The 72,089-nt window shown below is 38.3% G+C and overlaps 1 protein-coding gene and 2 long non-coding RNA genes across 3 annotated transcripts; 2 read left to right on the top strand and 1 right to left on the bottom strand.

Annotated features, from left to right (window-relative positions):
• Positions 1-49,901: 49,901 nt before the first annotated feature.
• Positions 49,902-58,153, top strand: LOC130460959 (uncharacterized). Its single transcript, XR_008921203.1, has 4 exons — positions 49,902-50,118; positions 52,709-52,790; positions 57,298-57,737; positions 57,913-58,153. It is a non-coding gene; the product is annotated as an uncharacterized lncRNA (long non-coding RNA).
• A 4,596-nt stretch (positions 58,154-62,749) lies between these two features.
• On the bottom strand, positions 62,750-63,628 carry LOC110800028 (uncharacterized). The gene has a single exon (XM_022005317.2). It carries the CDS (start codon positions 63,626-63,628, stop codon positions 62,750-62,752), a length of 879 nt encoding a protein of 292 aa, XP_021861009.2.
• A 2,845-nt stretch (positions 63,629-66,473) lies between these two features.
• LOC130460719 (uncharacterized) lies at positions 66,474-70,002 on the top strand. Its single transcript, XR_008920797.1, has 3 exons — positions 66,474-66,636; positions 66,740-66,925; positions 69,870-70,002. It is a non-coding gene; the product is annotated as an uncharacterized lncRNA (long non-coding RNA).
• The last annotated feature ends 2,087 nt before the right edge of the window (positions 70,003-72,089 follow it).

Raw genomic sequence — 72,089 nt, 5'->3', positions numbered from 1 at the left:
CGAATTTGGGGCTGTATTTATAGAAAAGAGTTTGTGGAAAGATAGAATTGCAGAGCTCTAATCCACAAAAAATTAGGAAAAAACACGTCCCAGGTAATTTCGGCGCCCAGCTCTGGGCGTCAAAGATTTCGGGGCCCAGGCTGGGCATTGAAAATAGAGATCCATGCAATTTCAGCGCCCAGGACTGGGCGTCAAATATTTCGGCGCCCAGCTCTGGGCGTTGAAAGTGATGTCTGGGCCGAATTCTTTGTCAGATTTGGACTCTTAGAATCCGGAGTGTTTGAGACTTGATCGAGTCTTTTAGTGCGTATTAATTTTATGACGGGATGCGTCTGGGCCCGTTACGAACTCTAGGCTCGTTAGGATTTTAATTGCGAATCATGAAGGAAATAATGCCCTTGGTCCAAGTATGCATTCTATGTTAAGTCTAATAAATGCGGTTCAGTATTAATTAACAAGTTAATAATTCAGTGAGATCAAGTGAGCTGAATGCCTAGCTAGAGGCCGCTTCAGTTCAAGTGGAATTAATGATATTAATCCACAGCTTACTCTTGACTGAACCCGTAGGGTCACACAAATAGTACGTAAACGGATCAAGTATTTAATGGCATTAAATACTCCATCTATGAATATTCGGAACCGACGGATCTTGGTTTCAGTGGGAGCTAAGATCGTCACAGGCAAGAAATGAATACTCCGGAAACGATGATATTGCCGGAAACGGAAATATGGATCGTATCGGAAATATGAATATTATCCAAGTCGTAGATGTTGCCGGAAACGGAAACATGGTACGTATCGGAAAATATTATTGGAAATGGAAATATTACCAGAATCGGAAATATTGCCGGAAACGGAAATATTGTCAGAATCGGAAATATTACCGGAATCGGAAAATAATTCCGGAAATGGAAATATTAAATATTTGTTCGAAACGGAAATTAATTCCGGAATCGGAAATATTAAATATTGTTCGTATCGGAAATAAATTCCGGAACTGGAAATTTAATCGGAAGCGTATCGTACGAATTAGCATCGGACGAGGCCTGCCGGACGAAGGCCCAGCACGAAGCCGGGCCATCGCCCAGCAAGCACGCGCGCCACAAGCCCAGCCAAGGCAGCGCCCAGGCCTACCGCAAGGCAGGCCCAGCGCGCGCCAAGGCCACGGATGCGTGGGCCGCGCTGCGTGGGCTGCTGCTCGCACGCGCATGGGCAGCCCTTGTGGCTGCCGTGTGTGTGTGAGTTTGTGCTCATGCGTGATTCCTAAATCTACAAGAGTTAGTGATTAAATTCCTATTCCTAAATTGGATAAATTAATTAAATAGAATTCATGTAGGATTCTAATTTCAATTAATTCGTATCCTACTAGGATTACGATTCCTTTTCCATAACTCTATAAATAAAGGCCTAGGGGTCATTATTTATACACAAGTTTTAAGTATTCAAAACTAAGATTTTTAAGCAGAAAAATCAGCCAATATTCTTGCCTACCTAACCGAAAATATTAGAACCTTAAGGGCGATTCTAGTTGGTCAATCTTAAGGCGGATCCGGACGTGCTGTGGACTATCTACGGAGGGACGACACTTGGAGTCCTAAAGACTTGTTCTTGTTCGGTTCGGGCGCAGCTAGGGAAGGCACGCAACAAAGAGTATGCATCTAAACTATGCTAAATGATTATGTGTAAATAATATGTTTCCTGGCTTTATGGTTTTTCCGCATGATTTATGAACTGTCATATGAATCATAACCTAACAGTGGTATCACGAGCCCCTTATTATTTTCATAATCTAAATTGCATGAACATGGTTAAATATTACAAATTTGCAAGAATTAAAAGGGGTGATTAATTTTCGTAATTGTTAATTAATTGCAAATTGCGTTTATTTAATTATACGTACGCAGTTTTTCGGCAGTTTCTTCGTTACTCATCCAAATCGAGTGATTTTTGTGTCAATTCCGCATGTAAAAGGCATTCTAAAATTTTGACAAAAATAGTTTTTTTCTGCCGAACCCAGAATTCTCAAATTCGAAGCCTAACTATGACTTTTCGAAGGTTTTAGTTTTTCGAATGCAAAATTTCGTAAATTTAAGATGTTAAATTAAATATTTGCGATTCTTGTTGATAAATCTTGAATTTTTGATTGACCTACTGCATATGTTTAACAAGTTTGAATGCCTAGTCTTGTTAATTATGCAATCTAATTTGTAATTATGATTAATTTGTTGAAAATTAGAATAATTTAGAATTAATTTGATTTTCATAATTAATTTTAATTTAATTAGAAACCTATGATTAAAAACCACCATAAAAATTGTAAATTTACGATAAATTTTAAATTTTTATGACCTAGACTTGAATCCATAACAATCGGAAATCAATTGGATAATAAATTTTCGATTTTTCGCCCTAAAATTATGAAATTAATATTATTTATTAATTTGTCATTAATTTTAAATATAAATTTTAAATTTTTATGCGATTCGTTCATAAAACTTGCACGCACGAAGCAATGGACGCTTCGTGTTACCCTTAAGGGGTGTTGTATAATGCGGGCATGCGACGACGAGCAAGGGAGCTCGTCGCCCGTGCGGCACGAATGCAATGAGCAAGGGCGTAGTGCACGAGCACAAGGCAGCAGCCCTGCCTTGTGTCGTGTGCCACGAGCAATGAACGAATGGGCATGGGCGAAGGGCGAGCCAAGGCAGTCGCGTGTGGGCAGCAAGCGAGCTGCGCCACAACGCGCGCTGCCTCGCACAAGAGCGCGCAGCCTCGCGCGCAGCGAGCGCAAGCTCGCGTGCCACGAGCGCTGCGCCCAGCATTACTCGCGCGCACAACGCGCGATGTTGCCCGTCCAGCGAGCGATGTCGCGCCCCAGCGAGCGATGGCTCGCGCGCACAGCGCGCGATGTCGCCCGCCCAGCGAGCGATGTCGCGCCCCAGCGAGCGATGGCTCGCGCGCACAGCGAGCGATGTCGCGCGCCCAGCGAGCGATGTCGCGCGCCCAGCGAGCGATGGCTCGCGCGCCCAGCGAGCGATGTCGCGCGCCCAGCGAGCGATGTCGCGCGCGCGCACTGCGAGCGATAGCTCGCGTGCGATGAGCGCTGGCGCGCGCAGCGAGCACCAATGCGTGCGGAGGCTTGCGATAGGGAAGCAGCAGCTATGCGACGAGCGCATGGGCTGCGCGCACATGGCCAGCAATGGCTGTGTGCGTACGGTCCATGGGCGTGCAACGCGTAGGGTGTTTGCGTTACGATTAGATCGTTTTGAATGTTTAATTTGAAAATTTCAGTTCACGTAATTTTAATTAATTTTAAAATTAATAATTTGAATTATTTTCTTGGATTTTAATTTTGAATATTATAATTATAATAAATGTTATTTATTCTAATTATTTTACTAAAATTAAAATCATGAATTAATTTAAATACGACTGAAATTAAATTAAATTTTTGGATTCAATTATAAATTGATATGAGCTTTAAATTTTAATTAAATTTGTATGTTTCCGGTTAGACTAGAAATACATTTTTATGTTTAAAATTGGTAAAGCATATGAATTTATTGGTTTAAGTGGGAGCGCTTTTTAGTCATAAACTCTTGATTAGGTCTACAAATCCTTAAGGTTAAAACAACTTGATTAGAATTAATAAGGACTGAATAATTGGTAGATTATTGGTGCCCTTGATTAATTGCTGCAAATGTTTACGTGATGCATAATGTGTTTTACTAACCAGCTATGTGGGCCATTCATGATAATGAATGGGTGAATGGTATATATTGTATATGTACTGTTTTGCAGGTTATGAAGTGACTAGTATGGCCCAAATAGGATAGAAAATATGGTCTGCGTACCATTAATTTGAATGTAATTGGTCTAAAGTACCAAAGTTATTTTTCAATTCAAATATGGTCTGCGAACCATCAAATAGTTGTAATTAGTTATAGCTTATCCTATTTGAAGAAAATGGTGCCTCCCACGGAGATTTTCAAGACGGACTTTGAAGTCAAAGCTTCAAGATGAAGTCGGGCCATACTAGATCACAAATATCTTATGCATGTTTTAAGTTATTTATTGCTTTAAATATGTCTTAAAATGCATGAGATCAAAAGCTTGATTATGTTGCATGATTAAGGATTTTAGTTCACTTAAAATCTAACCAACATAGTAAGAGCCTTAAGTTCCAAACTTAAAAATTGAGTTAAAAGGTGCCATGCCAAAATATACACTTGCTTGGATATCCTTTACATCAATCTAGTAATAGTTTTCGCTCAGCGAGGTGTTACTTATTGGTCCTAAAGGGGCAAGGTACACAAATAATTGTGAGTACATGTTAGTTTTGGTGAAACTCAACGATATAAGTAAGGAGTCCTTTTATGTCGTGGCAAATTCGATAGGTTTACCTAATAAGTTCTTAGACGTACCTATCAACCAAGAATAGTTTCTAGACTATTAGCAAAAGGCTTTTGCTTACCTAAGATGTTCTAGGATTAAGTCGACAAACTGTGCTTAGTTCTTCAATGATTTTAGGATCTTGGAATCATTTTATTCACACCTGCCGGAACACATAATATGAATAAAATGATTAATAAACACTTAATTATGCATGTATGCTAGAATTTAAGTTTATTAAGAGAAACTGTGAATGGTTATTTATTTGTTTATTCTTTTCAATTGTAGTTTTTTAATATGGCAAACAACAATCAAAACATCATCATGGGTTCTGAGCTTATGGTCAAGCTGAACCTGACAAATTTTCTTGAATGGGAAGCTAAGCTAGTTGAAATAGTCAAACTCAATGGACTTGAGTATGTACTGTCACATCCCATGCCAAGCTACTATGCCAGAGACATGACCCCTGAGAGATTTTACGCCTGGGATGCGGATCTCAAAAAGGTTATGAGTCTCGTGCTGAACAATATCCCTGATGATTGGGCTAGAAGGTTTGTAGCCTATGAACCTTTTACGCTCATCAAGAATCTGAGGGATATCTGTCGTGGAAGTACGGAGGACAGGGACCTGAACGTCCATGAGTTGATTGAATCAATGTCTGGTCTAAAGGTTAGTTCTCCCAACAGGTGTTATAGGATGGAGGTCCAAGAAACACATGTTCAGCTCCTTCGCACTAAACAGAGGGTAGGCGTCCCACTGAGGTTCCATGTGGATCTTATGTGTTCATATTTTGATCGCCTAAGTCTACTAGGAACACCAATAAGCGAAAGGATGGCAGTCTCTGTCTTGCTCAATTCACTACACAGTGGGTTTGGTCGCTTCAAGCAACTATACCTAAGTGAACCAAGAGAAGAAACAGTTGCAGAATTTATTCACCTTGTCAGAAAGGCTGAAATAGTACTGGACTGTGAAGCCAAAGATTTACTCAAGGCTAGAAAGAGACCATTCAAGAAAGGTGGAAAGTCCAAGGGCAATGCTAAATCAAAGCAGGACAAGTCCACATCAAGCTGTCTTTATTGTGATGGAATAGGCCATTACAAAAGAGAATGTCCAAAGCTAAAGGAAGATCAGAAGAACGGAACAGTCGTTCCATCTTCAGGTATTTTCGTTATAGACTGTATACTTGCTAATTCAACTTCTTGGGTATTAGATACAGGTTGTGGCTCACACTTATGTTCCAATCCACAGGGACTAAGAAGAAGTAGAAAGTTAAGCAAGGGTGAAGTCGACCTACGAGTGGGAAATGGAGCACGGATTGCTGCATTAGCTGTAGGAACTTACTATTTGTCGTTGCCCTCCGGGCTAGTTTTGGAACTGGAAGAATGTTTCCATGTTCCAAGTCTTACTAAAAACATCATTTCAGTTTCTTGCTTAGATGCTAAGGGATTTTCCTTTATAATAAAAGACAATAGTTGTTCGTTTTAGTTTAAAGAGATGTTTTATGGATCTGCTAGATTAGTCAATGGACTTTATTTATTAGATCACGACAAACAAGTATATAACATAAATACCAAAAAGGCCAAAAAGGATGATTCAGATCTCACCTATCTGTGGCATTGTCGATTAGGCCATATAAACTTGAAACGCTTAGAAAGACTTCAAAAGGAAGGAATTCTAGAACCATTTAACTTAGAGGATTATGGTAAATGCGAATCATGTTTACTTGGCAAAATGACAAAGCAACCTTTCTCTAAAGTTGGAGAAAGAGCAAATGAACTATTGGGTTTAATCCATACAGATGTATGTGGACCAATGAGTACAAATGCTAGAGGTGGTTTCAGCTACTTTATCACTTTCACTGATGACTTCAGTAGGTATGGTTATGTCTACCTAATGAAGCATAAGTCTGAATCCTTTGACAAATTCAAGGAATTTCAGAGTGAAGTAGAGAATCAATTAGGCAAGAAGATCAAGGCACTGCGGTCTGATAGAGGCGGTGAATATCTGAGCTATGAATTTGATGACCATCTGAAAGAATGTGGAATTCTATCAGAATTGACTCCTCCTAGAACACCACAATGGAACGGTGTGTCAGAACGGAGGAACAGAACCTTGCTAGACATGGTCAGGTCAATGATGGGTCAGGCCGAACTTCCATTAGAATTTTGGGGACATGCACTAAATACAGCTGCACTCACTATAAATAGAGCTCCGTCTAAAGCTGTCGAAAAGACTCCATACGAATTATGGTTTGGAAAGCCTCCAAATGTGTCTTTTCTTAAGATTTGGGGATGTGAAGTATACGTCAAACGATTAATTTCAGACAAACTTCATCCAAAATCTGACAAATGTATCCTTGTGGGCTATCCAAAGGAAACAAAGGGGTATTACTTCTACAATACATCTGAGAACAAAGTGTTTGTTGCTCGAGATGGTGTCTTTTTGGAGAAGGATCACATTTCCAAAATGACAAGTGGGAGAAAAGTAGACCTCGAAGAAATTCGAGTCGAACAACAAACTCTAGAGAATGCTCAAGATGACATTCAAGATGAAACTCAGAGATCTTTAGAAGAATCTGGTGAGAATCATGGTCAATCTAGAAATGTTACCCCGCGTAGATCGCAAAGATATAGATCTCAACCGGAAAGGTACTTGGGTATTTTGACGAACAAGAGCTATGACGTTCTATTACTTGAAAGTGATGAACCTGCGACTTACAAGCAAGCTATGACGAGCCCTAGCTCCAAGCAATGGCAAGAAGCCATGCAATCTGAATTAGACTCCATGTCTGAAAACCAAGTATGGGATTTGGTCGATTTGCCAGATGGCTACCAAGCCATTGGAAGCAAATGGGTTTTCAAACTGAAAAAGGACAAGGATGGGAAACTTGAAGTTTTCAAAGCTAGATTGGTTGCAAAAGGTTACAGGCAAGTCCACGATGTGGATTACGATGAAACCTTTTCACCAGTTGCAATGCTAAAGTCTATTCGAATAATGTTAGCAATCGCTGCATATTACGATTACGAAATATGGCAGATGGATGTCAAAACTGCTTTCTTAAACGGCGTTTTAACAGAAACTGTGTTTATGACACAGCCTGAAGGTTTTGAGGATCCAAAGAATGCTAAAAAGGTATGCAAGCTAAAGAAGTCAATCTACGGATTGAAGCAGGCATCCAGGAGCTGGAATATACGTTTTGATGAAGCAGTCAGTGACTTTGGTTTCATCAAGAACGCGGACGAATCTTGTGTATACAAGAAGGTCAGTGGGAGCAAAATTGCTTTCCTAGTATTATATGTCGACGACATATTGCTTATCGGAAATGACATTCCTATGTTGAACTCTGTCAAGATTTGGCTTGGGAAATGTTTTTCGATGAAGGATCTAGGAGAAGCACAGTACATATTGGGCATCAAGATTTACAGAGATAGATCTAAAAAGATGATTGGACTTAGTCAAAGCACTTATATCAATAAGGTGCTTGATAGGTTCAAGATGGCGGACTCCAAGCGAGGCTACCTACCCATGTCTCATGGAATGACTCTAAGCAAGACTCAGTGCCCAAAAACACTTGATGAGCGTAGACGAATGAATGGGATTCCATATGCATCATTGATTGGTTCAATAATGTATGCTATGATATGTACACGCCCGGATGTTGCGTACGCACTCAGTGCTACGAGCAGATACCAGTCAGACCCAGGAGAGGCGCATTGGACTGCTGCCAAGAACATTCTGAAGTACCTGAAAAGGCACAAAGATGACTTCCTGGTCTATGGTGGAGATGATGAATTAATTGTTAAAGGCTATACGGACGCAAGTTTCCAAACCGACAAAGATGATTTCAGATCACAGTCTGGGTTTGTCTTCTGCCTCAACGGAGGAGCAGTAAGCTGGAAAAGTGCTAAGCAAAGCACCATTGCGGATTCTACAACTGAAGCGGAGTACATTGCTGCACATGAAGCAGCAAAGGAAGCTATATGGCTAAGGAAGTTCATAGGTGAACTTGGTGTAGTCCCCTCCATCAAAGGACCAATAGCCCTGTATTGTGATAATAACGGAGCTATTGCACAGGCAAAAGAGCCTAGACACCACCAGAGAGTCAAGCATGTACTTCGTAGATTTCACCTTCTACGAGAGTTCGTTGAAAGAAAAGAAGTCGAGATAAGCAAAATTGGAACTGATGACAACATATCAGATCCATTAACTAAACCTCTGCCGCAAGCGAAGCACAACTCGCACACTGCAGCTATGGGAATCAAGCATATTGGAGAATGGCTTTGATGTCTCTGTTTAATGTTTTAAAGTTTTAGAGTTTAAATCTTTGTAAAACATTATTGGTTAATCATTCACAATAAATGAAAGGAATTCATTTTTCCATTTAATTTGTGGTTTATTAAATGATGAGTCCCTTCAACTTGACGATATATTCAAGATAGACTGTCAGGACCAGTCCTGTGACTAAGAAATGTCTATCAAGTGAACTTGAATGTCAAAGGTTGAAAATGGTCCCTAATCGGAGTTTTCTATAAAATTGGACGCATAGAAAACGTTAGACGATTAGAATGCAAGATGACTAGTAGTTCTGTTTCTTGAACTATGTGGACATGGCAATGTCATAATCATTTGCATAGATACTTACTTTGGGAAGACTAGTATCGGACAAGACCTATGAAACTTTACTGTAAGAGATGAAAGTCTGTCATAAGTAAATTTCATTAAATTATTAGACACTAAATCCTCAATACCTGAGTGATTTGAGATTACTTGTTTGAGAACTGGTTGCTTTGACGTTGACCAACCGTCGCACCGTAAAAGGAGGCTATAAAGGAAACGCTCAGGTAATCACCTATCAAACGAAGTCTAATCTCAAGATCGCAAGATTGGGATTGTCCTCCCATAAATCGGGATGAGATGCTTAAAAGTTGTACAAGGCCACTCGGAGAGCTAGAAACTGTGAAATGCATGGCCGTGCTCGGATGAATCATAGGCTATGATTATCTGTTTATTTGATCAGTTGAACTCTGAAACCGAGGAACGCCTCTGGACATAATAAGGATGACAACTCTTACCTTATGTTCAAGAGCAAGCATCGAGCGACAAAGGAATTAGGAAATGCACACTTGTCCCTAAGGACAAGTGGGAGACTGAAGGAAATAATGCCCTTGGTCCAAGTATGCATTCTATGTTAAGTCTAATAAATGCGGTTCAGTATTAATTAACAAGTTAATAATTCAGTGAGATCAAGTGAGCTGAATGCCTAGCTAGAGGCCGCTTCAGTTCAAGTGGAATTAATGATATTAATCCACAGCTTACTCTTGACTGAACCCGTAGGGTCACACAAATAGTACGTAAACGGATCAAGTATTTAATGGCATTAAATACTCCATCTATGAATATTCGGAACCGACGGATCTTGGTTTCAGTGGGAGCTAAGATCGTCACAGGCAAGAAATGAATACTCCGGAAACGATGATATTGCCGGAAACGGAAATATGGATCGTATCGGAAATATGAATATTATCCAAGTCGTAGATGTTGCCGGAAACGGAAACATGGTACGTATCGGAAAATATTATTGGAAATGGAAATATTACCAGAATCGGAAATATTGCCGGAAACGGAAATATTGTCAGAATCGGAAATATTACCGGAATCGGAAAATAATTCCGGAAACGGAAATATTAAATATTTGTTCGAAACGGAAATTAATTCCGGAATCGGAAATATTAAATATTGTTCGTATCGGAAATAAATTCCGGAACTGGAAATTTAATCGGAAGCGTATCGTACGAATTAGCATCGGACGAGGCCTGCCGGACGAAGGCCCAGCACGAAGCCGGGCCATCGCCCAGCAAGCACGCGCGCCACAAGCCCAGCCAAGGCAGCGCCCAGGCCTACCGCAAGGCAGGCCCAGCGCGCGCCAAGGCCACGGATGCGTGGGCCGCGCTGCGTGGGCTGCTGCTCGCACGCGCATGGGCAGCCCTTGTGGCTGCCGTGTGTGTGTGAGTTTGTGCTCATGCGTGATTCCTAAATCTACAAGAGTTAGTGATTAAATTCCTATTCCTAAATTGGATAAATTAATTAAATAGAATTCATGTAGGATTCTAATTTCAATTAATTCGTATCCTACTAGGATTACGATTCCTTTTCCATAACTCTATAAATAAAGGCCTAGGGGTCATTATTTATACACAAGTTTTAAGTATTCAAAACTAAGATTTTTAAGCAGAAAAATCAGCCAATATTCTTGCCTACCTAACCGAAAATATTAGAACCTTAAGGGCGATTCTAGTTGGTCAATCTTAAGGCGGATCCGGACGTGCTGTGGACTATCTACGGAGGGACGACACTTGGAGTCCTAAAGACTTGTTCTTGTTCGGTTCGGGCGCAGCTAGGGAAGGCACGCAACAAAGAGTATGCATCTAAACTATGCTAAATGATTATGTGTAAATAATATGTTTCCTGGCTTTATGGTTTTTCCGCATGATTTATGAACTGTCATATGAATCATAACCTAACAAATCATACTAGGAACAGGATTCTTATTGCAAATTCTATCTCTTTTAGGATTTATGTTGGAGTGCAACACCTAATTCTGACAGGTTTCTATCTTTTATGACTTGCCACTTTTAGAAACTACCCTTTACGGCAGTTACTATTTTTAGCAGGTTTCCATAAATAACAGGTTTCTATAAATAGCAGGTTTCGGGTGAAACGAGAAGGGTGATTGAGATTCGTTATTTTATAAGAGATGCGTTGTCAAGTGGAGATTTATGTTTTCATCATCGAACCTTCCCTTTCGGGAATGGGGACAAATGTAGGTGTGTACAGTTAGCCCCCACTTTTACTGAGTCTTGGAGTAAGACGATGGTCAAAGTATTAGACGGAGTGCGTCGCACAAGCCATAGTGACCTGTTTTGGCGAGGGTCTCACGAGCCCCCGGGTGATAACATTTGACTTAAGGGTCATCACTTTGAAGTGTCGACATATCCCTCACGTGTCATTGGGATTTGTCAACTGATAGTATAGAAACTTCCTCACTTTGTCATTGGAAGGATCTAAAGGTGCGTAGAAACTCCCTCACTTTGTCATTGGGAGCAGCTACAGATTCTCATTGGGCCTGGCCAAGCCCAATCACGAGGTAAAAATGTTTTTAAAGATTCTCATTTTCAGGGCTAGGTAAACGAGAAAACCCCCTTGTTTTTATGGGACGTAAAACGAAGGAAAATCCAGCACATCGTTCTTTTTTGGAAAAACAGAAAACCAATCCTTTTAATTTTTGGAAAAAGGGAAAACCGAAAAAAGTTATCGCTGCAGCGACTAAGGACCTGCGTGGTTAGTGACGCAGACCCCGCCGGCTAAAGATGGCGAGCCTGTCCGCTAAGGGTGGACACCCCGTCCGAAAGAAGTGGACGAATATATTTTGAAATTTGTTTGTGCTTTTTGAAAATAAGGACCTACGCGGTTTATGACGTAGACCCCGCCCGCTAAAGATTGCGAGCCTGTCCGCTAAGGGTGGACAACCCGTCCGATAGAAGTGGACGAGTCTGTTTTGAAGTGCGTTTGTTTTTTTTTTTGAAAATAAGGACCTACGCGGTTTGTGACGTAGACCCCGCCGGCTGAAGATGGCGAGCCTATTTTGAATTTGAAGACTTTATTTTTCGAAAACTGAGGACCTGCGCGGCTACTGACGCAGACCCCGCCCGCTGAAGGTGGGCGAGCCCTGTCCGCTAAGGGTGGACGCCCCGCTCGCTGCAGGTGAGCGAACCTGAAATCGTCTTTTCGATTTGGGATTTGCGTGTCGCGATCTTGCCCGATTGAGGTGGGCAAGTCCCTATTTCATTTTTTTCTTGTGGTTTCTTTTGAGAATTTCTTTTTATTCATTCTTATAGGAGCGAATTCTTCCGAGGGATGCTCGGATTTAGTTGCAACCTGAATGTGGGTTGACAATGTGTTTAGATGGACCATAGTCTCGTGGTCATCACCTTTTCATGGTTTTGAGCTAGTCTTTTCGGCTCAATTTTTCCACTACCTGGGTCCTTGATTAGGGGGCTATGTATAAGTATCAACGGCGACCTTTGTCTTGAGGTCGTAATCCGGTTTTATCTTTCGAGGTTATCCAAACACGGGACTTCGTACAGTGTAGTCTGGGAATACCGTTTTAACTTTGCACACTTTCTTTTGAAATATATGTTTTCTTTCGAGCCCCCAAGCACTCGTGCTTGACGGTCATTTTTTGTCAAAGAGGTTCCTACGCATTTTGTAATGTCTTTGATCGTGTTTGGGATCGTGCTCGTAAGTGCTAGCGATCTTTGTAGTGGTGTGCTACTTTGACAAAGTCGTGAGGTGCGACTTTCGGCAATTTTCAAGTCGAATGAGTATGGCAGGGCCCACTAGAAGTTAGGGCCTTTTTGAGCCTGGGTACATTTTCGGCGCCCAGGCCTGGGCGTTGAAATAATTCGCGCCCAGGTGGGGCGTTGAAAGTGTTGTTTGGGCTGGTCTTTTGATGACACAGTCGGCCTCTTGTTCATTCGTCTATTTCACTTGGGAGTTCTATGTATTCTCTTCTCTTTTGTTTTTTCTTTGTTTTTAGAACGTGATGATTTTCTTGAGAAGTCGTAGCCGAGTGGTGGACTACGGTGCTTGTCGCCTTGGGGCGATTATTGTAAGGAACTGTTGCTCTTAAGGTGTACAGTTATTGCGATAGTTGGGCGAGTCTATATGGCCCGAGGAACGTACCTTGAGGCGTAAGACTTTGACCGCTCTTGTTGTTGTATATTTTCCCTTTCGAACGCGTTCGTGAATGTTCAATACTTAGAATGATGATATGTATGTGCGAACGAGCGTTCATAGAATGGCCGTTGTGTGCGGTCCATTATCAGTTTACTTGAATCATTTTTTTTTTGAGCAATGACTGATTTTGAATAGTTTGCTTAGAAGCTTGATAGGGTTCGGGCCCTTTCATGAAGTGGGCTCAAACATCGTGCCCTTTCAATTGTTCAAACATTTGCTTCGAGATTTTTTTTTATTTTGCTATGGTTGTTTCGTAGCTTGGAGCTCCCAAGTATGCATGTTGGGATGTTTCCTTTTGGCGTACGATTTTTGTAGGTTCTTTCGAGAAAGATGCCTTGGGGTTCCGCTCGTGTAGGTGCGAGCTATCCCTTCCGTGGTAGGTAATATTTTGCTACCTTTAATCCTTAATGTAGAAGTCGTGTGGCTTGTATTTTGAATTTGGGCGATAAGTAGTCTTTGCCTCTTTTACACGTGCTCTTGGTCGTGCCCACATTAGTGCAATATGCCTCTTTTACGAAAAGTATTTTTTTTGCTACGTATATTTTTTCATGCGCGGGCACTGAGGCTGCTGTGCCTGACCAAAAGGCCAGGCAGCAACTTCAGCGCCCAGCAGTGGGCGTGAGAAATTTTGGCGCCCAGCCAGGGGCGTTGAAAATGCGTCCCTGGCTGGTTCTCGTTTTCTGTTTGCGTATACTTTTGTTTTTGCGACTTTAGTTTTGCGTGCTTTCCTTATAACGTCCTTTACGCGTTGTGCAGCGTTTGTGGGATTCGTTACGGCCATCCCGAGCGTCGCTTATTTTTGTGGCGATCGTTCGGGCTTGCGGAACACGTATTTTGGTATAACTCTTTGGCCAATTGGTTCATGAATGTTTGGGGCAATTTTTAAGGTCGTTGGTTTTCTAGCATTATTTGTCTAGCATTATTCGCACGCACAATCATAACATAGTCACATAGTTCGCTACATATAACTACATTACAAACATGGATTTGAAAATTAAATATGTAACGTAGTTTATGATAGGCTTCTATGGGTAGTTATTTGCGCCTGGCTTGGTACCGCTTCTATCGTAGATCCAGCACATGCCCCGGTCGAGGTAGTGCCTTTAACAGACAAATTTCGCTCAAGAGGCCAACCCGCAAGTGCAAGCCAAGGGGGCATGCAGGCGAGAGGGACCTAATGAGCAAGCGATTGGATTCGGGATATGTGTACTACCTGCACAAGTACCGAGTGGGCAACATGTGCGGCGTATGCACCCCCCTATTGGCGAAAAAACCAACTCCCGAGGGAGCCGAGATTCGTTATGCGGTTCTGCCAGTTCACATTAATATGCTGATATTCAGGTCGTCCCAACTTGATGGGGAAATAAACGCGGGGCAGGATCGTTTCACCCTTCGGCTATTTTGATTACCTACAAGCACGAGTATTTCCTTCACTATCCCCAGTGGAGTCGCCACTGTGAGGGGGTCGAAAAAGCACGAGGCTAATGCATGACCTCGTCCCTCGTGGGTGTGACGATTCTTTTTATTCAATCAAGTGTAATTGGATTTCCTGTGAGTTTACACCCAATAGACTAGTAATATAGGAGTCGCCATTCAATTTTTAACGACAATGAGAAAAACTGACAAAACCCGGTTATCGTTACATAAAGGGAGTGCAATTATGTTTGACCACGACGGTCGTAGGTTCCATTGTGATCTCTGGTGTGGGGATCTCTCGACATACACCCGCAAGGTAGAGATTGAGGGTTCGGGGGACTGTAACTACCGAGAGGAGTACTTCGCTCGTCGATAACTCCAGAGGCAGGATATCCTTACTAGCTCAGCATAACTAATTGAAGGGACATGCGTTAACTATTAAACTAATCTGAGTTGATTTTAGCAATATGCAACATATAATACTTGATCGATCGTGATTATCTGATTTTAATAGTATTAAGGGACCTAGCATGATAATCCAATTTCCCAAAAATATTATATTTGTTAGGCGTGATAGAACAATAAAATTTAGTTAGTTTAACAGTTCATAAAAAGGGCGAGGAAAGCGATTAAATCATCGAAGAGGGACACATTACGACGCACCCTTGAGAGGTGCGTCACGGTTCTCAGAAAACTAACCACTTTGACTTTGCTATTTCTCCTTTTTATTTAACGAATCTCAATTATGGGACAGGATACGTTATGTTCGATTTATGGATCGATTGCGACAGAACGCGTGAACAATTTCGCAGCGTGAGGCTTAGGCTAACGGTTGGAGTCAATACTCAGACTATAATTGTGTGTTGTGTGTCGAAATTGGGGTTGTATTTATAGAAAAGAGTTTGTGGAAAGATAGAATTGCAGAGCTCTAATCCACAAAGAATTAGGAAAAAACACGTCCCAGGTAATTTCGGCGCCCAGCTCTGGGCGTCAAAGATTTCGGCGCCCAGGGCTGGGCGTTGAAAATAGAGATCCATGCAATTTCAGCGCCCAGGGCTGGGCGTCAAATATTTCGGCGCCCAGCTCTGGGCGTTGAAAGTGATGTCTGGGCCGAATTCTTAGTCAGATTTGGACTCTTAGAATCCGGAGTGTTTGAGACTTGATCGAGTCTTTTAGTGCGTATTAATTTTATGACGGGATGCGTCTTGTCCCGTTACGAACTCTAGGCTCGTTAGGATTTTAATTAATACGTAACTCTTATTTGCGAATCATACTAGGAACAGGATTCTTATTGCGAATTCTATCTCTTTTAGGATTTAGGTTGGATTGCAACACCTAATTCTGACAGGTTTCTATCTTTTATGACTTGCCACTTTTAGAAGCTACCCTTTACGGCAGTTACTATTTTTAGCAGGTTTCCATAAAATAGCAGGTTTCTATAAATAGCAGGTTTCGGGTGAAACGAGAAGGGTGATTGAGATTCGTTATTTTATAAGAGATGCGTTGTCAAGTGGAGATTTATGTTTTCATCATCGAACCTTCCCTTTCGGGAATGGGGACAAATGTAGGTGTCTACATAAACTGATTTTATTTTTTGAGACATCCAAACACGGGACTTCTTACAGCGTAGTCTGGGAATATTGTTTTAACTTTGCATAATATATATTTTCCTTCGAGCCCCCAAGCACTCGTGCTTGACGGTCATTTTTTGTGAAAGAGGTTCCTTGGGGATACGCATTCTGTAATGTCCTTGATCGTGTTTGGGATTGTGCTCATAAGTGCGAGCGACCCTTGTAGTGGTGTGCTACTCTTAACAAAGCCGTGAGGTGCGACTTTCAGTAAAGAAATCGGCAATTTTCAAGTCGAATGGATATGGCAGGGCCCTATAGAAGTCAGAGCTGTTTTTTGGGTCTGGGTTCATTTTCGGCGCCCAGGCCTGGACGTTAGAAATAACTCACGCCCAGGTGGGGCGTTGAAAATGTTTTTTGGGCTGGTCTTTTGATGACATAGTTGGCCTCTTGTTCATTCGTTTATTTCACTTGGAAATTCTATGTATTCTCTTCTCTTTTGTTTTTCTTTATTTTTAGAACGTGATAATTTTCTCGAGAAGCCGTAGCCGATTGGTGGACTACAGTGCTTGTCGCTTTGGGGCGATTATTTTAAGGAACTGTTGCTCTTAAGGCGTACAGTTATTGCAATAGTTAGGCGAGTCTATATGGCCCGAGGAACATACCTTGAGACGTAAGACTTTGACCGCTCTTGTTGTTGTATATTTTTACTTTTGAACGCGTTCGTGAATGTTCGATACTTAGAATGATGATATGTATGTGCGAACGAGCGTTCATAGAATGGCCATTGCGTGCGGTCCATTAATTAGTTTGCTTGAATCATTTTTGTTTTGAGCAATGACTGATTTTAAATAGTTTGCTTAGAAGCTTTGGTAGGGTTCAGGCCCATTCATGAAGTGGGCTCAAACATCGTGCCCTTTCGATTGTTCAAACATTTGTTTCGAGATTTTTTTTTATTTTGCTATGGTTGTTTCGTAGCTTGGAGCCCCCAAGTATGCATGTTGGGATGCTTCCTTTTGGCGTACGATTTTTGTAGGTTCTTTCGGGAAAGATGCCTTGGGGTTCCGCTCGTGTAGGTGCGAGCTATCCCTTCCGTGGTAGGTAATATTTTGCTACCTTTAATCCTTAATGTACAAGTCCTGTGGCTTGTATTTTGAATTTGGGCGATAAGTAGTCTTTGCCTCTTTTACACATGCTCTTTGGTCGTGCCCGTATTAGTGCAATATGCCTTACTCTTTTTTTTTAGACTTGTACCGTGGGATGGTTGAACGTATTGTGCGACGTACGCTTGTGTGGCCTAACCGCATGTATTAGAACATTTCTCCAGGTGTTGGGATATCATTATTATTTTTTGCATTGGAGTACTTCATCACGCCTCGTTCAGGTGCTCGAACAAGTGTAGCACCTTCTGCGTGGGTGTGCACGGCTTATTACTTCGTTCGATGCGAGGATTCATGGATGTTTTTTTTTGTTTTTATAAATGGGAAAATTTAGCAAGCCGAGAGAATCAGCGCCCAGGCTGGGGCGTTAAAGATATCGGCGCCCAGCTCTGGGCGTTGAAAATGATTTCTGGGCAGGCAGTTTTTATCTTTGATTTTTCTTTCGCTTTTGCTTTGGAACGACATAGACTGTGTAACAGGCGCTTGTAGGGCGATCGTTATGTGCAGTAGTTTGATCGGAGTTTTGGTGACTCGCGATTTTCAGTTACCCTTGTTAGTGGGGTGACTTTATATATTCTAAGTAGTGCTTAGAATTTGGGAGGAGTTGTAGCCATTCTAGGGTTCGTTTTACACGATTAAAGCTTAGGATTGTGCCCCTATGACGTGTGTATAGCATTAGCATCGAGAATTTGCGATAAAATCGTCATTTCGAGCATTTTAAGAGTGTTTTTTTCTCAAGCCCCCAATTGTAGCTACGGGATTGGCTTGGTGCTATAATGCTTGGCATACGTTTTTATGCGTTCATGGTGACATGGATCATGAATAGTTTGAACCAGACTCGTTTAGTGCGAGGCACGTTCGAGTAGTGATTTGCTACTTCTCTTGTAAATGTCGTATTATGCGACATTGCCATGGTCAAGGTAGTCACATGTTGAAGTGTGCCTTGACTAAAAGCTAGGTGCCTTTCTTTACCCATAATCATATTTAGAAATCTTTTTAACTCACTTACATCATCGAGATAAACGCATACTTAGCTTAAACCAACGACACTTTATTATGTTCGAAGAAGTCTTTGAAAATGTATTTGAAGTCCGAGTCCTACTATGTACAATCCGAGGTTTCCTAAGTAAGTTGACTTATAGAAGGGTTCGTACAGGATTACATGAGTGAATCAAAATACTGTTACGATTTTTGGAATGCTGTCTAAGGATTTGCTGGAAGCCAGGGTGCAGGCGTCAAGATATTACTTGTACCCATGTGGCACATGCTTTGGGCTTTTAGGGCCATCTTTCCAGAATTGCGGGAATATAAACCGTTTTCAAATTGACTTAGATTTACTTGGTGTATGTCTGCACAAAAGGTCAAGCTATACTTAGTTCCTTCCTTAGCTCTTTCATTTCAATTTTTAGCCCCCTAGTTGCTGTTATGTCTTCCCATTAATGATGCTTTCAGATTTCGATTTTAGATGCCCGTTTCATATGTTTGAGTAGGGTGAGCCTTGGTTAAGTGCCAAGTCATATAGACAATGTCTGATTTTTTTTTTCAAAGGGGATTTGCAAGCATTTGAATTACTATGAACGGGTGCCCTGAGTTCGAAGGAACGATGGGGCGATGCCGTAGAACAATCCTCTTTATTGCAAGCTTACTGCCTTTACTACTTGTTGGCGATTATGACTTTCTCTAGTGGTGAAAGAAGGTCTTTAAGTGAGTTACTTTGCTTTTAGGGAGGGTCAAGTCGAGTACTTTAGAGGTCTTGGACGCTCGCGCTAGCCCCCACTCAATTGAGGAAAAGGGATCTTTTGAGTCTTGGCTAAGTGCCTAGGAGTGTGAGTGCTCCTTCTGGCAAGGGTACGTGCCCTTATTATTTTTCGATGTGTGCTCGTTTTGGCATCTTGATGACTTGGATTCTTCTTTTGACTTAAATTCTTCTTTCGGCTTGGGTTGCAAGTAATTAAATTTCAATAAGGGACTCTATTTCTTTATTCTTGTTATTCTATAGGCTCTAACATCTTTGCAAATTGGTTGGACCGAATCATGGATTGCCTACGCATCCGCCTTAAATAGATTTAATTTGGAATCAGGTCTTGTGTAGTTCTTAGCCTAGAAAATGGTTTCTTAAAATGCCGATTTTAAACAAGTACGTTCTGAGGTGGAAACATATTATTTGAAACGGTAGAATAAGTGAAGTTTATTATTATTTTAATCTGCCGCTTTGCCGTAATCCAAAATTTTGTTTTATTTTTTAAGTACATGTATTTGCACAAAAATCTTTTCATGTGTTTTTTGGTACGTATATCTTTTCATGTGTTTTTTGGTACGTATATCTGAATACGTGTTGTACCCCTCCAAGTGTTCGTTATTTTTCCGTGCATGTGCGGATAAAATGACGAGCACTTCTGGACAAAATTTGGCAAGCAAAGAGATTCAGCGCCCAGGCTGGGGCGTTAAAGATTTCGGCTCCCAGCTGTGGGCGCTGAAAATGATTCAGGGCGGATCATCTTTGGTGCGCTAAATGCTTCTTTTTCTTTTTAGACGAACTTTTAAAGGCGCTTTGCAAAGTTTTCTTTTTTTTTATTTATTATTTTTTTGTACTTTTCATTTGTCTTCTTTTTTATTCGTGACTCAAGATGGCTTGAAAGATGGGTTAAATGAGATAGGATAATTTGTATAGGTATTTAGTCAAGCATTAGGATTACATCTGCTAGGACTCACAATTTGCAGTCTCAAACTAGTTTCATGAGTTTACATCAACCAAGGCCAATGCGTAGCATGGAGACGGCTCAAGGGTATATCAACAGGATATATTCAAACAAGTTATATGGTCATTATACTAGTGGTGATGTAAGAGCAGGTTTTGGAAATAACGGGTATGACGCAGGTGTCAATGGCCGTACGTGGTTTGCAGTTGATAACAAGTTCAGGAACAAGAGTCGAGGTAATGGTTTCTTGGGTTATGGCAATGAGAACATGGATGGGTTAAATGAGTTGAACAGGGGCCCCAGAGCGAAGGCGTCTAAGAGCATAAGGATTGGAAAAGGTAGACATCGCAGAACTTTATGTAGTTTTTGTGGCATGATTTGGTTGACTCAATTCTTTTCCTTCGTTTACTTGGGTAAATTTCGTACTTTGGGAGGTACGGGCTAAGTATTTCATGGCTCGTTCTTTTCGCTCTCCCTTTTCTCTTTCTCTTTAAGTATTTTCGCTCTCCCTTTTCTCTTTCTCTTTTTTTTTTTCTTTTTGCTTGGGATTTCTCCCCAACATAAATTCTTAATATTTTTTTTTTTGGGCTAAAAGGTAGATGGTTGTGGTCTTTGAGTCACGAAGCGAGACTGAGTGAGCCTCGTTTGGTAGGCCTATAGTGGACCTTTAACTTTAGTAGACCTAGGGTGGACCTTTAGCTTTAGTAAGCCTAGGGTGGACCTTTAAATTGTATTACTTTGCAAGCGTATTTAGTCGTTTCTTAAAATGTGCAAATAGCGTAGATTCAAACTGTTATGTTTACTTTATTGAAATTGAACGAAAGAATTACATCGAAAATAATTTTTTTGTTTCATTTCAGACTCCAGTTTCTGGGATTTAATTGGAAGTTGTGATTTAGACTCGAACTTTCATTAATCTTTCTGATTATAACCCGTGTATGAATACAAGGAGATGGCCTAGACTCAAAATAATGACGTGGCGTAAGCCTATAACACTTGACTAAGCGACTCTCAGACTTAGGCTAATTGGACCATACCTTTCGTTGGTTGACACTTTAGATTTTAACCCTTGGGTGTTCATTCGTCATGCGCCATTTTGCTTAATGTTGGCAAGGTAGTTAGTTTGGGAGATCGAATTTTTATTTTTGCGAGACTAGAATCATTAGTGCGGCTTCCCTCTTAGCGTGTATTGCTTTACCCCAATGGTAGCCTTATGGTATGCCGATTTGGGTATTTTCATGGTTGGTCATGTTGCATTCATGGAAAATCTTTTAGTCCGTACTTAGGAGTATTTAAAGGAGCGAGTGGCTCGAGAGGACTATGATAGTCGTGACCCAATGTGATCATAAGCCTTGAGGCCATTAATTTTTGGGGGTTGTGCGACTATGGGGGAATGATTTTCAGAATGTGACTGTTTCAATTTTGCAAATACTATAATATATTATTTTTATTGGTGAGAGAGAGTATTGAGGCCGTAGATTCTTAGCAAGGGATGACAATTACATATGGGTGCTTATTTATTTAAATGTTAGGAAGAGAGACTCAATATGGTTTAACCTTTTAACTTGTAGAACGACACCAAGCATTAGGACCGATTCTATGGATAAGACAACTAAGACTTAGGATTTAGATAGTACTTTGGCATAGCCTAGTCTAGACTCGGATTTTTTTTATTCGAACATTATTTTTCCTTGAAAACTTCATTTGAACATTATTTTTTGAATACTTTGCCCATGTGACATTCAAGGTTATTTCAATTAGCGTGCTTGGTTTCGGAGCCGAACATTGTCGTCATAGGAGGCCTAACAACGACACAAAGAGTTATTTTATTTTTTACTAGTCGCTTTTAGAATCGAGTGCTTTTTCATACGCCCTCGCAGCAATTTTCACGATTTTTCTTTTACTGCTACGTATACTTTATGCGCGGGCACCGAGGCTGTTGTGCCTGTCCAAAAGGCCAGGCAGCAACTTCAGCGCCCAACGGTGGGCGTGAGAAATATTGGCGCCCAGCCAAAGGCGTTGAAAATGCGTCCCTGGCTGGTTCTTGTTTCTTGTTTGCATATACTTTTTGTTTATGCGACTTTGATTTTGCGTGCTTGCCTAATAACGTCCTTTACGCGTTGTGCAGCGTTTGTGGGATTCGTTACGGGCCATCCCAAGCGTTTGTTGTGCCTGACCACCCGGTTATCGTGACATAAAGGGAGTGCAATTATGTTTGACCACGACGGCCATAGGTTCCCTTGTGATCCCTGGTGTGGGGATCTCTCAACATACACCCACAAGGTAGAGATTGAGGGTTCGGGGGACTGTATAAATAATTGAAGGGACATGCGTTAACTATTAAACTAATCTGAGTTGATTTTAACAATATGCAACACATAATACTAGATCGATCGCGATTATCTGATTTAGATTGTTTTAAGGGACCTAGCATGATAATCCAATTTCCCAAAATATTATCTTTATTAGGCGTGATAGAACAATCAGATTTAGTTAGTTTAACAGTTTATAAAAAGGCGAGGAAAGCAATTAAATCATGCGAAGGGACACATTACGACGCACCCTTGAGAGGTGCGTCACGGTTCTCAGAAAACTAACCACTTTGACTTTGCTATTTCTCCTTTTATTTAACGAATCTCAAGTTACGGGACAGGATACGTTCTGTTCGATTTTTGGATCGATTGCGACAGAACGCGGGATCAATTTCACAGCGTGAGGCTTAGGCTTAGGGGTCGGAGTCAATACTCAGAATATGAATTGTGTGTGTTGTTTCACGTCGAATTTGTGGCTATATTTATAGGGAAGAGTTCGTGGAAAGATAGAATTGTAGAGCTCTAATCCAAGAAGAATTAGGAGAAAACACGTACCCAGGTATTTTCAGCGCCCAGAGCCAGGCGTTGAAAATAGGGTCTGGGCCGTTTCTTTGTCAGATTCGGACTCTTAGAATCCGGAGTGTATAAGACTTAATCGAGTCTTTTAGTGCGTATTAAATTTATGACGGAATGCGTCTGGCCCGTTACGAACTCTAGGCTCGTTAGGATTTTAATTAATACGTAACTCTTATTTTTCGAATCGTATTAGGAATAGGATTCTCTCGCAATTTCTATCTCATTTAGGATTTATGTTGGAGTGCAACACCTAATTCTGACAGGTACCTATCTTTTATGACTTGCCACTTTTAACAACTACCCATTACGGCAGTTACTATTTTTAGCGGGTTTCCATAAATAGCAGGTTTCTATAAATAGCGGGTTTCGGGTGAAATGAAAAGGGGGATTTAGATTCGTTATTTTATAGGAGATGCGTTGCCAAGTGGAGATTTATGTTCTCATCATCGAACCTTCCTTTTCGGGAATGGGGACAAAAGTAGGTGTCTACACATAGAGAGACATAAATGCCGCTCATCAGTGGGTACCAAGCTTACCAAGTCAGAGTGGTTTAATGACCTTCTCACCTTTCGACACAATGGAGGTAGGTGTGTATCTCATCGTGTTGTCTGTCATCTTAAGGGTTTGGATGAGGATGCCTGGGATGAGTATGAGGAAGCTTATGAGGAGAAAAAGATGTTTGAGAAATGTACCGGCTTCGAACCTCAAAAATTGTATGAGGCCATCATACGAACTGTTAACTCGCGCACATTTCTTGAGATGGAAATACCTCTTTCTGCCTAGTTATCTGAAGATGAAATGGCGGTTTGATGGTTTTGGCAGTCATCACCCTCCTCGTCATGCGGATCCTCAAATGTCCTCAATCGGCCAACACATGCTAGATTGTTTTGATTGTTTACCGACAGTATCTATGTTTTTGTATATGTTGCTAAGGAACTTATCATATTTTTGCGCAAACTTTGTGATGTAATATTTTGTTGAATACGTTGGGATTTTGTTGATGTCGGTTTTTCTTACCCGCATCATTGTGCCTTGTGTTCCGCTACGCACTCCGCGTGGTTTTTTGGGTAATGGTTGTCGATTTGTCGTGCCATTATTTATATTTGAATGTTTAACTAGCCGTTGAGGTACTTTTTACTTTTGATATTTTTCACGTAATCCCTCTTTTTCACCTTTTATAAATAAAAGTACCTTTTCGGCAACTATTGGTTACCTGCTTACCTTGATAATCTTATTTGTGAATAATTTCCCTCACGTTAGTTATAAACTTGTTGATTATCTATCGCCTCTATCGGAGTTTATTTTCTTTACATTGTCAATGCAATTTATGGCTGATTACTCTTCCCCGTGCAGTGCCTTTACAGGTATATATTTTCTCCCAAGTTACTAATCACACTAACTTTATCTGTTGAATGCTACGCTTCACAATGAAGTGCCCTTATCGACATTTATTTTTTTAAAGCTACTGATCACATCCATACATTTCGTTGAATGCTACGCTTTACAATGAAGTGCCTTTACCCCGACATTTATTTTCTCGAAAGTTACTGATCACATCAACTGTTCTTATCGACTGCTACGCTTCAGTGGTGGAGTGCCCTTCACGGCATTTATTTTCTCCAAAGCTACTGATCACATCCATACATTTTTTTTAAAGCTACGCTTCCCACCCTTAATGACATTTATTTTCTCCAAAGTTACTGATCACATCAACTGTTCTTATGGACTGCTACGCTTCACAGTGGAGTTCCCTTGACGACATTTATTTTCTCCAAAGCTACTAATCACATCCATACATTTTGTTCAATGCTACACTTCACAGTGAAGGGCCCTGAACGAAATTTAATTTCCCGAAAGTTACTAATCACTCTATTTTTCTTATGGACTGCTACGCTTCACAGTGGAGCGCCCTTAACGACATTTATTTTCTCCAAAGCTCACTACAAAAAAACGCGGCACATTGTGACGCTTTTTGGGTCGAATTGCGACGGAAAATTGTGTCGCAATTTCACATAGCGACGCTTTGGGAGAGGGTCGCTATTTTCATTGCCGCTATTTACCGACGCTTTAGAGCGTCACGATTTGCAAAATATGTATGTATTTCGCCGCCACTATTTGGGGTATGGGGACTCTATAGATAGTCGCAATATTTAGACTGCAAATAGCGTCACTATTTGCACGCTTATAGACACATTTCTCCGCCACTATAAACCATATAGAGACGCTTTAGACACCCGAAATATATAGACTCTTATTAGAGTCCCTATATGTTTACTTTCGTGCGATTTCTCCTCATTCCCTCCAAAATAATTTAGACCCTTTAGAGCGTCACAATTTGCATCATATTATTTTTCATATATACATAGTAATTTAGACACTTAGGAGCGTCAAAATTTGAATCATATTTTTTTCATATATATAATTTATACACTTTGGAGCGTCACAATTAATTTGCATCTATAAAAATATATATCGACCATAGATAATCATAATCAAATACAAGTATTAACTTACTTTGTACATTATCTTAAAGCAACATGTATATATATATAGCGATAACTTAGTTAATTTAGAAAAAGTGATAAAAATTATCTATACATTAAATTAATTTGCAAAGTCTAGTCAAACTGAAATAAAAGCGATATTTTAAAACAAAGGTAACTTTCTAACTAGCATTATCATTTTTTCTACAAGATAGTCCAAAACTAAATAAAAACAACTTCTTACCTACGAACAAACTAATTACCAAGTAAACCTATTGTAGACACCTACTTTTGTCCCCGTTCCCGCAAGGGAAAGGTTCGATGATGAAAGCATAAAAACTCCACTTGACAACGCATCTCCTATAAAATAAACGAATCTCGATTCCCCATTTCATTTCACCCGAAACCTGCTATTTATGGAAACCTGCTAAAAATAGTAATTGCCGTAAAAGGTAGCTTCTAAAAGTGGCAAAACATAAAGGATAGAAACCTGTCAGAATTAGGTGTTGCACTCCAACATAAATCCTAAATGAGATAGAAATCTGCGAGAATCCTATTCCTAATAGGATTCGAAAATAAGAGTTACGTATTAATTAAAATCCTAACGAACCTAGAGTTCGTAACGGGCCCAGACGCATTCCGTCATGAAATTGATACGCGCTAAAAGACTCGAATTAATCTCAAACTCTCCGGATTCTAGGAATCCGAATCTGACAAAGAAACGGCCCAAACAGCAATTTCAACGCCCAGCCCTGGGCGCTGAAATAGCCAGGATCCTATTTTCAACGCCCAGAGCTGGGCGCCGAAATCTTTGACGCCCAGAGCTGGGCGCTGAAAGTACCTGGGTACGTGTTTTTTTCCTAACTCTTCGCGGATTAGAACTCTGCAATTCTATATTTCCACGATCTCTTCCCTATAAATAGGTCCCTAGTTTCGACGTGAAACAACACAACAACACATAATATATTCTGAGTATTGACTCTAAACCCCTTAGCCTAAGCCTCTCGCTGCGAAACTGTTCACACGTTCTGTCGCAATCGATCCATAAATCGAACAGAACGTATCCTGTCCCACAATTGAGATTCGTTAAATAAAAAGGAGAAATAGCAAAGTCAAAGTGGTTAGTTTTCTGAGAACCGTGACGCACCTCTCAAGGGTGCGTCGTAATGTGTCCCTTTTCGATGATTTAACTGCTTTCCTCGCCCTTTTTATGAACTGTTAAACTAACCTAATATGATTGTTCTATCACGCCTAACAAATATAATATTTTTGTTATTCTCGCGGAAACCCGTGTAGGCGGTGAATGAGCAGATCCATCCCGGATTTTAGGCATTCCTGGACGGGAAATCGGATTATCATGCTAGGTCCCTTAATGCTATTTAAATCAGATAATCACGATCGAATTAGTATTATATGTTGCATGTTGCTAAAATCAATTCAGATTAGTTTAATAGTTAACGCATGTCCCTTCAATTATTTATGCTGAGCTAGTAAGGATATCCTGCCTCTGGAGTTATCGACGAGCGAATTACTCCTCTCGGTAGTTACAGTCCCCCGAACCCTCAATCTCTACCTTGCGGGTGTATATTGAGAGATCCCCACACCAGGGATCACAAGGGAACCTACGGCCGTCGTGGTCAAACATAATTGCACTCCCTTTATGTCACGATAAACGGGTTTTGTCAGTTTTTCTCATTGTCGTTAAAAACTGATTGGCGACTCCTATATTACTAGTCAATTGGGTGTATACTCACAGGAAATCCAATTACACTTGATTGAATAAAAAGAATCGTCACACCCACGAGGGACAAGGTCACGCATTAGCCTCGCGCTTTTTCGACCCCCTCACAGTGGCGACTCCACTGGGGATAGTGAAGGAAATACTCGTGCTTGTAGGTAATCAAAATAGGCGAAGGGTGAAACGATCCTACCCCGCGTTTATTTCCCCATCAAGTTGGGACGACCTGAAAATCAGCATATTAATGTGAACGGGCAGAACATCATAACGAATCTCGGCTCCCTCGGGAGTTGGGACTAAGGATACCTTTTTTCGCCAATAGGGGGGTGCATACGCCGCGCATGTTTCCCACTCGGTACTTGTGCGGGTAGTACACCTATCCCGAACCCAATCGCTCGCTCATTAGGTCCCTCTCGCCTGCATGCCCCCTTGGCTTGCACTTGCGGGGTTGGCCTCTTAAGCGAAATTCGTCTGTTGAAGACACTACCTCGACCGGGGCATGTGTTGGATCTACGATAGAAGCGGTACCAAGCCAGGCGCAAATACTACCCATAGAAGCCTATCATAAACTACGTGACATATTTAATTTTCAAATCCATGTTTGTAATGTAGTTATGCGTAGCGAACTATGTGACTATGTTATGATTGTGTGTACGAATAATGCTAGACAAATAATGCTAGAAAACCAACGACCTTAAAAACTGCCCAAACATTCATGAACCAATTGGCCAAAGAGTTATACCAAAATACGTGTTCCGCAAGCCCGAACGATCGCCACAAAAACAAGCGACGCTCGGGATGGCCTGTAACGAATCCCACAAACGCTGCACAACGCGTAAAGGACGTTATTAGGCAAGCACGCAAAATTAAGTCGCATAAAACAAAAGAATATACGCGAACAGAAAACGAGTACCAGTCAGGGACGCATTTTCAGCGCCCCTGGCTGGGCGCCAATATTTCTCACGCCCACTGCTGGGCGCTGAAGTTGTTGCCTGGCCTTTTGGTCAGGCACAGCAGCCTCGGTGCCCACGCATGAAGAAAATACGGAGCAAAAAAACAACTTTTCGTAAAAACAATTGCTACAAGGGCGTACGAAAAAGGGCGTAAAAACTCTTTGTGTCGTTGTTAGGCCTCCTACGACGACGATTTCGGCACCAAAGCCGAGCATGCTAATTAAACCTTGAATGTCACATGGGCGAAGTATTCAAAAAATAAATGTTCGAATAAAGTCTTCAAAAAAAAAAAATGTTCAAATAAATCCGAGTCTAGACTAGGCTATGCCAAAATACGATCCAAATCCTAAGTCTTAGTTGTCTTATCCATAGAATTGGTCCTAATGCTTGGTGTCGTTCTGCAAGTTAAAAGGTTAAACCATATTGAGTCTCCCTTCCTAACATTTAAATCAATGAACACCCATATGTAATTGTCATCCCTTGCTAAGAATCCACGGCCTCAATACTCTCTCACCAATAAAAAAGAATATACTATAGTATTTGCAAAATGGAATTGGTCACATTCTGGAAATCATTCCCCCATAGTCGCACAACCCCCAAAGTGAACCTAAGGTGTCAATACCATTGGCAAGAAAAATTAATGGCCTCAAGGCTTATAATCACATTGGGTCACGACTATCATAGTCCTCTCGAGTCACTCACTCCTTGAAATACTATTAAGTACGGACTAAAAGATTTTTCATGAATGCAACATGACCAACCATGAAAATACCCAAATCGGCATACCAATAGGGCTACCATTGGGGTAAAGCAATACACACTAAGAGAGAAGCCGCACTAATGATTCTAGTCTTGCAAAAATAAAATTTGGATCTCCCCAATTAACTACCTTGCCAACATTAAACAAAATGGCGCATGACAAATGAACACCCAAGGGTTGAAATCTAAAGTGTCAACCAACGAAAGTTATGGTCCAATTAGCCTAAGTCTGAGAGTTGCTTGGTCAAGTATTATAGGCTTACGCCACGTCATTATTTTGAGTCTAGGCCACCTCCTTGTATTCATACACGGGTTATAATCAGAAAGATTAATGAAATTTTGAGTCTAAATCACGACTTCCAATTAAATCCCAGAAACTGGAATCTCAAAGAAACAAAAAATTACTTTCGATGTAATTCTTTCGTTAAAATTCAATAAGGTAAAAACAACATTTTGAATCTACGCTATTTGCATATTTTAAGAAACGACTAAATACGCTAGCAAAGTAAGACAATTTAAAGGTCCACCCTAGGCCTACTAAAATTAAAGGTCCACTATAGGCCTACCAAACGAGGCTCACTCAGTCTCGCCTCGTGACTCAAAGACCACAACCCTCTACCTTTTAGCCCAAATTAAAAATTGAAGAATTTATATTAGGGAGGAATCCCAAGGAAAAAAGAAAGAAAAAATAGAAAGAGAAAAGGGAGAGCGAAAAGAGCAAGCCAGGGAATACTTATCCCGTAGTGCAACATTTACCTAAGTAAACGAAGGAAAAGAATTGAGTCAACCAATCCAAATCATAAAATTCTACGATGTCTACCCTTTCCAATCCTTATGCTCTTAGACGCCTTCGCTCTGGGCCCCTGTTCAGCTCATCTAACCCATCCATGTTCTCATTGCCATAACCCAATAAACCATTACCTCGACTCTTGTTCTTGAACTTGTTGTCAACTGCAAACCACACACGGCCATTGACACGTGCGTCATACCCATTATTTCCAAAACTTGCTCCTACACCACCATTAGCACAATGACCGTATAACTTGTTTGGATACATCCTGTTGATATACCCTTGAGCCTTCCCCATGCTATTCATTGGCCTTGGTAGAAGTAATCCTCATGCTCGACTAATACCTATACAACTTATCCTATCTCATTTAACCCTTCTTTCAAGCCGTCTTGAGTCACGAATAAAAAAAAGAAGACAAATGAAAAGTACATTCTACACTTAACGCTTCACAAAAATAATAATAATAAAAAAAATATACTTTGCAAAGCGCCTTTAAAGTTCGTCTAAAAAAGGGAAAAGAAGCATTTAGCGCACCAAAAAAAAAAGATCCGCCCAGAAATAATTTTCAGCGCCCACTGCTGGGCGCCGAAATCTTTAGCGCCCCAGCCTGGGCGCTGAATCTCTCTGCTTGCTGAAAAATTTGTCCAGAAGTGCTCGTCATTTTATCCGCACATGCACGGAAAAATAACGAACACTTGGGGGGTACAACACGTATTCAGGTATACGTACCAAAAAAAAAAAACATGAAAAGAAAATACATGTACTCAAAAATATAAAACAATTTTTTTGGCTTACGGCAAGGCAGCAGATTTAAATAATAATAAACTTCACTTATTCTACCGTTTCAAATAATATGTTTCCACCTCAGAACATACTTGTTTAAAATCGGCATTCTATGAGACCATTTTCTAGGCTAAGAACTACGCAAGACCTGATTCCAAATTAAATCTATTTAAGGCGGATACGTAGGCAATCCATGATTCGGTCCAACCAATTTGCAAAAATATTAAAGCCTATAGAATAACAAGAATAAAAATAGAAGTCCCTTATTGAAACTTAATTACTTGCAATCCAAGTCGAAAGAAAAATTTAAGTCAAAGGAAGAATCCAAGTCACCAAGATGCCAAATTAATGAGCACACATCGAAAATAATAAAGGCACGTACCCTTGCCAGAAGGAGCACTCACACTCCTAGGCACTTAGCCAAGACTCAAAAGATCACTCTGCCTCAATTGAATGGGGGCTAACGCAAGCGTCCATGACCTCTAAAGTACTCGACTTGACCCTCCCTAAAGCGAACTAACTCACTTAAAGACTTTCTTTCACCACTAAACATAGTCGTTCGCTTAAAGACCTTCTTTCACCACTAGACACAGTCATGATCGCCAACAAGTAGTAAGGGCAGTAAGCTTACAATAAAGAGGATTGTTCTACGGCATCGCCCCATCGTTGCTTCGAGCTCAGGGCACCCGTTCATGGTAATTCAAATGCTTGCTAATCCCCTTTAAAAAAATTAATATATATAACAATGGTACATTGTCAATAGGACTTGGCACTTAACCAAGGCTCACCCTACTCAGGAATATGACTCGGGCATCTAAAATCGAAATCTGAAAGCATCATTAATGGGAAGACATAATAGCAACTGGGGGCTAAAAATTGAAATGAAAGAGCTAGGGAAAGAACTAAGTATACCTTGACCTTTTATGCATACATACACCAAGTAAATCTAAGTCGATTTGAAAACGGTTTATATTCCCGCAAATTCTGGAAAAGATGGCCCTAAAAGCCTAAAGCATACGCCAAACGGGCACAAGTATATCTTGACGCCCGCACCCTGGCTTCCAGCAAACCCTTAGACAGCATTCCAAAAATCGTAACAGTATTTTGATTCACTCATGTAATCCTGTACGAACCCTTCTATAAGTCAACCTACTTAGGACACCTCGGATTGTACACAGTAGGACTCGGATTTTAAATAATTTTCAAATGATTTTTAAAGACTTCTTCGAACATAATAAAGAGTCGTTGGTTTAAGCTAAGTACGTGTTTATCTCAATGTTGGAAGTAAGTCAAAGGCTTTCCAAATATGATTATGGGTAAAGAAAGGCACCTAGCTTTTGGTCAAGGCACACTTCAACGTATGATTACCTTGACCATGGCAATGTCGCACAATACGACATTTACAAGAAAAGTAGCAAATTACTACCCGAACGTACCTCGCACTAAACGAGTCTGGTTCAAACTATTCATGATCCATGTCACCGTGAATGCATAAAGACGTATGCAAAGCATTATAGCACCAAGCCAATCCCGTAGCTACAATTGGGGGCTTGAGAAAAACACTCTAAAAATGCTCGAAATGACGATTTTACCGCAAATTCTCGATGCTAATGCTATACATACATCATAGGGGCTCAATCCTAAGCTTTAATCGTGTAAAACGAACCTTAGAATGGCTAGAACCCCTCCCAAATTCTAAGCACTACTTAGAATATATAAAGTCACCCCACTAACAAAAGGGTAACTGAAAATCGCGAGTCACCAAAACTCCGATCAAACTACTGCACATAACGCTCGCCCTATAAAGCGCCCGTTACACAGTCTACATCGTTCCAAAACAAAAGCGAAAGAAAAAAATACTGTCAAAATTCTGCCCAGAAATCATTTTCAACGCCCAAAGCTGGGCGCCGATATCTTTAACGCCCCAGCCTGGGCGCTGAATCTTTCTGCTAGCCAAGTTTTGCCCAGATACAAAAATAAGAAAGAAACACCTATGAATCATCGCATCGAACGAAGTAATAAGCCGTGCAAACCCACGCAGAAGGTGCTACACTTGTTCGAGCACCTGAACGATTCAGCACGATGAAGTACTCCAAATAATGATATCCCAACACTTGGAGGAATGTTCTAAGACACGCCGTTAGGCCACACAAGCCTGCGTTGCACCATAATCCCACAGTACAAGTCTAAAAAAGGGTAAGGCACATTGCACTAATGCAAGCACGACCAGGAGTAAGAGGCAAAGACTACTTATCGCCCAAATGCAAGCCACACGACTTCTACATTAAGGATTAAAGGTAGCAAAACATTACCTACCACGGAAGGGATAGCTCGCACCTACACGAGCGAAACCCCAAGGCATCTTTCTCGAAAGAACCTACAAAATCGTACGCCGAAAGGAAGCATCCCAACATGCATACTTGGGGGCTCCAAGCTACGAAACAACCATAACAAAATAAAAAATCTCGAAGCAAATGTTTGAACAATCGAAAGGGCACGATGTTTGAGCCCACTTCATGAATGGACCTGACCCCTATCAAGCTTCTAAGCAAACTATTCAAAATCAGTCATTGCTCAAAAAAAAAATTATAAATAAATAAATGATTCAAGCAGACTGATTAATGGACCGCACACAACGGCCATTCTATGAACGCTCGTTCGCACATACATATCATCATTCACGAACACGTTCAAAAAATATAAGAGCGATCAAAGTCTTACACCTCAAGGTATGTTCCTCGGGCCATATAGACTCGCCCGACTATTGCAATAACTGAACACCTTAAGAGAAACAGTTCCTTAAAATAATCGCCCCAAAGCGACAAGCACCGTAGTCCACCAATCGGCTACGGCTTCTCAAGAAAATCATCACGTTCTAAAAACAAAGAAAAAAAAAACAAACAAAAGAAAAGAGAATACATAGAACTTCCAAGTGAAATAAACGAATGAACAAGAGGCCAACTGTGTCATCAAAAGACCAGCCCGAACAACACTTTCAACGCCCCACCTGGGCGTGAATTATTTCAACGCCCAGGCCTGGGCGCCAAAAATGTACCCATGCTCAAAAAAGGCCATAACTTTTAGTGGGCCCTGCCATACTCATTCGACTTGAAAATTGCTGAAAGTCGCACCTCACGACTTTGTTAAGAGTAGCACACCACTACAAAGGTCGCTCGCACATACGAGCATGACCCCAAACATGATTACAAGATGCGAAAAACAACCGACGAGCCCAGTGCTTGGGGGCTCGCGAAAAAAATAGACTCCAGCGAGGAGCGCGCGATCAAAATTACATTCCCGGACTGCGCCATGCACCATGTCATGTTTGGATATCTCAAAAAATATATTGTTAAACAAAACTATACATAGTGTGGACCCACTTATAGGACATATCTAAAAATATTACTACCCACCAACAGGTTGTAATCACAAAAGCCCTTCTACATAGACAAAATAAGAAATTCAAAATGGGCTCGCCCACCCTCAGCGGGCGGGGTTTGCGTCTCTAAGCCGCGCAGGTCCTCAGTTTTCGAAAAATAAAGCCTTCAAATTTAAAATAGGCTCGCCGTCTTCAGCCGGCGGGGTCTACGGCGCAAACCACGTAGGTCCTTATTTTCAAAAAAAAAACAAAATAAAATTTCAAAATAGATTCGTCCACTTCTATCGGACGGGGCGTCCACCCTCAGCGGACAGGTTCGCCATCTTCAGCCGGCGGGGTCTACGTCACAAACCGCGTAGGTCCTTATTTTCAAAAACATCAAAACAGATTCGTCCACTTCTATCGGACGGGGGGCCCACCCTAAGCGGACAGGCTCGCCCACCTTCAGCGGGCGGGGTCTGCGTCACAAACAGCGCAGGTCCTTAGTCGCTGCAGCGATAACTTTTATCGGTTTTCCATTTTTCCGAAAATTAAAGGATCGGTTTTCCCTTTTTCCGAAAATTAAAGGATCGGTTTTCCCTTTTTCCAAAAATTAAAGGATTGGTTTTCCCTTTTTCCAAAAATTAAAGGATTGGTTTTCCCTTTTTCCAAAAATTAAAGGATTGGTTTTCCGTTTTTCCAAAAAAGAACGATGTGCTGGATTTTCCTTCGTTTTACGTCCTATAAAAACAAGGGGGTTTTCTCGTTTAGCTATCCCTGAAAATGAGAATCTTTAAAAACGTTTTACCTCGTGATTGGGCTTGGCCAGGCCCAATCACACTTTATAGCTTTGATTTCGAAAAACTCTGTAGCTACTCCCAATGACAAAGTGAGGGAGTTTCTACGCACCTTTAAATCCTTCCAATGACAAAGTGAGGAAGTTTCTATACTATCAGTTGACAAATCCCAATGACACGTGAGGGATATGTCGACACTTCAAGTGATGACCCTTAAGTCAAATGTTATCACCCGGGGGCTCGTGAGACCCTCGCAAAACAGGTCACATACACCATGTCTTGTGTGACACACTCCGTCTAATACTTTGACCATCGTCTTACTCCAAGACTCAGTCAAAGTGGGGGCTAACTGTACACACCAACTTTTGTCCCCGTTCCCGCAACGGAAAGGTTCGATGATGAAAGCATAAAAACTCCACTTGACAACGCATCTCCTATAAAATAAACGAATCTCGATTCCCCATTTCATTTCACCCGAAACCTGCTATTTATGGAAACCTGCTAAAAATAGTAATTGCCGTAAAAGGTAGCTTCTAAAAGTAGCAAAACATAAAGGATAGAAAGCTGTCAGAATTAGGTGTTGCACTCCAACATAAATCCTAAATGAGATAGAAAACTGCGAGAATCCTATTCCTAATAGGATTCGGAAATAAGAGTTACGTATTAATTAAAATCCTAACGAACCTAGAGTTCGTAACGAGCCCAGACGCATTCCGTCATGAAATTAATACGCGCTAAAATACTCGAATTAATCTCAAACTCTCCGGATTCTAGGAATCCGAATATGACAAAGAAACGGCCCAAACAGCAATTTCAACGCCCAGCCCTGGGCGATGAAATAGCCAGGATCCTATTTTCAACGCCCAGAGCTGGGCGCCGAAATCTTTGACGCTCAGAGCTGGGCGCTGAAAGTACCTGGGTACGTGTTTTTTTCCTAACTCTTCGCGGATTAGAACTCTGCAATTCTATCTTTCCACGAACTCTTCCCTATAAATAGGTCCCTAGTTTCGACGTGAAACAACACAACACATAATATATTCTGAGTATTGACTCTAAACCCCTTAGCCTAAGCCTCTCGCTGCGAAACTGTTCACGCGTTCTGTCGCAATCGATCCATAAATCGAACAGAACGTATCCTGTCCCACAATTCAGATTCGTTAAATAAAAAGGAGAAATAGCAAAGTCAAAGTGGTTAGTTTTCTGAGAACCGTGACGCACCTCTCAAGGGTGCGTCGTAATGTGTCCCTTTTCGATGATTTAACTTCTTTCCTCGCCCTTTTTATGAACTGTTAAACTAACCTAATATGATTGTTCTATCACGCCTAACAAATATAATATTTTTGGGAAATCGGATTATCATGCTAGGTCCCTTAATGCTATTTAAATCAGATAATCACGATCGAATTAGTATTATATGCTGCATGTTGCTAAAATCAATTCAGATTAGTTTAATAGTTAACGCATGTCCCTTCAATTATTTATGCTGAGCTAGTAAGGATATCCTGCCTCTGGAGTTATCGACGAGCGAATTACTCCTCTCGGTAGTTACAGTCCCCCGAACCCTCAATCTCTACCTTGCGGGTGTATATTGAGAGATCCCCACACCAGGGATCACAAGGGAACCTACGGCCGTCGTGGTCAAACATAATTGCACTCCCTTTATGTCACGATAACCGGGTTTTGTCAGTTTTTCTCATTGTCGTTAAAAACTGAATGGCGACTCCTATATTACTAGTCAATTGGGTGTATACTCAAAGGAAATCCAATTACACTTGATTGAATAAAAAGAATCGTCACACCCACGAGGGACAAGGTCACGCATTAGCCTCGCGCTTTTTCGACCCCCTCACACCTATCTTTACGCTAGGTTAGGTTCAAGATAACTTGTTCATCTCTTGATCTACATTTTACTATTACCGCTTGAATCATCAATAATCTACAAAGAAAATTTAATGTCAAATATATATGAAGTATGATGAACATTCCATAAAATCAAGGGAAAATTAACAGTAATCCTAACCAGCTTGATCCTAACTACACGTGGTCTTCTCAAAATAATACCAACTATTAATCAAGGGAAAAATGCATGACTATTAGAAATATAGACATGAACAATGAATATATATATATATATATATATATATATATATATATATATATATATATATATATATATATATATATATATATATATATGTATATATATATGTATATATATATATATATATATATATATATAAAAATTAGTGATCTTAATTACCAAAGGTAAAAACCCAAACAACAACCAAAACAAAGCAACAAGGGAAACAAAAGCTAAGGGAGCACAGCCCGCACCCAAGCAAAAACAAAAAACACTAAAACATTCTACAAAGACACCAACCAAACTGATGTTCATTAAATTGTTGTGTAAACGCTTAAACTGTGACTTTCTTTAATTAGCAGGCTTGCCCATTTGAAAACCAAAAAAAAAACAAAGACACCAGCCAAACAAGCTACAGCAGAACCAGACTGAACAGCACAAGGCTTGCACAAAAGAATTGCACAACAACAAGCTGAAAAAGAAACTGCACAACAGTAAGCCAGCCTGAGCAGAATAGTATGCCTGACTGACTGCAAACCTGCAAAACTCTACAACAGCAGGACTCAGCAGTAGCAGCAGCTACAACAGCAGGACTCAGCAGTAGCAGCAGATTCTGAATGTCCAATACCTCTTAGCTTGCTGACAGTCACTCAAAATCTGGAGAGATTCCTCATTGATGACACCAGTCAGAAGTTCTATATTGAGATGTACTTCTTGAAAAAGGTAACTCTTTATGAAATAACCAACCAGAGAAAGAACTTTATCTTTAGCAAGGTATCACACCTCCAAATTCAGTCAAGATAAATGGTCTCCTTATCGTGGGGATTAGCAAAATGTCGTACAGCTTTTTAAAAATCAAATTTGCAGTTAAAACAGAAAATATGAATTCGGAGATTTCAACTGAAGGATCAGGAATGGGGATAGAGTGCATAGACTAGACTGTAAGATATGTCAGGGAGCTTAACAGAGGTGAGACATATTCCATGTTTGATTTTAATACAAGCATTAAGGGTCAACGATTCTCCCCCCTCCCTTAAAGACCCCCTGATGAGACTTCTAAGAGAGCCCAAAACCAACCAGTTGTCATGCCAAATAGATGTTTTGTACCCATTCTATGCTACCCACTGAATAGAATACTAGAATACAGACCAAGTTGAGCCCTTATTACCTATCGCTATCACCAAGTGGTTGAATGTCTACTTTACTAATCATTTGCATTACAGACATTTCTACAGTTATTCTGCAGATAGTCAAATACACATTATGATTGATAGACTGCAGACACATATCTTACATTCCAATGAACGAAACCTATAAATAGATTTTTCCATACCAGCTACCAGTCGTTTCTTCTCTTCTAACTTCAACTCTATCTCAGATTTCTGATAAAGAGATATTGTCAGTCACTTATGAGTTTAGATATTACAGTCCAATGAACGAAACCTATAAATACTATTATAAAGCTTCTTGTGTATGAAATGACATAGCTCTTTGCCGGGGGAGGAGTAGACTATTCGACACCTGCGAGTGGTTAACTAAATATTTACAGCTTATTTTATATATGATGTCAAGTTGTTAACTAAGTGCCACACATATCATGTTGGCTATTAGATTACCTAAATGTGCAATTTCTGGTGCCGATTTGAGCAGCAGCTAGCAATGAGGCAGAAAAGGATAACCAGATAGACTCTTCTAGGCTTCCGCACTCACTCTCGGTTGCTTTCCCCTTTCGAATGTTGTCACATGGTATCCTGAATGTAAGAGACGGAAATTTTAAATCAAACAATGAACAAACACTAATTTATGAAATTTGGGGAAAAGCGGAGTACCCTAGGTGCAAGGTAACACAAGAATCTGTTTTGTCGAGTTCACTGTTGCAGCCTCCATCAGAACCTGAATTCTTGTTCGATTGCTATGGGGTAGTACTCGAGATACATAGCTTCCGGGCGTTCAGATGGTGTATGAAATCCTCTAAGCTTTTTAATCTACAGATCATACAAATGCAGATTTAAAACTGCTTTATTAGTCCACCCACACAGTAAAACCCGATCACTATGATGGGAGAAAGAAAGATTGTTACTTGTCTGGTAAAGTCTCATTCTCTAGCAAGGACCTCTGCTCCTAGATTATTAAAAAAAGGTAAAAACTTCATCTTTGGTCTTAGATAAAACACATACTACCATGTCACCAAGACCAACAACAAACATCAAACAAAAATTATAACTATTTAGTCATATAAATACTGTGAGGTACCTGTATGCGTGAATGCTCGAGTTGTTCCATCAATAGTTGGTCCTGCAGTAGCAAGTACTCCCATTAATCGATATTTTTGGGTGCTTGTCGTACAATAATAGCCTCAAACAAAAGACACGAATAACCAAAGGGAAGGCACTACAAACTACAACCACCTTCTTAGCTTTTACAGACAGTAGGCTTTCACTGAGTTGCTTTTCCAGTTGCTGCAGTTCTTTCATGCTCAAGCCTGATAAATCTTTAACCAACATCCTCCTATAATTGACAATGGTTGTTACTAACCCGGCCTATGACAGAGTTTAGAATAAAAGAGCATAAACTTTAATCAATGACAATTTTGAGGAAATATACATTTGTCTCAATTGGATTTTTGATATCCTGTCTTCCAGGCTATCAATCTCCTTCAATTCTTCTCCCTGCAAATAAAAAAGAGACCCAAGAAAAATACCATAGTTCGATAAGACAGGCTTGTTTATACAAAGTAAGCAAATAATTGTCTAGCTGGCCATAATCAATAACATTAACCAGATACTTAAAAAAAATGTCTAACTATACAAAGTTATGCAACAGAGAAACAAAGGGAGACATCTTTGTAATCCATCAATCAAGTATGAAAATCTAAACACTTCATCGGCAACTAAAAACAGAATTTGAGTTAAGACCTTTGTACCTTAGTCAAGAGCGTTGTCTTTCCGCTTTGTACCTTAAACAAGACCACCCAGGATCGCTGAATTTGGTCTCAAAGAAGGCACATGTGATGTGACTATGTAATACCCATAAAGGACATATTCCAACCAAATAAATTTGATAACTTCAAAAAAAATGCTCTAAAAAAATCAAGAAACAAGCAGCAACATAGCGTCACTTCTTGTTACAAATGCACGCTCACCTAAATTATACTATTAGTTGATTCAGTGCTCCTAAAAATGCTTAATTTATAACTAGCTCATCCCAATGTAGAACAAAAATTCATAAATTTTATGCAAAAGTTAACTTAATTTCCAAAACCCACTTCAGAAACTTCAATAGAAAAAAAAACCTAAAAAATAACACTAGATATAAATTAAAATTAATCAACAAAAAAAACCAGAAATAAACCCTAAATTATAACTTAACAATATGTTGAATTGTTATATAAATATGTTCAATTGCCCGAAATATTATGAGTATGTAGACAAGAAAGTTCAAGCACACAAATTTCGGCAGCAAAAATGAAAAAAATAAATAAAAACATACCTTCAATAACATCTTTGTGAGAATTTATCTGACAAACTAAAGAAGCCGGAAATCCAAAACCCAACTCAGAGCGAAATTCTCTAACAAAAACACTAAATTATTGAAGCTTGAGATGGTTATGGTTGGCGAATTGTGAAAACTAACAATCAGGGTTTCCCATCATTATGTATTGAGAGGAATGAGAAGATTACTAGCAGATTGCAAAACAAACTGAGGTAATTCATTTGTGCTAACCTATTGTAAACGAAATTAAGTTAATGCAGTAGCAGTTAGCAGTAACAGAAGTTAGCACTTAGCACTTAGCAGCACCAGCAGTTAATGTAGCAGCAGTTAGCAATTTAGACACAAGGCAACAACAATTTAAGGGGAAACAAAAACAATTACAACTAAAGACTCTCGGAGTAATTTGTTTTAGGTCCAGCAGAGTTTAGAGCTTACACTTAGACAGATATGTGCAAGACAGGGATGAAAAGTTCTTAAACCCCAAAAGATAAACATATAAAAGGCCACTGCACATCACATTAACAGGTAACTTATTAGCAGCAGTTCCCAGCAGGCAGTTAATGCAACAGCAGTTAGAAGTTAGCAGCAACAGCAGTTAGCAGAAACAACGGTTAGCTAGCAGAATGGGTTCGACCTTTCAACCAAAACTAAAGATCACCCTAATAAGCAGAATGGGTTAGACACTTAGACCTAATTCAAAATGATCAGAACTGATTGAATTTTTATATAAACTACTAGACAATAGACTTGGATATACTAGGATTCGGAATAGACTGCTATAAAAGTGTCATAGAATATTAATTGATTAAAATAAGTGGGTCTGTTGATTTCATACTTGCTCAACCACATGGGGGAAGGGAAAATCATGTTACCTTAAAACAAATCATCTATTAGGATAAGAATAGATTTGATGTCACCAAATTATTAGCTATTAACACTCTCTTGCCTCAAGAAACAAAGCTCTAAGGGCATGTTTAGGCAAGTCGACACAGTGTCACGACTCACGATCATAACACTAAAGCTGAGATCATAGAACAAGTACGAGATCATCATCATAGAAAACTACACTGAAGCCTGAAGGTGTTTTACCCTTTAGACTTTTCATATTCTTGAGCGTTTTAGACTTTTCAGAGGATGTGGAATTTTCTGGCGGTATTGATTGAGCACTAATGTTGGTTTTCAGTGTAGACTAATATTATGAAAAAATCATAATCAAATATCCATCAACAAAATTCAGCTAATCTCAATAAAATCAAATGAAAAACAAGCATTAAGGTCAAACTTATATCATCAAAAACAGCAAAAAAACGATAAACTAGGAAAAAAAAAAAAAAAATATTATACTAGCAAAGAGACTACCTATTACCTAACAAACCATAAAAATACCACACACAGTCCCTTTCCATTCAAGGATCAACAAACAGCAATTGGAACACACAAATAAGATACGATAAATAATTGAATTTACTATGTTTTTCATCATTAGCAGCCGAAGAAGAGGAGACCAAAGATGAATGAACAAATAGCAATTAATGCGTGTAAACCAATAAAAAATTGCAGAAAATTTAAATTGAAATTGCAGAAAACCGCCATTAACATCTCAAAAGTTGCAGAAAATTGAAATTGAAATCGGAGAAAGTAGATGATAGTATGATACCAGTAAGCAGAAATCGGTCTCCTCTCAAACAAATCTCAGCAGAAATCCTTCTTCTCTCAAACAAATCTCAACAGAAGTCGGGCTTTTTTCGAACAAATCCCCCGAGGCTACGAACTAAGCATAAAAAAGTTGAGAAATTCAATCATTTTCGACTAAATTAGGATAATCTATGAAGAAATTTGGGAGAGAATCAAGAGCGACGAAATATCTGAGCATCTATTGATTTATTTTTTAGGGAAAACGAATTTGGGATTTTAGGGAAAACGAAGAACACTGGCTCCTGGAAAACACATTTAGGGATTTAGGGGTTTATGTTTTGAAGTTTCTTTTTTTATGTTTTATTATTTTCGTATAATTATTTGATCAACCAGGGCGATTTTTAAATGGCGTCCTTGTATTATTACCAAAAAGGGCAACCTCAACTAAGTCGCCCTATTTGTTCATATGTAAGACAATGACAACAACTCGCCCTAGTTGGTTGTTTATTTAAAGGCGATAAAAAATTCGCCCTTTTTGCTCAAATAATTTTTCCCTGGTTGATCTTTGTTTTTAACTTCCAGAATTGTGTTTTGAGAATGATATAGGTTGTTCTTTGGGCTTGGGGAACTATTATCATAACAAGTACTTTCCATTAAAGAAATAAAAGCTTGTAGATTTGAAAGATATTGCTCATGCTGGAAATCTTTTGACAGTTTAACTGTCACCTAATGTCCTAATGTAACAGACTAACAACGATATACTAGACAATACGATTCTTCTACGCATAGTACTTGTTTTCAATCTTTTCAACATTAGTGGACAGCTACTGTAAAAAGTAATGCAACTCAATGATATTACGACACTTATTTATAATATGTTGACAGATTTAATATCCTTTATACTTAAACTCAGCTGACGTCTTTCTTGTTTGCAGCAATAAATTGGCCCTAGGATTCTTTGATTACTCCATAATAAGTTAGTAGACATGCTTGGTTAATTTAAACTAACAAATCACGTGTGCCACAATAATCATGTTTGTAAGTTCTTATCTACTTAGCAACTATAGCAACTGAAATGCAATAAACCAGATAGATGATCAAAAAACAGGAATTACTCAAGTTTGATCGAGGAGCCTAACAGAAAGCAGAACCAGCCAAGAAATGCGCTAGAGAAAAAAGCTCGACTAAGACACCTAAGAGAACATCATATTATTAATGGAATGTATACTTTTGTTAGGAAAACAAAGCAGAAGAGCTAAAACTTTGTCTGAAGATTCTTCCTGTTGTTGTAGAGTTGCAGGATTTGAAGGCGGGGATGGGAATTCAGTGCTTATCTTTCAAAGCAGGGTTACATTCTCATGGTTATGTTCTTGCTGGTTTCATGGTTATGTTCTTACTAGTTTTGTGCATAAAAGAAAAGGTGCAAATTTAAGCTACAATTCCATGAATAACTCGGCCAACACAAATTACAAATGTGTAGATGAATTATTATTATTGATGATTTTGTAAACGCATTAAAATTACCATATATTGATACTTTTGTAAAAGCATTGAAATTTAAACAGCCATTAAACAGAACATAAACAAAACAATGAGCAGCAACATAAAACACCTACGATCTATATACAACAAAAATGACTAAAAACAAAACCAATAGAAACTAAAAGTAATTAAAATATAACCACGAAACTATCTAGATATTAACCCTAAATTAAAACATAATAACAATATGTTGAATTCTTGTATAAATCTGTTAAATTGCCATAAACTTACTATGAGTATGTAGAGAAGAAATAACAAACACAAAAATTTCGGCAACAAAAGTTTTAAAAAAATACAAACATACCATTAAGAATTTCTTGAGTGAATTGGGCGAATCTATATGACAAACCAAAAAAGCTGTAAGTCTCCGACCCACAACTCAGACGAATTTCTCCAGAAAAAACACTAATTTGTAGAAACTTGAGATGGTTTTGTTTGGGCAATTGTGAAGACCCCTTAACCTGGGATTTCCATGCTTAAATATTGAGAGGAATTAGAGGGTTGCTACAGATTTTGAACAAATTTGAGGGGATTTGCTTTAGGTAACAGATTGAAGACGAAATTGAGGGGATTTCGAGAGTTTGAGCTTTTATGTAGGAACATTTCTAGTGAACACCGAGCAGTTGATTTTTGGGAGTGTTAGGTTGAGTCGGTTGTTTGAGGGATCTGACAATCGTGGGAGCAGAGATAAGAGAATTAGGCGGGATATTTAGGGCGAAATATTTGGCCAAATATTTGGGCGAAATTTCTTTTTGCGGGCTTACAAACACGTGGGTTCCAAAAAAAAATTATTTGTAAATAGCGACGTTTTGGTATGTCGTAATATATTGCGACTCTGTACAGCGTCGCAATTTGCAAAGTAATATTCGCGCTCCAAAATATCTTGCGACCCTTTGATACACCGTCGCAAATATTCCGTCTAAATATGTACCCTTTTTTTGTAGTGGCTATTGATCACATCCATACATTACCTTGACTTCTAGATTTGATGTTTTTCCTCGTGGTGCTTTATCCATTTCATCCAAACTGCATGTAATTTTTGACAGTCATTAGCATACATCATTGGAAAAAATAAAAGCCATGGCGCTATTGGCCTAAATACATAACAACAGGTGTTGTTTGATCACATGTAATGCTTTCTAAGTGTGCTGGCATTCCAGGAATTTTTCAAGGTCATCTGCATTAGCATGTACGATCTAGGGACTATTTCTTCCCATATCTGGTACGGTCCTTCCCAGTTTGCTGTCAATTTCCCATGGGCATTCCCCTTACCTATTGTCAATGTTCTGTGCAGCAACAGATCACCCACTTTCAAGGGTCGGGGTTTCACTCTATACTTGTATGCTCTACTCATCCAACTCTTATATGCCGCTGACCTGATCTCAGCCTTAAGCCACATTTCTGGCATAAGGTCTAGTTGGTGTTGCAAGAGTTAGTCATTTGATGCTTCATCGTAGTGCTTGATGCGCAAGGTTGGTAGGGCCATTTCTACCGGTATTACCGCTTCACTTACAAAACTTAATTTGAACGAACTTTCGTCGGTTGCCTCTTTTACCGTCGTTCTATTACACCATAATACTTCCGATATAAGATCTGCCCATTTTCCCTTACAGTTTTCCAACTTCTTTTTTAATGCAGCCAAGATTTGCTTGTTAGCTGCCTCTCCTTCCCCATTGCTATGAGGATGGCAGACTGAAGAGTGTACGAATTTTTCTCGGTATAATCCGGGGAAACATTGTATTGGTACGCAATCAAATTGCGTTCCATCATCGAAAACTATTGCTTGCGGTAAGCCAAACCTCGTTATTATATTCCACCATATGAACTTTTTCACTTGATTTTCCGTTATCTTTTCTACCAGCTCTACCTCGATCCATTTCGTGAAGTAGTCGACTACTACTATCAAGAATTTTCGCCCCCTGTTGCCATCAGGAAAGGCCCTAAAATGTTCATTCCCCATTGTGCGAACGGGATAGGGTTCAAGATATGCATTAAGTAATTTGTCGGAGCGCAAGTTGATAACTGCAAGGACTAGCGACTTTCCGCCGACGTGGTTTCCACATGTTCCTTCGTGCATTTCTTCGATTAGCCTTGCAAACTCGTATGCCGTTAGGAATCTTAGGAAAGCCATGCTGAAAGATTTCTTTTACATCTTTCCCCACAGAATGATGTACCATATACGCCGTCTCTTTTAACTTTTTTGGCCTCTGCCAAATCAGTCGGCATTGCACCAGTTTGCTTGTATGCCTGAACATCGTCTAAACATTCAGGCTGCCCTGTTATGACCATGACTTCCTTCATGACTTCGATCATGATTGTTCTCTTTAAGTCAACAACATTGGAACTTGATAACTTTGATAGCGCATCTGCCAGCGTATTTTCTTTTCTGGGTACCTGGTTAATGTTGATTTTTTCTAGCTGTGCTGCCACTTCCTAAAGTAATTTCACATTGAGGTCTCGTTTACTTTGTATTCTCCTTTAAACTGGCTGGCAACTAGTTGTGAATCTGTTGTCAGTGTTACCCTTTTGGCGTCGGCGGCTAAACACATTTGAACACCACCAATTGCCGCCTCTATATTTGACGCTGGAAACGTAAATTTTATGGCATACTAAAAAATTTCTCCCTTGGGGATGTCATAATTATTCCGGCTCCACTGCCGGTCTGCGTTGCTGATCTACCTACTAAAACCTCTCATGTTTCAGCCTGTACTTCTTCATCTTGTTATGAGGCTTCGACTATAAAATCTTCCACAACTTGGGCTTTTAAGGCCACTCTTGGACAAAATTCCAGATCAAATTCTGATAACTTTATTGCCCACCTTAGCCACCTTCCTGATGTATCCAACTTATGGATTGCTTTCTCAAGCGGGAAGATTGTCAATATCTCGATTGAATGTGCATCAAAGTATGGCCTCAACTTTCTCGCCACCACCAAGACCGCGTATGCCATCTTCTCAATAAGCAGATATCTCATCTCTGTTCCATTCAACACATGACTGACAAAATACACCGGCTGCTGCACTTTGCTTTCTGTTTCAGCTACCAACACCCCTGCTATTGTTTTTGGCAATGCCAACATGTATAATTGTAACTTATCACCCTCCTCTGTCTTGCAATCGTCAGCAGCTTCTTCATGTGATCTTTCAGAGACACAATAGCTTCTTCCTTTGTCAGCCCCAATTTAAACTATTTTTTTTGTCGCAGTGTTGTGAAGAATGGCATATGTTTATCTGCCGACTTGCTTATGTACCTGTTCAGGGTTTCCATCCTTCCAGTCAGTCGTTGTCTATCTTTTAGAATTTGGGTTGTGGTAGGCTAATAATTGCATCTATTTTCTCCGAATTCGCGTTTATGCCCTTTTCGCTGACTAGAAAGCCAAAAAATTTCATGACTTTACGCCGAAGACGCATTTTTTGGGTTCAACTTCATTTATTATTTTCTTAACGTCCCAAACGTCTCTCGTAAATCATCGACATGATATTTTGCTTAACGGTTTTTCACTATTGAGTCATCGACATAGACCTCTACATTCCTTGCTTTCTGGTCGTCGAAAACTTTGTCGGCCAGCCTCTGATATACTGCCCCTGCATGTTTTTTACCCTAAACGGCGTTGCCTTATAGCAGAATACTCCTGTATCTGTGATGAAGGATGTATTTTTCCTGTCCTACTTATGCAAGCTGACTTAATGATATCCCGAGAAGGCATCTAAGAAACTTAGCAATGCATGCCCACTGGTTGAGTCTACCAGCCTGTCGATTTGTTGCAGAGGGTATTGCTGAGTGACATTTATGTCACTCATAGGTGTAGTTTTTAGGTATTTTTCTAGATTATTTTCTTATTTTTTAATCTATTATTATCCCTTTTAGCATTTATTTCTTATTTTATTATAGGTTAACTAATATTTTAATCTGTTTTTATTAGTTTTTAGGACTTATTTTCATAATTTATTTATTTTCTTTGTTTCGATAATTTTATAGTCTAATTATTTTACTTTTCGTTATTTATTTTCTATTTTCCTCTATTTAGTTATTAAATTTATTATTATTATTATTATTATTATTATTATTATTATTATTTATTTATTTATTTTCGTTTCTATTTTTATTTTGTGATTCTCCCCGTGTTTTATTGTAAGTAAATTGGTAAGCGTTTTTTGTTTCGGAATATGAGGATGAGCGAATCACATTATACATGGTCAACACAAGTCAATTTTGGCTTTAAAGGACAATCCAGAAGCCTGCAAGCTGCAGTCCCAATCTCCTAACCTACACTACACATCAACCTTATCCTACACCACCTCTCCTCTCTCACTTCAGCCTAAGCAGCCACCACTCGCCTTCCCACCTTTACCACTCCAGCCACGCACCTCCAAGCTACCCGCAACTGGTTCACGTCGCAAAAATGACCAACAACAACCACCATTGTCATCAACAACAACTACAACAGCTACACAACACACAACCAACAACAACACCAAAACAGCAGAAAACGCAACCATTATTATCCAAGAATAGAGAAAAAAAACAGAGTAATTGGGTTTGATCGAACCCGTATTGAGTTCGACGGAACCCAAAATTTAGAAAAGTTCCTGCAAGTTTGAGGTTCGGTCGAAACTCAATGGGGTTCGCCCGAACCTCCATTAAAGTTCGATCGAACTTTTGGAAGCTCAATTGTTGTATGGAATTAATGAAGTCACGTGGCTGCGCTCGTGGTTGAAGTTGGTGACTTTGGTAGGCCGTCGTACCTGGGTGAAATCAAGGGTTGCGATTTGATTGAAAGTCATGATCGATTGTGGATTGATGAATGATTAAAGATTAACGGTGGAGGATAATGGCTGAACGGCGGTGCGGTGCAGCGAAAAGGAGGAGGGTGCAGCGAATTCGTGAAGTAGGGGATCGCAACATAAGAGTATCAACGAAGATTGGATGGTTGATGATTGTTTATGGAGGAGAGCAGCAAAGGAGGGAGTGCGAAGGGGTGGATGTCGAAACGAAGAAGACAAAATGCGGGTGTGGTTTGATGGGCCTGGGAGTTGAAAATGGCCTGATTGTTTTTAAGTTTTTGATAGAGGGAGCAGCGACTTGTTTTGTTGATTCATTTTTCTTTTCCATTTTGTTAATTTCCCTCCTTTTATTTTGTTTTTAAAAATTAGTTTTCAGATTTTTCTTTTCTTCATTTTTCTCTTTTTATTTTATTTTCCTTTGTTTTTTTTTTTGTTTTTCTTCTTTTATTAGCCTAGTATAAATAGAACTTTTAGACCAATTTTAGGGAAACCATATACATAATTAGTCTTTTTCTTAGGGTTTAGGGTTTATGCTTAGTTATTGAAGAGAGAAAAAGTGAGGAAAATTAATGGAAAACTTGGATTTTGGATGATTGAAAGAGCAATCTAGCGATTTGAACAACTCCTTAGCTTCACTTAATGAGAATTTCTTGCTCTCTCTTCTCTTTTATTTCTTTAGTTATTGTTTCATTTATCGTTCTAATTAGTTTAATTGTTTTTGTTTAGTTTAATGATTCATGTTTAGATTAGTTGTTATTAATGTTCAGAATCATGTTTTTATTTGTTAATTTCGTTAAATTTTATATTTTTATGATTATGTAGTAGTTTATTGGTTATGGTTTGGGTGAAAACTCAACATTGATTGGTTTGGGCATTTGTGATTGGATTTTAGGGATTTTCATGATTAAATTATTGCATGTTTAGGCATTTCCAATACGTGTTGCATTTAACTTGATCAATTAAGTGTTCCATGATTGCTTGGAGTAATCTAGTTGGGTTGGAAAGGGATTAAATACCTAAACTTGATTATGTGTTGAATTGAGATTTTGATTTACCTCGGGTATGATAAGGTAGAACGGGAGTTTATCCTTAATGCTTAGGGAAATTGCTCGCACGTTGGGAGATAGTTGCAGCTATTTGTGAATTCAACGCCTATTCATGTAGTGCTTGTTAATATTCCCCGTTTTTAGCTCTTTTATGTCCATCCTTGATTTGTTGTTGCTTGACCCATTCCCTAATCTCGTTTACTTTTGATTTCTTAGTTTAGTTTTATTCGATTAGTGATTTCCCAAAACCCAGTTCCGACCTAGCTTATCGATTGATTAGCATAAATTAGTGCACCTTAGTCCTTGTGGATTTCGACCCTTACTTATCGCTTTACTTGTGTTTAGTGATTAGTTTAGGTAATTTGTTTGATTAGGAGAGACTAGTGACGACCTAGTTTTCCCCTTGATAAGGTATAAGTCTTTTGGGCACACTCTATTAAGGTTGGTGAAATCAACACACATTCTCCATGCACTAGTAGAAAAATCGGCATGTGCTTCCCTTCAAGTGCGGCTCATTTAGTAAATTGGCAGCACTTGAGAGCACTAAAAAAAAAAAGCAAAAATATATTTCCACAAGTGCGGCTCATTTAAAAAAATTAGCAGCACTTGAGTTTAAGTGCGGGCTTTAAACTCAAGTGCGGGCTTTAAAAATAAGCCGCACAAAATTTTTTGTAAGAATAGAGTTTGCACAAAATAGGTTACCAAAAATAAAGCAGTTCATTTTATTTCATTTTCCCGCTCCTCCTCCTTCCTCCATATCTGGTTTTTCTCTGCCGCGCAACTCAAAACAAATAAAACACAGCACACACATCACGCCGCCGCTGCACTTCCTCTTCCTGCCGCGTCGGTCCTCCTCCCCCCCGTCGCTGAGCTCTTCCTCTTCCTGCCGCGTCGGTCCTCCTCTCCACCCGCCACAGCACAAACATCACATGCGGTTGCTCTATATTGAACTAATTCAGGTTTGTTCTTCAATTTTTTATTTTCCGTTTTTTTTTGGCGATTCGTGCTTCTAATCTGATGCTTTGCATTGAAAATTTCGATTCTAGTGTTTTTTTGTGTAATTAAGGTTAATTTCTCTTAGTTTTTGATTTTTTAGGGTTTTGTTTTGATTTTTCTAATTTTGTTTATTGTTCGAATTGAGATTGTGTTCAGTGTTGATGTATGCAGGGTTCAGATTGTTTGATTTTGTAATTTGTTTGATTTGAAATGGATTTTGTTAGTTGTACATGAATTTTTTCTTATCATATTTAAATCTTATGAATTATGAAATTTAGCATAGTGATTGAGCTGGTTTGATTAAGTTTATTTATGTTGAATTTTGGTGATTTAAAGGATGTAGCAAGTCTTCTATGTTTTTTACAAAGTCAAAATCTTATCAATTGAGAATTTTGTAACGAGTCAAATGTAATTGCTTTGATTTGTTCTTCTGTCATGATATTTGTACTTGACAAATACTGGATTGGTATTTGTTCTACTTCAATCTAGGCTGTATCTACTCTCCACAGAAGTCAGGTTCTTTTCATGTTTTATGCAGTGAAGAGAATAAGGGCTTCTAATTTCAACCCACACAATACCAGGCATTTGAACTGGTGATAAGCACAGCTTATTCTGAAAAAACAAAAACAAAAGCAAAATTAAAAGGGGGAAAAAGAACAACTTCAGATGCTAAATGTTAGATACTTTAACCTATGTTAAACCAGGTCTATAAAAAAGACTAATTCATGTGTGTTACACAGTAGGCAAGTTCTGCATAGGTCATGATGTACGGTAGTGCAGTCACAAACCCAACCAGATGTTGTAGAGATGCAAGAAAGTGTGACTATTTTATTTGTGGATGCAAGCCACTACTACAAAAACACCTTTTCGTGTCGCCTCTAAATTCCCTTTAGTGTCGTCTATGGTGCGACTCTGAAGCTAGGGACTCTAAAACTTTTTAGTGTTTTGGATTCGCCCCTTTGAGGCGACACGAATATTATTATACGTGTCACCTGTTATGGAAGAGGCGACACTGAAGATATATTTTTCAAAATACTTAATTTTATTAATTAATCTTTCCGAGTCGCCTATTATAATAAGAGGCGACACGAAAGGTACTTTTTAATTATTTTAAAAGAATTAATTAACCTTTAATGTCGCCTCTAATCTCTATAGGCGACACGGAAAATAATTTCCGGAATAATTTTTTTAATTTTTTAATTATACGAGTCGCCTCTAAAGTTTATAGGCGACACAAAAACATATTTTTCGGAAATTTTTATTAAATTTGTTAATAATCGAGTCGCCTAATATACTAAGAGGCGACACTAAAGATGTTTTGCACAATTATTTTTATTAAGCTAATTACCTTTAGAGTCGCCTCTTAATGTTACAGGCGACACGAAAAGTATTTTCCGAATTATTTTTTAAAATTTTTTAACCATTTTGAGTCGCCTATTATACCAAAAGGCGACACTGAAAGTATTATTTTAAAAAAAAAAATATATTCATTGACCATAAGGAGTCGCATGTAATTATAGGAAGCGACACCTAAAGTGTGTATTATGTTTTTATTTTATTTTTATTTTTTTATTTTGTTCTCCCTAATTTAAATTATTTCTACGTACGTATTAAATTCAAAAAAAATCATAAATAGAGCTGAGATTTGCAGAATTGCGAAAATATTTTTGTATTAATTCAAACAAGAAAGTTGGTTCAACGTACAATTGTAAATAATTGTATTCCAAAAAATAACCTAATTTCTATCTCTGAAAACTAGAAAATGGCTACAAACAATTACTAATAAAATATCTACTCCATTTTTCTCGAACATCATCAATCTCCTCTTGAGTGTACGGGTTTGGAGAAAATATCTGTACTTCAACAAAATAATGTATTAATTAGTAAAGTTTGGATAAAAGCTAGCACATGTATAGTAACCGCTGAGATAAAATAATAACAAAAATAAATGTACACGTACCTCTTCCACATTACTAATACTTTGTAATCCAAGTAAAACTATTTGATGCATGTACTTCATGACGTAATAGCCACATTCAAGCATTTCCGGTTCACGAGAACACTAAGATACAAATATAATACACTTTAAATTAAAGAATAACATATATATGAATAAATGACGATAAAAATAATAATCAAACTAATTAAATCTTACTATAATTTCTTTCCATCTCAGAGACTTTCGAGATCCTTTGTTGTTGGCTTGCCAAGTCCGATAACTCCTAAACATGAAAACAATTGTTCCAAGTATTATTAGTTGTAGACACTTGAAACACGGTTAATCACTTGCGTGGCATGTATCAGTCATTTGAAGACTCTTGAAACTGAACAGATATATCAGATACATGCATAATTAAAGGACAGCTCCATTTACACCACTTCGTTATTTTCTCCTGGTAAAGTGTTATGTATGTTTATCTGAACTGGGGTAGCTGTATCTGAACAGACTTGACTATTGAAACGTAGAGACACACATTTGAAATTTATATTTTCTGAAACTTGTTTGTGTCAGGTGAAAAGATAAATTATTAATATGGTTGGGGTCTGAAACAGGGCAAGTTGATGCAATCCGTTTGGGGATCAGCAGAGCATTACAAAGTTGGGAACCTGGGTTGCGTTATCTACTCAATGAAAGGTATAGTATCCTAGTCACTGCCAAAGCATTTCAAGCCTATTGCATTTCAAGCCTAGTCACTACCAAAGCATAACAAGTAAATTAAAGGACATCAGCCACATTCAAGCTGCAACCTCCCAAGCATAACAAGCCAAACTATGAATCTATGCTTGGGCATAGTAAACCGATTCCAGACCAACTAATTGATCCAATGCATTTTTTATATTATCCAGATAACATTGTTAGTGTCATATACATTAATACCAGTTTTCATTATTAAGTTACAACCTTATTACAGCCTTGAAATATTGTGCATCATACTGTTCTTTGGTTTAAAAAGCGTCTTGAGGCTCACAAATCATCACTTTCCTCACAATAACAAAAGCATTTGATGGTCTGCATTGAGATTGAACTGATTCTGGCAGGTACTGCAAGTTCTAAATGTAAATTTGTGTTTTCCTTTGTGTTCTGGGTACAGGCAGACGAAAGAATATCTACCATAACCTAATTCAGCTGTGTTCAGGAAAATATGGGTCGTTCTCCTTTACTCAAACACACTCTGAAACCAATATAGAAGAACAAGACACAAAGTGATTATCCAATGGAAACCATTACCTTGTGTTCTCACTTAATCAGAAGAAATTTCTTCATGACAGGATTAGCCATTCTAACAAACAGCCAAACATCAATCATAACTCACAAAACCAATGTGTAAATTTCCTAAAACCCTGATTCGTCAAGTATGCTGTAAAGATTATAGACTTATAGTGCAGTTATAGTAAAGCATTTCTGGTTTTGTTTATAGTGCTGGTGTGATGCTGGTGTAAAGGTTATTGCGATGCTGGTTTTGTTTCAACAGTTATCCCATAGGCCGGACAACACAGCTAACATTCAGATTATAGCCAACATAAAAACAGCAGTAAAATGACAGGACTTTGACAGTAGTAAAACCAGTTTAAGAAAGAGAACAGAGAAGTTTATTCTAATGTAAAACTTACATAGATATATGTCCTTTTACTTGCACGCTATCTAATCCAACTCCTGCTGAAGCGAACAAGAAATCTTCTCCTCTTTGAAGGCAAAGTAGTATCAACATCCAATGAGATCTTCACAAAAAAAATTTGTATTTTCAAATGATATTTTGCAAAAGAAAAAATTTAGATTTATGATATTGAGCACAATAACAACTTAAAACACTTACTTTTGATGGAAGGGGATGAGTATAAATTGCTTCTTACTTTACTTGGATATTGAATGAGTCAAATAGCTTGTAACCGTCGCAGATCGACGTATTACCATAGAAAGCTTTTTCGGACAAAAAAACCCGATTTCACCCTGAGTTTTGTTCATCTTGCAATGGTTGTGCAAAAATCTACACCAATTGTATATTAATAGTTATTATTCTACGTGGATACCGATGGTTAAAAAAGTAATAAATATATATATTTACCTTATCCAAATATGTACACATGATGTACTTAGATAGCTCATGTTAAGCAAGTTCTTGAGATCTTCACCAACGATATAAGCAGTGAAACTTTCTTGCGCGGGAATAAAAAATACGTCATCTTCAAAATCAACATCAATAGTGAAGTCACACTCTAGATTTTTGTATAGGTTGTACAACTCCTTACAACTTTGGGGCAACGCCAAGTAGGTGGCATTAGAAACTAGAAAAATTGGGATGCCTTCATCATCATTCCCCTTCTCGCGACATCTAACTGCTGACCCAAGGTCATTACCCTCGTGCTTATTTTCAATCTTATTCTTTGCAGGTTCTTGGTTGACTTTCTAATTTTTCAAGAAAAAAATAGAAAATTAAAAAAAAATTGAGTGTAGTATATATGCATTATGCGTGTAGCATATATGTATTATGATCTGTTTATAAATTAAGTTTGAAAGTTACCTCTTTTGACAATTTGACTTGTTTTTTAGGCCATTGAGCCCAACTCCCTTCTACTTGATCCCCTAGTGCATCATGTCCGAAAAAGGGTAAAGGTAGAGGTGTATGTTCCTCTCTATCAAGTACGTGAACGATAGTGACTTTGACATGATCTGCGAGTAATGGGACATTATGAATAAGCTCCCCTGGTTGACTTTGGCATAATATCCCTGTTGCCACATTTCGGTAACCAAGATTATCATCAAGGACCATAAGCTCACAAGGAAGTTCGTCCTGTAGGTAGATTTTTTCAAAGCTTGGGATCAATTATAAATACAATTACGATATCAATTTATGCATAATAAATAAAGTGGGTAAATACCTTAGATGTGTTTGTGAATGGGTCAAGATCAGCACGATCAATCTGATCAATATCAGTCGGCTTATCAGTACTAACTAGCTGATCAATATCAGTCGGCTTATCAGTACTAACTAGCAGATCAATATCAGTCGGCTTATCGGTACTAACTAGCTGATCAATAACATGGACTGACTGGCAACTACTAAGGTTATGTAGGGGCATATCCACCTCAACATCAGTAGGAACTTTTACACCGCAAGATTTGAGTATGTCAAGGGCAACAACTCTCATTTCAGCTCTTGTTTGGTCCCTTACTTGTTCTGTGATAAGACGAGCAAATGTTTCCACTTGCGCATATGTAAATACTCCTTCATTTTGACAACTTCGCTTCTTCCTTTTAAAAATTGAGGTAATAGTTGCTCTCCCTCCAACTCCCCTAACATGTCCACCATGTTCTGCATTACCAAGCGCTTCAGTCAAGATATCATAGCTTCTAACAGATTTGAACTCGCCTGACTTTTCTTTTTCCATCAGTTCATACTATTTCAAAGTAAGAAAATCAAATGATTAATAATGCATAATTAAATCCTTATTGAAAAAATACATTATCTTTATTTATTAACCGAAATGAGATACTTACTATCAAATCTACTATCGCTTGAGTCTTTTTGTTTGTGATCCTACCCGTCTTGTCTTTTCTTCCCTCGGTCCAGCTCTCATGACGAGGTCTCGGAGTCAATGTGGGTTTCTCAGATGATGAACCTGACAAAAGGGACTGTTTAATTTGCTCTTTGATGTATTGATTTTCTCTTGTTGCATATCCACCACTACCCAAATGATGGGGGTGCTCGTTTCTAGCTTGGTTTTCTCTATTTCTTGCACATATAGCCTGTAAAAGAAGATGGTCAAAAAGACGCATGGCTTACACGATACAAAAAAGTAATCAATATAAAATTTAAAAACATGCAGGCAACAGTAGACAATTTTTTTGCTGGTCTACTGCAGTTTTTGTTTTGGCATGTTGGGTTATAATGCTGCTATTATAGATTTATAGTTTTGTTTCAATTTGTTGTTCTTGGGTTGTATGGGTGGTGTTGGTTGCTGAAGTCTGTTGTTACTTTTCTTCAGGACCAGAGTTGACCTCTAATGCTATATTATTTCTTGCCGTTTCAGCAAGCTTGATGTTATTTTTTCAAGGTAATTTTGCAGGCTGGTCAGTGAAGCAGGCAAGGGATGTGTTAGAGTTCCGGTGCTGCAGTGCATTAAGGTGTCAATTCTGGTCATAGTTGACCAGCGTTGACTTTGTAGTTCTTAGGTTTTCTTTTCTTAGTTGAGCCAGTTTTTGCCCGGCTTTTGTTTTGTTTGTAGGAGTCTAGTTTTTTATTTTGTTTTGTCCTGTAGGAGTCTAGTTGTTTACAGCAATGGAACATGGTTCAATTTTTAGCTTTTCTTTCCTCTATTCCTTGGCTAACTACTCTGTTAGCTGCTAACTGTGTGGTATGCATTCTGAATCAGTGGAGCACCTCTTCTTTAGGGCCCGTTCGGTGCCATTTTATGTTTTCAGTTTTTAGTTTTTAAAAAACTGAAAACTGGTTTTAGTTTTGGATTTCTGTTTTATTAAAACTGTTTAGTTTTTTGTTTCAACTTTTTTAAAAACTGGTACTCTTATCCTCTGATGCATTTTTTAGACTCTAGTTTCAACTCTTGAATATATAGCACACGCACTTGGACAAGAGTCACAACTCACAAGACACATCCCACAGAGAACAAATTAACAATGATCACTTGCTAGAATCAACATGGTATACATTTTTTTTGCTGGTTATTAATGGAGATAATCATTACCAAAACCAATTCCTCGACACATATATAAACATCGTATTAGGAAATGTACTGAAATTAGGTACAGTACAAATAAACCAAGTACACCAGCTATACGAGAGCCAAACTAATGAAATAAAGCAAAAAAACTCGTGAGCTCCTAAGCTTATACCCAAGCAATGAATAGCAAGAAACATAAATTTAAATAGTTCAAACATCAGTGAGAAACAAAAAGTTAAATACTCAGATTATCAAATCAGATACTCAAAGGATAATCCGCATCTACTGTACAATTCAATCAGGTAGAAAATCATAATCTCCAAAAAAATAATACTCAAAGATTTGGCTAATTCACCAAAATCAATAATATGAGTGATAAATAGAAAAATGTCTATACCCGAAGATTATTGAACCAGAGATTTAAAAATCTGTCTCCTTTGATAATTTTTAATTCATGATTGCAGAAGGAAGAGAAAGAAATAGAGGGGTAAGGGGCGAAACTGAAACAAAAAAAAGTTACACAAAAGAGATAGCAGAAGAAGAAGGGGCACATTAAAAGCACAGAAAAGAGAAGAAGCCATGTCGGGAGCTCTGAAAGGAGAAATATCTAGACCAAGGACTCAAGGAGGGAAGGAAGATGAACCAGCCACACGAATAAAGAAAACCCAAAACTGAAACAATGAAACAACGGGACCTTAGCTCTGGGTTTTCTGCTCAGGTGTGGGGGAAAGTTTTGTCTTTGTTGCAGTTTCATAGAGCTCCTGAGGGGTTTTCAGCTGAGTTAACTTGGATCACTAAGGTCTGCAAGAAAGGGGGCAAAGGCAGAAGCTGATAGTGCCTTTCTTTGCTGAAATAGTGTACTCTATATGGCTTAATAGGAATGATAAGGTTTACAACAATCATTGTAAGTAGCCTACTGATTTGTTTAAAGCAATTCAGTTTCGAGTTGTAGCCAGAGTGTCTAATGAGCTTAACTCCTTGTTATATTTAAGCTGTTAGGTTTGGGTGTGTTATGTTGGTTGTTGGGCTTTTGTGGTATTGTGGTCAGTTGTAACTGATAGGCTAACTTGACATTGCAGATTCTACAGGACAGATGCAGGGCAAATGCAAACGAAATGAGCTACGGGTTATGCCAGGAGCTAACTGGATCAGACCAGAATCTTCCCTCTACTAGCAACATGTCGTCCAGCCTTCAACGGCTTCAGCTAAAAAGGCAATAACTGAAAAACTATATTAACGCTGCTCCTGCAGTAAACATAAACCCAGCACCACCTAATTGGATTCCTGTTTGCCAGTACTGAGACTTAACTGTATCTGAATCTGAACCATCAAAACGTATATACTTTGAAGTATTGTTCTGGTTCTCCACAAACACGCAGATATGTGGCATGCAGCACAGGAGGTTGAAAATTACCAGAAGCATTCAAAGTACAGTGCTAAAAATGAGTTATGAATCTTATGCCAAAACATTCTTACTGAGAACCCAAACCAAATTACTAGCACGACTACATTAATATGAAGAATACTAAAGCCAGTTCATCAGCACTTGAGCAGTATCACAATCTCATGGCAAGGTTCTACATTAAACCCCAAAAAAAGCATGCAAGGAAATTCGAAAACATTACTACAAGTTTCTGAAACTTAGCAAAAATAAGCAACAAGTATGCAGCATATTACTTAGCTGATATTTTCCCCCTAAGTTAGCAACTGAAGCCTAACTTGTCACACAACTCCTTTAATGCAGCACCGTCATATCAAAGCTAAGCATTTCAATCCTAATGACTCATTCAATGCTTTCCACAAATCAAGGATTTTCATTCCGTCATATCAAACAAAGTAAAGTGCATATCACAAATATAAAACTAAAAGTCACCTTAAATTCATAACTTTCACGTTGTCTTTTAAACTCTTTCCAATCATCCTCGTCAATGCCCACATACAGATCCCATGGTGGGTCATCCACTACATTTTTTTTTTCTTTTTTTTGACAACGGGTCCTCCACTGCATCTTTCTCTTTCTCTTCACTTGTGAAGTCTTCTCGTGTCAATCTTGTTTTGAATTCTTTCCACCTTTTGTTGCAATCCTTAAGTACTGCTTCTTTCTTATCATCATCACACATGAACATTTTTTGTTTGTTTTAACTGATTTGTTAAGGAATTCATTTTAACAAAAAAAAAAATTGCATTTGTTAGAATTAATTTACATCTACATTTAAATTATTTACCTTAACAACAGTCCACAATTTTTCCTTAGTATCTTCTGCAACCTGACTCCAATCTGCAATGGTGATCTTTACCTTAGCACATGCCATATACCCGGTGTAGGCTGTGTATCTATTCTTGAACTCTCCGATCGCACAATTATGCTCATTTCATTGTAGAGGAAATGGTCCATCATCTTTTTCAATGATATACTTGGCTGTTGAAGGCCCTCTGGTGGTCTTTTGACTTGACTTTTTTGGATTCTCATTGTTAGCAGGAGAGCCATTGTCATTTTCAGAAGCCATACCAACAAACCTGACCATTATAGAGATTGTTAGAGAAGAAATATTAGCACATAGATATCAGTAGTATCTTTCACAAGAACGAGGTCACAAAATTCAGATCCTAAACCAAACATCTATTGAATCTGAAACAACAAACTAGAACATCAATTGTAACAAGCTCTAAATTGTAAATTGTAACAAGCTTTAAGTTCTTATTCCTAAATATCACAACTACCTTTCTCTCTTATTTCCTGTTCTTGCGTGAATCTGAAACAACAAACCAGAACATCAACTGCACCAAATAAAGTTAGAAGTGCAAGACAAGGAGACAACAACAACAACATGGCAGGAGGGAACGGCCTCACTTAGTGAAAACGGCCTTATGCCTCACTAATGCATTTTGTCTCTGTCAATTAGTTTTAATTGCTTTTGTCTCATATTTGAATTTTGTCTATAAAAGAGAAAGGGAGAGAAGAAGGAAAACATCTTGGAAGTAATTGGTGGGAGAGTGAGACCTCTTGAAAGTCTCTAAATTGTAACAAGCTTTAAGTTTTTATTCCTAAATATTACAACTACCTCTCTCTTATTTCCTGTTCTTGCGTGAATCTGAAACAACAAACCAGAACATCAACTGCACCAAACAAAAACAACAGTGCAACCTTACAACCTATCAAATCCCCTAGACACAACAGAAGACACCACTGCACCAGAACATCAACAGAAACAACAGTGCAACCTCACAACCTATCAAATCCCCTACGAAACAATAAAACAGGAAATTTCTGGTAACTCAGAGCAGGGAATTAAAATGGTAAAAACAGGCTGTTTCACATATGCAGATATGAAAAAAGTAACATTCAAATTAAGTTAAAACAGAAATTTTAAACTAAGCTTCAATATTCAATCACACCAATCAAACAAATATTAGCTGGTAACTGATAAGTATCGCAAAAACAACTAGCATAGAACAGAAAAACAAGCAACTACTTAATATAAAAAAATTGGCACCAAAATAACCAAACCAAAATTACAGCAGCCTTAGCCTTATCCCCTTCACCGACTTTCAGTTTTTTCAGTTATTTGTAGTCGAATCTGGGACAACCCATACACCTTCATTGTGATCACCTCGCAAATGATGATCTGTTGAATCGTCTACTTGCACGGGTGTGTTTTGAAACATAGAAAAAATAGGGATTTCATCAACTTGGTCATACTCATCTTCATTTGGTACAAGATCAGCAACTGCAACACCATGCTTTTTTCCTTGAATAACTACTGACTTTGAAGTGTCAGCCGGATCTATCATATAAAATACTTGCTTTGCTTGAGAGGCCATGATGAATGGCTCATCACAATGACCCGGTTTATTGAAATTCACGACCGTGTATCCCATGTCATCTATGTTCACACCTTTGCCTATATCCACCCAGTTGCACTTAAACACAGGCACCCTAAACTGAACGAAGTCAAGTTCAATGATATCCTCAATCATGCCATAATAGTTCATCTTGGCATGATGTGGATTATTATCCATGGCACTAGAAAAATGTAAAGCTGATGCCACTAAAGAAACACCACTATTCTGCGTAGTACTACTAGCATCCCTCCTCTTAGTGTTAAAACAATATCCATTTATATCATAACCTTCATAGGATACAACATTTGCATCTGGACCAAACGTTAACCATCTAATGTCTTCACTAACATCATTTGGTGTTTGTTTTAAATCACGATCCACTTTCTCTTGGAACCACCTGATGAAAGATCGATTGTGTTCGTCTCTCAAAAAATTTTCACCTCTGCCATGATATTCTTGCCTAATCAGATTCATATAGTCTGCCAAATATGGTTGCACCTCATCAACTTGTTGTAAGATGTAGAGGTAAGCTTGATCAACTATTTCACGACTTAAGTTTAGCACTTTACGACCAACTGTACCAATACCTTGTACTCTCTCCTTATTGTGACGAGGCTTTGGAAGTCCTAGTGTTTCTAACTATTCCAAATGCTCGATGCAATATCTAAGGACCTCATCAGTTAGATATCCCTCAACTATGATGCCTTCTGGACGAGATCGATTCCTCACATAACCTTTCAAATCACCCATATTGCGCTCAAACGGATACATGTACCTTAAATACACCGGCCCACAAAGTTTGACCTCTCTCACCAAATGAACAACCAGATGCACCATGATGTCGAAAAAGGAGGGCGGAAAATACATCTCAAGTTGACACAATGTGACAATGAGTTGTGATTGCAAAGAGTCTAATTTACCAGGATCAAGTACCCGCGAACATATAGCTTTGAAAAACAAACAAAGTCTGATTATAGCTTGTCGTACTTGTTTGGGTAAAATCGACCTAATTGCAATCGGCAATATCTCTTGCATTAAAGTATGACAATCATGAGACTTCAATCCAACTAATTTCAAATCTTTCAATGACACGAGGTTTCGAATGTTCGACGAATATCCAGATGGAACTTTCACATTATGTAAGGACTCGCATAATACTTTTTTCTCCTTCTTAGATAAAGTATAACAAGCTGGAGGTAGGTAATATCGCTTTCCCTTTTTTGTAGGTTTCAATTCAAGGCATATTCCCATCTTGACCATGTCATTTCTAGCCTTCTCTCCATCTTTAGTCTTCCCTGGCATGTTTAGAAGCGTTCCGATCAAACTATCAAATACATTTTTCTCAACATGCATCACATCAATACAATGCCTTACACTAAGATGTTCCCAATATGGCAAGATCCAAAACGCAGACCTCTTTTTATAACATGACTTGTCACCAAGAGACTTGTAGGGTTTGCCGAAAACATAATTGATGTCCTTTACACGTACATAAACTTGTTTCCCAGTAAGAGGCTTAGGAGGAGATCTATGTTCTGGTTCTCCATCAAAAGCCTTGCGAAGCCGACGATAAGGGTGATTGCGAGGTAGAAATACTCGTTGAAATGGGTATACAACCTTCTTGCTACTCTTCAATTGAACAACTTTGGTATCATCTTCACAAATAGGACAAGCTTTGTATCCCTTGACAACATGGCCAGATAAATTCCCATACGCAAGAAAGTCATTAATTGTGTAAAAGATCATAGCACGCAAAGTAAATGTTTCCTTACGATATTCATCATACACACGCTCACCTTCATCCCACAACTTCTTCAAATCCTCAATCAGTGGTGCCAAGTACACATCTATGTCATCTCCAGGTTGTTTAGGCCCAGATATCAAAATTGACAACATAATGTATTTGCGCTTCATGCACAACCAAGGTGGTAAATTGTAATTCACCAACAGAACTGGCCAAGTACTATGCTGACTACTCATGTTACCAAATGGGTTGATTCCATCTGTACATAAGCCTAGCCTTAAATTCCTTGTTTCACGACTAAAATTCGGAAAAGTAGTATCAATATGTTTTCATTGAGGGGAATCAGCAGCATGCCGAAGCATTCCATCTTTATTTCGCCCGTCTGCATGCCATGTCAAATTTTCTGCATCTTTAGCATTAGCGAACAAGCGTTTGAGCCTAGGCACTACAGGTAGGTACCACATTACCTTAGCAGGTTCATTGGTGTTTTCACCGTTGCTCTTCACCTTATATCGCAATGTCCCACAAGTTGGACATTCATGCAAATCATTATAATCCTTTCGATACAATACGCAATCATTAGGGCAAGCATGTATTTTCTCAGCATCCAAACCCATCGGACACAACATCTTCTTAGTCTCATAAGTAGAACTCGGAAGCGTGTTACCTTCGGGAAAAATATCTTTCAATTTTACCAGCAATTTTGAGTAATGATAATCAGTCCACCCGGCTTCCGCTTTCAGTTCAAATAATTCTAGTACACCTATTAATCGAGTATACTTACTGCACCCTGGATACAAAGGAGTCTCGGCATCAGTCAACAAAATTTCATAATCAGGTGGCCCCTCTGTGAGATTATCCTCCGTACCGTGCAACATCTCATCAAACACCTCATCAAGCACCTCATTTTCATTACCATGGTGAGTATTTAAGTCCTCTGCATGGTCTTCGTAGCTATGATTCTCAGTACCTGTTTCCCCTTCACCATGCCATATCCAATCAGTATAATTTTTGGAAACACCATTCCAAAAAATATGAGCTCGTAATTCATATTCTGTAGACACCTTACGCATGTTACCACAACTCTTACAAGGACAACATATTTTTTCTCCTTCCTTTTTATGTGTAAGTACAATACGAATGAACTCCTCAACCCCTTGACGAAACTCAGGGGTAGTACGCTTATGTGAAATCCAACTTTTGTCCATATCTAACCAATGAATATGTCATATATATTAATTTCAACTATGTATACACGTGTACTAACTCAAATAAAGTCATGCATTGTAATCTTTTTAATTGGAAATAACACTTGTAATATCACAACATATAAAACGCCACTCTCCAAATTGTCCACAAGGCCTAAAATATCGCCCTTATGTCAAATATTAGACTATCTCTCCGGTATCAATTAGAAATCGGTGTTGACAATATTAGCCTACAACTAGGACAATCCTTTACTAAGTATTCATATAATCTCATCAATTCACCTTTCAACAAATTAATAAATCCAATGTATACCTCCCTTGATTCCAAATTAAACATTGATCTTAATAAAAAAACAACTTAGTAATATTTAATTATTCACATAATCTATCAATTAATAATTCTATATGCACATGCTTGAAAGTTGAAACTTAATTCACAATTCTTTTTCATACTAGCTCCTGTGATACAATATTATAACCAAATTATTTCAACTCCAAACCAAAATCATATCCCACTCCAACTAAAAGTCACCAACAGAACTTCACTCCCATAAACGTTCCTTCCCCCTCCCCCCACATATGAATTGAATATTTTTTGATTAAATAAACGTCCAATTTAAACCCCCCTAATGGCAGTGTATGAACCTGCTTCCTGTTCTATTTTAATCCATGCCCTAATTAATAAAAAAAAAACCCCCAATTTAATCAAATGAATTCAATAACTTTTAAAACATATGAATTCAACAATCCACAAAAAAATTACCATTCTGATAAACGACCAAAAGTAATAACATAAACACAAATAACTGAGATTTCTAAGATTAATACTTCAAATAAAAAAAATGCCCAATTAATCATATGAATTCAATAACTTTCACAACATATGAATTCAATAATCCAAAAAAAAAACGCAATATCTTACCTTTCTATGCTGTGTTTGGGCAATGATGAACCAAAGGATGACTGCGCGCGAATTGGGCGATGATGGATTGGGTGATGATGAATTTCCCTTGCTTCAGTACCTGATCTTGAGAGACGCACGGTGAGAAAGATTAGGCGAATTGAATTGGGCGAATTGGATTGGGCGAATAGGGATTGCTTTAGAACTGAATTGTGAGAAGATTGTGAGAGTTGGTTATTTTTTCACGGAATACAGAGGAGTAGTGCAGGTCGTGCTCCACTGCTCCGCTCACCTCTTTCCTAATATATTTTTTTTTTCGATGAAAAGTGTTTCCCGTTTTTTTGGAACCTTTTAGTTTTTATTTTTTGGAAATTTTAGGAAATTATTCCTCCAAAAGATTTGGAAAGGGTATTTTTATTTTTTTTCATGTGATTGTTGAAAGTTGGATCATAATTTCTACATTATTTAATTTTTCTTTTATAATAAGGAGAGATATAATATGTATATTTTATTTTTTAGATTAGGTTTTCGGGTTTAATCTCGAGATTTTATTTATTTAATTGATTTTTCTAATTGTAAGGTACGCTTAAATTCTAATATAGTGTTGCTTGTTTCATTATTTCGTTTTAATAACAGACGGCATATATTAAAAATTTGTAGCTCTTCAACTTTTAAGAATTGAAAAAAATTGAAATTAAATAAAATTAAGGAGGGAAAGGTGTCGCCTGTTATATGTGCGACACCAAAACTTTTAGAGTCGCATTTTATATCTACGGCGACACTAAACGTTTTCGTTTGGTTTTTAAAAAAACAGAATAGGTGTCGCCTGTTATTAATTGTCGACTCCAAAACTTTTAGAGTGTCGTTTTAAAACGCAGCGGACACTAAAAGTATTTAAATAAAATAAAAAAAAATAAAATGAATATTAAGAAGAAATAGGTGTCGCCTCAAATTAATGTGCGACACCAAAACTTTTAGAGTCCCATTTTAAAACGCAGGCGACACACTAGCCTCTTTGAAATATCTGCTAGCAACATTCTGTGTCGCCTGTTTTATAAAATGGGACTCTAAATGTTTTGGTGTCGCACATTAATTTGAGGCGACACTAAAAGGGCGACTTATAAAGGTGTTTTTGTAGTAGTGAGCTAAAGCTCTGATTACTTGATCCTTCTTTACTCGCATCGTGTTGGGAGGATTAGTTCAGTTCTTTTGATTAGGACACTGAGACAACTCCACATTTCGAGTCTATTGTTAAAAGATTTATGGTTGATGTTTTTAAGTGAGCAATGAAAAGTGCTCTTTATATTCTTTTCAGTTCCTTCATAATTAGTTATTTTTTTTCACCTCAAACAGTTGGTTTACATTTTACATTGATTCAATAAGTTTCATAATGAAACTACTGCAGCCTGCAGAAAGTATGGACCGTGGGTTGCAAGGAATCCTACTCCTGTTCCGTGCTCCTCAATTGCTTTAGTTCTTATTCTTTGCTTGGGTTCACTATGTTTCTAGGTCGAGACTCGACCTGAGAAGGTCTGTTAGCATCCGGTTCTCCCCTTTACATCAATTGTACAGGATCACAAATGTTAAATTCTGGACTAGTTTGTCAAGGAACATGAATAGATGCAAAAGCTTCGTACTCCACATCAACGAAAGCTTTGTATCTCTCATGCTCAGGACATAGGGACTCTGCTTAGTAGAAATTGAAGACAAAATAAAGGATCTGGCCTTAATTATTAAATGTTGTAGTGTAACATAATGGTGTAGAATTATGTGAATTTTTGTGATACTTAGCATTCATGTTTGCAAACTGAAATTGAGTGGTTCACTATTTTCAGGTTATATACTAAAAGATATTCATGGAATCATGTGGTTGTAGTGCGTTCTCTTAAAGCCTAAAACCAATTTTGATCATGTACTGCTACGCTTCACATGTTATGTGTTTCTATACTGCTGCGCTGCATTCTGATCTGCTCTTATTCCTCTTTTCTGATCTGTACTGATGCTTACTGATATTCATCGATGTTTTACTGATCTGCACGGCTGCTGCATACTTCTCTGCATGCTGATCTACACGGGTGCTTCATCATTAAGGTGGTTAAGTATTAAGGTGTTTGTTCTCATCCCAAATTTGATCCTCATATTTTCATAATTAGGAGTTCAACCATGAAGATTTTGCATAGCTAACTACTTTCATTATTTTGATTAACCAGGCTATGCTTTCGGGAGTACGAAGTATTGTAGAGGCTGTTGTTGAATTGCTAAAGGATATATTTCCTCTTTCTATTGACAATACAAGAAACTGGCAATAGGCAATCAAATATGATTCTCACAAAAATCCTGAAGGTGGAAAAGATTTTTCACAGTCAAGAAAGCTTATGAACGCTTCCAGCGTGCAGGTACTTCTTGAATATATTTTTTTAATCTACTACACATATGATGATCATATTGCCTTTTCAACTGGTTTTCTTAAGTTCATTAGTAGAGAGTTAGGAGCTAAATAAGCCAATTTAGTCAAAATATGAACTATAATGAACTAACAAGCCTTAAATGTGCATAACTTTACCAAAATGGATGAAAATAGGCCTTTGAAACATAAAACTAAGTTTAATAAATATGTAAATGGTTTAAAATACTCATTTAGGTTAATTAGTTGAAAGTTGGGAGCGAAATAAGCCATTTTTGTCAAAATGTGACCGATAATGAACTAACGAAGCTTAAATGTGCATAACTTCACCAAAATGGGTGAGAATGAGTCTTTGAAACATAAAACTAAGTGTATTAAATATGGGAAGACTTTAAAATACTTATTTAAGTTCATTTGTCGAAAGTTGGGACCGAAATATGCCATTTTAGTCAGAATGTGATCGGTAATGATTAAACGAGTCTTATATGTACATAACTTGACCTAAGTAGTGAGAATGAGTATTCGAAACATTAAAATAAGTATATTAAACATGTATATGGTTTAAAACACTCATTTAGGTTCATTAGTTCAAAGTTGGTATCGAAATAAGCTATTTTAGTGAAAATGTGACCAATAATGATCAAATAAATCTTAAATGTGCATAAGTTGACCAAAATGAGTGATAACGAGTCTTAGAAACATTTCGAAGTGTATTAAATATTTAATTGGTTTAAAATATTTGTTTAAGTTCATTAGTTGAGAGTTAGGAGCTAAATAAGCCAATTAAGTCAAAATATGAACTATAATGAACTAACGAGCCTTAAATGTGCATAACTTCACCAAAATGGATGAGAATGAGTCTTTGAAACATAATAATAAGTGTAATAAACATGTAAATAGTTTAAAATACTCATTTAGGTTAATTAGTTGAAAGTTGGGAGCGAAATAAGCCATTTTTGTCGAAATGTGACCTATAATGAACAAACAATCCTTATATGTGAATAATTTGACCTAAATGGGGGATAATTAGTCTTCGAAACATAAAACTAAGTGTATTAAACGTGGAAAGACTTTAAAATACTTAATTAAGTTCATTATTCGAAAGTTGGGATTGAAATATGTCATTTTAGTCAAAATATGACCGGTAATGATCAAACGAGTCTTATATGTACATAACTTGACCTAAGTAGTAAGAATTAGTCTTTGAAACATTCAAATAAGTATATTAAACATGTAAAGGGTTTAAAACACTCATTTAGGTTCATTAGTTGAAAGTTGGGATCGAAATATGCCATTTTAGTGAAAATGTGACTAATAATGATCAAATGAGCCTTAAATGTGCATAAGTTGACAAAAATTAGTGATAACGAGTCTTAGAAACATTTCTAAGTGTATTAAATATGTAAATGGTTTAAAATATTTATTTAAGTTCATTAGTTGAGAGTTAGGGGCAAAATAAGCCAATTTAGTCAAAATATGAACTATAATGAACTAGCGAGCCTTAAATGTGTATAACTTCACCAAAATAGATGAACGTGAGTTTTTGGAACATAAAACTAAGTGTAATAAATATGTAAATGGTTTAAAATACTCATTTAGGTTAATTAGTTGAAAGTTGGGAGCGAAATAAGCCATTTTTGTCGAAATGTGACCTATAATGATTAAACAACCCTTATATGTGCATAACTTGACCTAAATGGGTGATAACGAGTCTTTGAAACATAAAACTAAGTGTATTAAACATGGAAAGACTTTAAAATACTTATTTAAGTTCATTAGTCGAATGTTGGGGCCGAAATAAGCCATTTTAGTGAAAATGTGACCGATAATGATTAAACGAGTCTTATATGTACATAACTTGACCTATGTAGTGAGAATGAGTCTTTGGAACATTAAAATAAGTATATTAAACATGTAAAGGGTTCAAAACACTCATTTAGGTTCATTAGTTGAAAGTTGAGATCGAAATAAGCAATGATAGTGAAAATGTGACCAATAATGATCAAATGAGTCTTAAATGTGCACAAGTTGACAGCAACTCTTAGAAACATTGCTAGTAAATATGTAAATGGTTTAAAATATTTATTTAAGTTCATTAGTTGAGTGTTAGGAGCTAAATAAGCCAATTTAGTCAAAATATTAACTATAACGAACTAACGAGCCTTAAATTTGCACAACTTTAGCAAAATGGATGAGAATGGGTCTTTGAAACATAAAACTAAGTGTAATAAACATGTAAATGGTTTAAAATACTCATTTAGGTTAATTAGTTGAAAGTTGGGAGCGAAATACGCCATTTTTGTCGAAATGTGACCTATAATGATCAAAGAATCCTTATATGTGCATAACTTGACCTAAATGGGTGATAATGAGTCTTTGAAACATAAACCTAAGTGTATTAAACATGGAAAGACTTTAAAATACTCGTTTAAGTTCATTAGTTGAAAGTTGGGCCCGAAATTAGCCATTTTAGTCAAAATGTGACCGATAATGAACTAACGAGGCTTAAATGTGCATAACTTCACCAAAATGGGTGAGAATGAGTCTTTGAAACATAAAACTAAGTGTATTAAATATGGGAAGACTTTAAAATACTCATTTAAGTTAATTAGTTGAAAGTTGGGACCGAAATTAGCCATTTTAGTTAAAATGAGTCCGATAATGAACTAACGAAGTTTAAATGTGCATAACTTCACCAAAATGGGTGAGAATGAGTCTTTGAAACATAAAACTAAGTTTATTAAACATGGAAGGACTTTAAAATATTTATTTAAGTTCATTAGGTGAAAGTTGGGACCGAAATTAACCAATTTTATTATTATACGGTTCATTATTTCTTTGTTATGAACAAATTAAGTCTTAATTTATTGTACGATTCAATATTTATAATATAAGTTAAGTGTATTTATATGTTTTGATTGGTCGATCTTTTTAAGGTATTCAATAATCAAAGGGAGCGGCCTTTCACCTTTTAGGAGATAGATGAAGTTCGAGAAATGTTAGCAAACTTCATTACCAGTTATTGTCTTTGATATTTTCTTGTACTGAATCTTAAATTATGGATGCTAGCTAGTTTTTCATATGATTGTAATGTAATCGACTTTTATATGTACAATTGTATACTATTTAATTTAATTATCTATATAATTGGATACTTTTTATATGACGTATGGAGGTTAATTAGAGGCGTGGTCCAATTGTAATATGTAGCAGGGAAATCGGTTATACAACAAATCTAGATCAAGTGCGGCTCATTTATAGGCCAAGTGCGGCTCATTTATATATCAAGTGCGGCTCATTTTTATGCTTGCTGCCCATTTCTATGTCAAGTGCGGGCTCATTTTCTAATTTGGCAGAACCAAATATGTCAAGTGCGGGTTCATTTTCAATATTGGCAGCACCAATTATGTCAAGTGCGGGCTCATTTTCAAAATTGGCAGCACCAAATATATCAAGTGCGGGCTCATATTCTAAAATTGGCAGCACAAAATATGTCAAGTGCGGGCAAATTTTCCAAATTGGCAGCACTTGAAACATTAAGTGCTGCCAATATTTTGGCAGCACTTGAGAAACATCAAGTGCGGGCAGGCCATGTGCTGCACATGTAAAAGCCCGCACTAAACCCCTTAAAATGAGCCCGCACTTGAAGTTTTTTCCTCTAGTGATGAGTCGCTTGGTTTTTCACCATGACTACGTTTGCTAGCCGTTCCGGGTAATCGCATGGCTCTATTAAATCTGCCGCCAGAACTTTGTCCACCTCTTCTTGTATTGCTGCCATTTTTTCTGTGGAGAAATTTTGCTTCTTTTGCCTTACCAGCCTTACTTTTATGTCTGCTTTCAGGCGATGAACTATGACATTAGGATCGATACCGACATCTCATCCGCCTAGAAGGTAAAGACATTAGCATGCTCCCTTAATAAACCTATAAGGTTGACCCTCGTGTCAACCTCCATTTCTGTGCCTATTAGATTGTTCTTCCTTGTTGGCCCACTTCTAACTCTATTTCCTCGGTTAGACCATCTGCTGACGGTTTAGGTGTTGTTGAAGGTCTTTCATCAAAATGTTCCATGTTAAGGTCAGCTCACCCTCTTTTTGCGTTGGCCTCTCTTGCCAGGTTTACCTCAGGTGCTATCTTGTCTGGTGTTTTTAGTTCCATTAAATAGCAATATCTCCCCCCCTCTTGACTTCCCCTTATCTTTGTCGGCCTTTCCAGATTCTACATGTATATCGTTCTTAGGTTGTATGTTGATACTATTGCTTGTGCATCGTGTATGAAAGGACGACTAATGATCACATTGTATGATGTCGGCACTTTGATGATTAGGAAATCCACCATGAGGTGACGTGCCTCATACTTATCTCCAATTCTTACCGGCAACCTAATGCTACCCTTTGGATATACTGTGAATCCCGAAAATCCGATCACTGGGTAATTCACTCTTATCTGCTCTTCTTCTGGTATGTGGAACTATTTGAATGCTTCCCAGAATATAACATTCGTCGAGCTACATCCATCTATCAGAACTAGATTCAAGTCGGAGTTTGCAATGTCCAGTGTCAAGACCAACGGGTCATCGTGCGGGAAGATGAGCCCTGCAATCTGCCTCTGAGAAGGTTATTACTGACATGTTTGGTGGCTTTGGCCATACTCTTGTGCTGTGGTAATTTACCATATGATGGTGTTCTAAACTTCTATTGCCACCGCTCAATGTCGCTCCATGGATCGGACCCCCAGAGATGACTAATACAAATGGTTTTTGGCCATTATCCTTTGCTCTGCTCTAGCTCTGGTTTCAGGTGGTCTTTGCTCTATTTTGAGTGCCTGATATGGTTGCTCAATCTTAGGATATTGTTGTTGATATTGCTGTTGTGGTGGCCGGTAAGAACTTCCACCACTATTTCCAGTCTGATTATAATTATTGTTTCCTTGTCTTGCTCTGTACTGTGAGAAGTACCCTTTTTCTCACCATGTCTTCAATATTATCTTTGAGGTCCCAACATTCCTATGTATGATGCCCATGTTCATTATGGAAGTCACATAACTTTTTTACATTTCTTTCCCTACTCATCTATGGTGGCGGCTTTTTCAAACCATCTATTTTGTTATTGATTTTGTAGATTGTTGTTCTTGGTGTATTCAACGGAGTGTAATTAT

This window comes from Spinacia oleracea, chromosome 5 (assembly GCF_020520425.1).
Source record: "Spinacia oleracea cultivar Varoflay chromosome 5, BTI_SOV_V1, whole genome shotgun sequence".
Classification (NCBI taxonomy): domain Eukaryota; kingdom Viridiplantae; phylum Streptophyta; class Magnoliopsida; order Caryophyllales; family Amaranthaceae; genus Spinacia; species Spinacia oleracea.
The sequence above is the reverse complement of the archived record's forward strand: the minus strand, read 5'-3'. Positions and strand labels throughout refer to the sequence as shown.

Excerpts from the sequence above, each read along its gene's own strand:
- LOC110800028 (XM_022005317.2), bottom strand. The coding sequence starts at position 63,628 with ATGGACAAAAGTTGGATTTCACATAAGCGTACTACCCCTGAGTTTCGT.